We start from the raw sequence: 72,089 nt of genomic DNA, 5'->3' as shown, positions 1-72,089 counted from the left end.
GGCAAAGGACACCAGAATCAAATCCTTGGAGGATTTAATCATTGAGTTGGGACATGATCCCAAAGATGTGAAGGCCACTGAAAAATTGATCAAGAAGAAAAATAATGACATGGCTTCTTTGAAGAAGCAACTGAAGATTCCACCACTACATCACCCACAGACAAAAGAGGTCCTGGAGACCCAAAAGGGATAAGAGGAGCTTATGGACTTGGTCCTCAAGCTAAATGACCAGTTGAAAGAAACAAAAAGGAATTGGACACATTGATTCAGTCCAAATAGAGTGAACTGGCCACCACTTCCACTGCTGCCATTCCCATAGTAACAACTATAATTCCCTCAACACTGGCAGCATCCTTGGCACCGACAACTCCACCTGCCACAACACTGCCAGTCACAATTGAGTCAACAACAACAGGTACTTCAACAGAAAATACAATAGATTTAGTGAAAGCCATGGAGGAAATGTACATCCAGGTAAGAGAACTTAAGAGGCTTAAAGAGAAAGTGGCAAGCTTAGAAACTGTTTGCAAGCTTTCTAAAATACAATAGAGAGAAGAAACACAGAAAGCCCTAAGGATGGGTGAGAAGATTAAGGTCCCAGAGAAGTATCTAACATTACAAAAGCCACTAGGATAGACTAAGGAGATGCTCTGGGCCAATATCATTGACTTTGTCAATGATATTTGGCCATCAATTCAAGTAATATTTGAGCAAACAGAACTGGTGAAAGTGGCCACCAAAGAAATACAAAAGGTAAAGGAAGACCTAGGAGACTAGCCTGAGGATGCTAATCGACTCATCCATTTTTTGAACAGCAAAAACAAGGATGAACTAAATGAGCTTGGTGTGGAGGATAGAACTGAAGCCATCATTGAAGTCAAAAAGGTTCTTTCTAAAAGAAACCTTATGCTTAACCTGGAGGAAAAATGCCATAACATGCAGGTTGGCATTGACAGATTCATGGCAAAGTTTCAAATTTTGAGGGATAAAGGCCTTCCAAGTCCCATGGTCATAAATGACAAACTTATGACCCAATTGGACTATGTTGATAGATTAAAGAAATTGTCCAAGGAATAGGCAAGCACTTCAGGAATCAAAGCATTTCCAATAGGGAAAGTACTGTATGATACTTTAGAAAATCTATTTTTCCTAGAGCATGAGGTGAAACATTTATTTGTCACCAAGCCAAATTTTGCCAAATACACTGAGGTAGATGAGATATATAGAAGGATGCTCAAAGTAAAATTACCTAAAGATGAATGGTGGGAAAAGATGACAGATTTACTATAAGTTACCACAGTAAATCTAAATAGCATCCAGATGAAACAGGTAAACAGGGTTAAAGAGTATTAGTTAAAGAACAAAGACAAAGATGATTCTAGCATACACATATCAGCAATCCTAAAAGGGCTCAAGTTCAACTGCAACAGCCAACACTACTACAATAAGAGGGACTACATGATGCAGTTTTCCATCTGTCTCTATCTTCATGCTTGAAGACATTTTATTTCCTTAATTAAATCTCAAACTGTTATGAGATATTTTTTGTATAAATACTTCCCATTTTGAAGTATTTAGTGTGGATTCAAAGACATTTCTGTATACTTGTGTCTAAAATCAAATTGCTATTGTATCAAGACTAGATTGGCTTGTTGGATCATGCAATAAAGTTTAGACATTTTACAGGATTCTTGTGTTAAGGAGAATCAAATAAGTATTCTCTCCTGTGTATTATTGTTTTTCCTTATGTTTATTAATAACCATATGTATTTCTATGAAATCTGAATGGTAAACTAGGAATGATATTTTAGAACTTGCTTTAATGCACTCTATTTTGACTGTTTACCTTCTTAATGTTTTCTGCTGAATTATCTTAGTTAGGGAATTCTTAAATGCTTCCTTGCTTCTGTAGTTTCTCCCTGTGGTCTATGTAGAAAAGAATTCTTAATTGCTCTTTGTTGATGATCACCGCCTCTTCTTCATTTTGATCCCGGTCTAAGGATTCTTCATTTCCCTTTTACCCTAGTTAGAATCATTCCATCCATCAGCCGTTTGAAGATTTGCCTTTTGCTTTACTAGCCTGCCCTGTAAACAATCCCTTTAATGATCTAGTCGAGTTAAGTTATCCTTTGATTTACTCCATAGCCCAATGGCTTAAAAACCGAGCTCTATCCATCTGTTCCAAGAATTCCACCACCCAACTTTAATTCAAAATCAAAATCCTGATGAACACTAAGAACTAGTCCAAAATCTAATAAAACAAAGTTAAATTATAAAGAGAGAGCCCTCTCTGGACTTAGGTTGGCTACCTTGGATTATTCCTTCTTTTAATAACTTCTAGGGAAAACTTCTGAGTGATAACATAGTGGCGACCATACTGGGGAATCAAATCCTCAGTCTTAATAAACCTTTGAGAAATTTCAAATCTTTATTTCAAGCCTCTTGAAGGGTTTATTAGAAGTTATTTATAAAAATTTCATAAAAAGAAAGTAACTAGAAAAGTTTGAAATTCTGGCTTCAAGGAGAACTCACTATACTAGGGCCAACCCAGATCCAAACCCTCCCCAAGTATTTGATAATCCTAATCTGATTTCAAGAATATCCAGAAGACAAGAAAGTTCAGTCAGTCCTACACCTTCAATTAAAGCAGATTCCTGCTCGAATTAGTGGTTGTTTTTAGAAGACCTCTGCTTTGATGAGTCATTTGACCTTTCCCTATTTAGAACCAGGTCTGAAAGTTCACTTAATGACATAGTTCTAAATCCAAAGTTTACAACAGAACTTGAAGTCCAAAGGGAAAACTTGTCAATTGATCAGTATATTCTAAATTCCCCTCAGTAATCCCTTACTATTGTTAAGATCCCTGAACTTTCTGAAATAGTTTCAAGTCCCTTTAGTTCACCATTATTCCTTCCATCTCTAAAGTTCATTCCACACCTCCATTTATACCTTCACTTCCCCACCAACCTACCATTACACAACAGTTACCCATTACTCCCAATCTCCATCACCCACTGTATCATCTCTTGGTACCCAAACTCCACCTCTCACTCCTGCCCAACTTAGAGCCATGGAAAATAGATATATTCCTCTTGTGTTACCTGCTCCATGAGGTGCCATGCCACAAGATTACTAGAACAAAATTGTCCAATTTGATGGCATAGGAACTTACACAACACAACAACACACAAACAAAATGACTGATTTATTTGAATTACATGAAATTGATATTGGATATGTCCAAATGAGACTATTTTCTCAGATTCTAGCTGGTGATGTAAGAACATGGTTTAGATATTTACCTGCTAATAGCATAGAAACATTAGAAGTATTTTACCAACAATTTTTAAATAGATGGGAAAAGAAAAAAAATCCTCTGCAGATCCTTTCAGAATATGAAAACATCAAGAGAGGACCAAATGAAACAGTCCAGGATTACTATACTAGATTCAACAACATATATAATGCAATACCAGTCAATCTCAGACCCCCACCTGGCTTAGCTTTGATAAAGTTTCCTGATGGGTTTGATACTAATATGGCCTTCCAACTTAGAGAGAGAAATCCTCCAACTTTAGAAGACATGCAGAGTGTAGCAGTTAGTGTAGAAGCTAATTTTATAGCAAAAAGAGCTAGGGTTAGGAATGAAAGGAGAGGACCCTTGAAAGATGAAGCTTCATCATCTGACCTTAAAATAGATGCCCTAGCAAAAGGAATGGAAAAATTGATGGATAGGATAGAGAACATTGAAAGAAAGCCTCACCGGGATAATCAAAAGACACCTCCAGTGAGAAATCCAAACTTTAGAAAAAATCAAAATCAAAACACTGGAAAAAATGGACCTGATCAGAGTATTAGGCCTCCTTTCCAAGAAAACTATGCTGAAACTTCCCATTCAAAAGACCCTGAACAAGACACACAAATTAACGTAATGGGATTATGTTAAGGGATAAATTCCCCTAGGGTCTTGGGTTGATACCCTAGTAGATCGGAGGTTATCTATACAGAGAAACACACATTCCATACAACCATAATGCTAATATAAGAAAACTATACGATAAGGGGCGTACCTGGGGGTCCTTCGTTTGAGAAGATCCTGCCAGGGTCCAAACCCTCTTGGAGTTCCTTTTGCTCCTTCAACCTGCAAAATAATCAATTCAAGAAAGTACAACAGTATATAAACTAAACATCATAAAGAAATCATCTTCATAGTATATTGAAAGGTAGTTAGTTATGCAATTAAACAACCATTCATATATGAATCATAACATGGATATCATAAACATGAAGAAGATTTATATCAGGAACAAAGACAAGTGTTTCTTTTATTATAGACAAATAAAGTACAGAAAGGAATAATTTCACCTGATTCATCCTTTCACAGGCTCCAAGCGGAACCGTCCTCCGGATTCGTCTAGTCTCAAGCCTTTAACAAACTCCTTCCATGACTTACTCCATGATATCTCAAGTAGTAGATAGACATCATCACACAAGGAAACAAGGGTTTCCTGTAAATGGGGGAAGTGCAGGAGGCACTAGGATCCTCAGACCTGGTCAGGGAAATCTCAGCATAGTAAGCTTTCTCTCTCTTCTCTCCTCCCTTTAAGCCTTCCCATTGAAACCTTTTTATACTTCTCCCAAAGTAGTTTTTTAGTTGGGAATTCGTTGGGAACAATTGGGCCACGTGCACTAATAGGTAATCAGCAGGTAAAACCCGCGATCTCCGCTTAAAATTAAGGAGTTTTAATTTTTTTAAGTGTTTTAAGACATATATGTGGGTTGGGTATACACAGACCCGAGTACACATGCGTTTAGCTCAGGGCAATGTCGCGTACAGGGAATAAAACACTGTTTTTTAAATTTTGGAACAGGTCTAGAAGGAGGGGTTGCCCTAGGCCATGAGTGCAGCATCACAAACATCAAGAGTGAGGTTTGGAGCTATAACAGATGCCCCCTAATATATGAGGTCAGAAGGGGTACATGATGGCCGAAATGTATTAAGCAAGTTCACAGAAAGGAAATCTGCCAAAAACTGAGAAGGACTTCACCAGAGTTCAGCCTGCCAAGTCACAAAAGGAGATCAGAAAGAAACACTGGTTGAGGCGGGCATACCCATGCTTAGAGAAAGTAAAGCATGTCCGCATATCAAGTACAAGCCGATACACTAAGTATACAAGTATACAGAACTGGAAAATACTTAATGGATCATCTGATCATGATCGAACAAGTACATGTCTGAATATCACATATAAGAATGTCAATGATGCTGAAGAATGAATTGGATCACTGATATCAAAGACTGATCACAAAAGGTACCAAATGAACATGATGGAATAGGATGGTACTACACTGCAAACTCAGGTGCCAGCATATAGAATGTCGCCATGACTGACTGCAACATATAACGTGGAATGGTATCAACTAGCAACAACAGGAGCAACTGTCAAGTGAACCAATGAATGCTGTTACAACCTGAAGTCTTCACCGACCGCTATGATATATTTCTACACCATGGGAATAAATGATCTGAAGACGACCATGTGAGAAATCATTTGATTACCAGTCATTGATGTATACCATTAACAAATGTGAGACTACTCACTGATAATGATAATGAGCGTCAAGGTACCCAGTACAATCTAACAAGTGTGAATGGATGAGCTGAAGTTGAACACCTGTAAGAATCTATCAATTAGAAGACAATGATGGTTTCCCACTGTCGATAGTGAAGGATCTGCCACTAATGACTGTAAACCTCAAGGTACTTCCAAATGGACTCTAGATATTTGCCCCAGAGCAATGAGTCGCAGTCAATAGGGAAAGATCTGCTAGAAGGAAGGCATTAAGGCATCCTTCATCAATCTAGCGCGAGTGTAACCCGTAGGCCAATAATGTGGAAGGAATTGGACGAAAAAGATGTAGTAACTCGACCGAAGTATGTTTCCAGCGTACACAAGATGTGACTAGCGCACGATAGAAACCCTCTGAACCAACCAATAATGAAAGTTGACATAGAGGCGAGGTATCCACCAATAGGGTCAAATGGAAACCACGGTACTGCATGAATCCCAATGTGTGATAATGTAAGCTGATGTCAAACACAAGGGAAACCACTCAGTCAATGACCCATGATACTGATCGATGTTGAGCACAAGGTGACCTATCAATAATGAAAATAGGGCTAGGGTGCAGCTCTAGGCCTGTCCTTAGAGCAAGATGTCGTCATCGATAAGGACAAGACCCGCCAGCAAGAAGTCAACGGAGTCCTTCTCAAATCGGCACGAGTAAAGGACCAATATAGCTGATGTGATGATAGACATGATACTGACAACCAGGGATGGCCGACTGAAAAATAAGTCAAGAGACACCGTAGAGAGGCCGACTCAGGCTAACTTCCCTTGAACGAAGGCACGACTCAATGTGACTATGTGGCAGCATATGATGACTTTGTATAAGTTCATCATGCAGGAGGCACGAACGAACCCTCCATATGATTGGAAGAGATAACCAATCGGGGGAGAACTGACTCAATAACAAGGTTAAGGCATACCTAAGTCAAACTAAATCCCGCCCAAATGTAGGAGACTTTGTTTTTGAGTGCTTTGTTCAAGGGTGACACGACTGACTCTAGCTTCCAAAAATAAATATAAATATTGTCCCGTTCCCACTCTTTTTTGGAATATATAATTGTTTTTTTGTTAAGATAGAAAAAGAATAAAAGAATGCTATAGTACAGTGGAAAGAACGAGTGTCGGTGAAGCAGATGATCTAGTTCCTGGAATTGGAACATTCCTATGCTCAATGCAGGGTGGCGCAAACTGGTCAAAGACACTCAAAGGTGTGTTCCTTCCATGGGTCAAGGTGTGTCAAGTTGCAGAAGTTAAAGGTATGAAAGTTTGATTTTGTAGTTGTCATGGTCAAAAGTTGGCTTAAACACGAGTCCAAGTGAAGCCGGCTCAAGGCCAAAAGGTGCAAATGGCCAAAATGCAATGTAGTAGTACAACTCAACACAAAGGAGCCTCTAGGGTATAAGGCCAGAACGAAGCGAAGAAGCAAAGAGGAATGAGTCTTCATTGCATAAGTCATGGTGGGACTACAGAGGACTCCCAAGCCTAGGGACAAAAAAATTGGCATGAGTGCCAAGTGATAACAAGGTACTAACTAGGGCACCCATAATAAGGTAGGCTCTACCACACAAATCATGATACTTCTAAGCAACGAGAAGGTTTTGCATCATAACTTGGTGGGGTTGATCCTAAGGCTAAAATGGAAAAGGAAACTGATAAGTGCATAATGCAGGCGAAAAAACCTAACCTATATGCCAGTTTCGAGAACCAATACCTGTCAGAATGGACCAACCATAAAAATTTCCAAAGGAGAAATCTTCCAAGTTCTTTATACATTAATAAGAACACTAGACAAGAAGTTAATACATGCCACATATAAACTTCATATAAAATCTTGTGTTATAGAATACAAAACTTGAAAATGCGTACCTTATATATACAATATGGTACAGGGAACCACGCAGCCTTGCGGCTTACGTATAATAGTTCTGCTGAACAAATCCCTTGCAGGGCTTAGGCCAAGGACTCCTTTGGTAGTCAAAACTCATGGCTTCAAAGAGTTCCTCCTGTGAAGGCAAAACAAGTTCTGAGAAATCATGAGAACTACAAGGATCAAAAGAGGGAATTAAGGGGTCCCATGTCCCTATAGGAAGAATCTCTCGGTCAACTGTCGGGACCAAGTCCCAAGAAGGAGAATAATAAGTCAAAGGATCCTTCTTAGCAGCGTTTGAACATTGAGGACTCAATGCCACATAAGTGACCCGTGGTGGGGTAGAGTCTACTTGAACACTTGGAACAAACCAAGGGGTATTCTGCAGTAAAGTCGAATTAGGGTGGTAATTATCAGATGCAAGCTGATCAATAGTGACAATATTCCCGTTATGAGGAAAGCACATTACTCGAAAGAGTGAAGACACCACAGCATTCATAGAATAGACATAATCATGCCCAAGTAGCATATTAAAGTCTAAAGTGCTATCAACCACCATCATATCGATCAAGACAGTCTTCCCTCCTAAAGTGATAGGTAATTGAGGAAGAACACCCATAGATTCACCAGGTCTTCTATCATAGGCTAACAACTGACCCTGAGTTGTCAACAACTTTGGGGAACCTAAAGCTTTCCAAGTCAAAGAGGATATAATACTTGCAGAGGATCCTTCATCCACCATACGTTGATAGACATTTGTGGAATTAACTCTGACCTTTATTTGGAAAGGTGCAGGGGAAGGAAGACGAGGCTCGACAAGACTATCCAAATCAAAGGAAACACTTCTAGAACTTGGAGGGGGAACATTCAAAGAGACTAGAATTCCCCCTATACTAGAAGACTTAATACTAGAGATCAAACAGACTCTTTTGTTAGGCACTTCACCCCCCACAAGAGGAGTGTAATCGGCCAGCGATTGCACTAGCACTACCACATTATCAACTAATGGTTGATGGGATTGATGAGAAACCATATCAGATCCAGGAGTAGAAGAAATTTCAGACTCGGACCATATCCTTTGAACCTTTGGAATGCCAGGGCATAAATGAGTAAGATGGTATCCCTTGCATATCTTCCAAGGGAACTTAGGTTGAAAACTTCTACGTCCAGGTTTCTGATCAACCTCCATTTTGCCAACACGACTAGTAGTGGTTTGCGAAGAGTCCTGAACATGACTTACAGAGGATCCTGACTCTTTGCTAGTATGACTCGCAGTGACTAGACTCGTGCCCCCAGCATGACTTGCAGCGGCTGAAGGCTCATCTCCAACATGACTGGTAGAGGTTGAGGATGAAGTGCTAGTGTGACTTGCAGTGACTAGACTTGTGTCCCCAGCATGACTTGCAACGGTTGAAGGCTCATCTCCAACATGACTGGCAGAGGTTGAAGATGATGGGATAGAATTATTCTTCTTCTTTGATTTCCTCTTTCTCCTCTTTTTAGATTTCTTATTACAAGAAGGAGAAGAAAAAGGAATCCCAGATTTCTCTTTGAAAGAAGATGAACAATTAGCACCCATGTGATGCCCTTGAAATAAAGGATTCAACTGAGAATCTTCAAGAGCATTTGGAATATTTGGAGTGGACCACAGCCAAATGGGTAGTCCAACATTCAACCCAGGAATATTCAAAGTGGCCATCAAGGGAGTACCAACATTTCCAAAGAAAGCAAAAGCACAAGGATCCCCTTTTAGAAGGGTACCTTGGTTGGTTTCTATCGAAATATTGACCATATCAAACTGATCCGCAGAGCCTTCCCTTACGAGAATTTAGAAATAACTTTTCAAGGAATATGGATAGGCAATCAAAACCTTTGCCCTTGAGGAGGCAACTCCACAAATTCTGAAAGAACGACCAAAAGCCTTTCAAGATCGGTAGAGTGGTAAGCCAGTCACTCAGGACACAAAGTCCAAACGTGACTAGACAAAAAATACCTAAAGCCAACTATATACAAGGAGCAAGAGCACTCACTAAAAAGTCCCTAAAAGAAGTCAGCCAGTCAAACAACTTCCAAGTATTTCGCTCCGGGTGATTAGGACCGGACACCAAAATACAAGAAAGTGAAGTAAGGGACCTTTCGAAGATAGTCTGGGATAATGATGGCCTAGTCCTACCAGTGAAGGAAACATAGGAAGTTACGCTAACCTCCTAACAACAGCCTGCACTGGTGCAAGCCCCCAAGCTTCGCAAGGGTTCCCTCCAGTAGTACAGTTGAGAGTGATACAACGTCGACCTCAGGTGCCACGGGATTCCCCTCCGCAGCCATCTGTGTAGATCCCTAGAAGTAGCAACTAAGGTTACCAACTCATGTCAGAAGCCAGGCGAAACAGTCTTGAGGTAAGATCCGACAAGTAGGAGAGGGGGTATCTCTCTTCCCTGTCTTCAAAAACCCTTGTGCTTAACTCCCAGATCTATAGCTTTCCTGGTCTTCCTAACACTATTGGATTTTCACTCACTATTCAGACTCCTATGTTTGATAGTTTAAATGGCCTTGGAGAGTTATCTCTACACTCGCCTAATCCAAGGCCCTAAAATATCCTAAAACTTGTTGGTGTGTCTAACTTGACAATTATAAAAAGTTCTAGTATGTTTTAATTAGCGCTTGTTTTTAAATGGGTTGTTCTTTAAGTCAAGGGATAAGTGGAAGTGAAACTATTGGTGTTTTGACGCAAAAGAAATTAATAAAAACAAAACTATATGCAAATGCACTTGTTTTAATTTTTCGATGAAAGAAATTTCTACTGGGTTCAGAGGAACTTCAAAGAAAGCAACAAATTTTTCTTTTCTTTTCTTTTACTCAAGCTTCACACTCACAAAAGTTAGAAAAACTATGGATGTCCTAAAAATATGTGCAAATTTATCCTAATGCAACAAGTACATGCTGATGCAAAACTCAAAACTACTCTTAAATGAAGAAATGAAAGTTACTTGTTTATCAATTTTTAATTTGCCACTTAAAATGTTTAGATAGAATATAAGTTGTTGATGCTCATTTCGTCCAAACACTAAAAGCAAGTTTCAAGACAAATAAAAATGCACTCTCACTCATAAAAAGGAAACTAAATCAAAACCAAGTTCAAGAAAGCAAGACCAAGTTTCAAGAAGTTTTCTTCAAAAGCAAAACAAAAATGACTTTTCAAAAGTGATCTAAACAAGACTGAAACTTTATGATCGAAGAATAGGCAATGAAACACTTTACGAGTTTGCAACACAAAACAAGTGAGAACTCAACAAAAATGTGTTTCAAAATGCTCTTAATAATTAAAAAGCAACAACAAGAGCTTGGCAATAAAGACCAAAAGACTAAAAAGACAACTTTGAAGAAAGTGTGAACCAACAACTTTCGAAAAGCAAGAAAAGCAGATGGTCATAAAGATACAGTTTTGACATGCAAACCAAAAAGTCATCAAAACAAAACTTGACACAAAGATTGAAAGCAATCTTTCTACCCTGAAAACACAGAGAAGCCAAGATTCCTAGTAAGAAATCTTGTGTGCTTAAGCAAAAACGATGATGTTTGCAAGAAAAACAAATAAGACCAACAGTTTCCACAATTAGAGGGAATTTGAAATTAGATACTTGCTGTAAAACTAAAGACTGACACAGAAAAGTAACTGTTCAGGACTGAACTAGACCAACAGACAGACCTTCAGAAACAAAAAGATTTGAAAAATCTTGAAAATTACAAGATATACGCGACTATATTTATGTATAGCTGCGTGTATACATGACTGAGCCTAAGGAAACCTGCATATACGCGGGTTAACTTAAGGAAACATGCGTATATACGCCTCTGTAAACAGGAAAAACAACGTATATAAAAGATTTCAAGAAAAAAAAAAAAACAGTCTGAAGAAACTGATCAAACTTACAATTCAAGTTCCTACAGGAACAGACTACACAGTAACAGCAAGCAAACAGACAGTTGAGCCTTGATTGGCTTGAATAAACCCAAACTAGGAACAACAATACTATTGTCCCTAGTGGAGTCGCCAATTCTGTTAAGGGATAAATTCCCCTAGGGTCTTGGGTTGATACCCTAGCAGATCGGAGGTTATCTATACAGAGAAACACACATTCCATATAGCCATAATGCTAATATAAGAAAACTATACGATAAGGGGTGTACCTGGGGGTCCTTCGTTTGAGAAGATCCTGCCAGGGTCCAAACCCTCTTGGAGTTCCTTTTGCTCCTTCAACTTGCAAAACAATCAATTCAAGAAAGTACAATAGTATATGGACTAAACATCATAAAAAAATCATCTTCATAGTATATTGAAAGGTAGTTAGTTATGCAATTAAACAACCATTCATATATGAATCATAACATGGATATCATAAACATGAAGAAGATTTATATCAGGAACAAAGACAAGTGTTTCTTTTATTATAGACAAATAAAGTACAGAAAGGAATAATTTCACCTGATTCGTCCTTTCGTAGGCTCCAAGTCGAACCGTCCTCCGGATTCGTCCAGTCTCAAGCCTTTAACAAACTCCTTCCATTACTTACTCCATGATATCTCAAGTAGTAGATAGACATCATCACACAAGGAAACAAGGGTTTCCTGTAAATGGGGGAAGTGCAGGAGACACTAGGATCTTCAGACCTGGTCAGGGAAATCTCAGCATAGTAACCTTTCTCTCTCTTCTCTCCTCCCTTTAGGCCTTCCCATTGAAGCCTTTTTATACTTCTCCAAAAGTAGTTTTTTAGTTGGGAATTCGTTGGGAGCAGTTGGGCCATGAGCACTAATAGGTAATCAGCAGGTAAAACCCACGATCTCCGCCTGAAATTAAGGAGTTTTAATTTTTTAAAGTGTTTTAAGACATATACACAGGTTGGGTATACACAGACCCGCATACACACGCGTTTAGCTCAGCGCAATGTCGCATATAGGGAATAAATCATTGTTTTTTAAATTTTGGACCAGGTCTGGAAGGAGGGGTTGCCCTAGGCCATGAGTGTAGCATCACAAACATCAAGAGTGAGGTTTGGAGCTATAATAGATTAGATTAGGAGGAAACTGTCTTTTTGACTCAAGATGATCAGGAATTACACATGCTTCAGTGGTTACAGACCCAATCAGGAGAATCATTCAATTACAAGCAAGGGTATGATTCTACTATCTTCAAAGTGCACAAACAATACATTTTGAGGAGTAAAAAGAACATTGATACTCCTGACCAAAACAAGAAAGAAGAAACAAATCAACCTAAGAAAATTAAAGCAGTTCCAGTTACAAAAACTCTCCAAATCCTCTCTAGACCAAATCAAAATCCTTCTGGTCCCACCATTGTAGATATAACCAATGACCAACCCCTTGATAATCAACCATCCACTTCAATCCCCTCCAAGGAGACAGTGGAAGAAACTCCAAATATCACCTTAGAAAATCCATAGAAAAAGAAGACCAACCTACTCCAAATCTTGCCATGAAAATTCTAAATCCTTAGACAAAAAAAGCCCCTTTTCCTTTCAATTTGGGAGCAGAGGTGGAAAAGCTAAAAATTTCAATCCCCTTAATAGAATTGATTAAAAATGAAACTTACAAGTCTCAAATAAGAAAATCTTTAAACTTCGTTGAGAATGAAGACTCTGTTAACTTATTTGATGATCAGCCTAAGCTTATTTTCAGTCCTGATGTTAATGGCAAGCCATTAGAAGGAGGTATACCACCCTTTTATATCAGCCTTAACATTCATGATAAGATCTTACACATTGCAATGTTAGATTCTGGGGCTTCACATAATTTAATGCCAAAATCTATTATGGAAAAGTTCAACTTAGATATCACTAGGCCTTATGGCAGCCTAGGTGCAGGAGATATGGACAAACGTTCAAACCCTAATCAATATCCTCTAATTCTGGCTGAATCCCTTCTTCAATCCCAACTGGAATATCAATATTCTATTCCTAGACTGACTGTTTTATAAATTTTCCCCTTTTTAGCCACTATTACCAATCCTTTTCCATTAATTGGCCCAACCCTTGTTATCAGGTGCAATTTCATAACAGAGCCCCTTTTCTCACTATCGGAGCTGTAATTCCATAAGAATTACATAATACACTATCGGTGCTATTGGAAATGGAAACAATGCAATTAACACGCAAAATACACTATCGGTGGGGTTATTCCATAAGAAATGGAATAACGCTATCATACTTTGATTTAACACTATCGGTGCTATTTTTCCCAAAGGAATGCGTTAACATGCAAATACACTATCGGTGGGGCTTATTCCATAAGAAATGGAATAACATTATCGACACTTCGTTATCGGCAATTCCACGAGAAATGGAACAACACTATCAGTGCTCCGCTATCGGCCTTTTCCTAATGCGATAACACTGTAGCATTATTGACGATTACAATCAGTAGTTTCAACACTCCCTCGCCAGGTTCCTTCCATTTAAGACTTGCGATGCGATAACGCTTCACGGACCTGATAGATTATAAGTCCTCCTCTATAATATTTTAGATCCACATGTGTCACAACATCGGATTTCGACGGTTCAAAAGGGTAGTTCCTCTCCACTGAAGCGCTGTGATGCGATAGTGCTTACGGACCCGATATGGATATCAGCCACACTTAACAATATTTCAAGTCAGGATTCCAAATTCGGACTAAGTTTTTTGCTGTTTCTTAGTGTAAACCAGAATTTAGCTTGCGGGACTAAAACGATGCGTAAATTGGAAACAGAGCACGCTGATATGAAGGAAACACACTCAAATAGACTTCAATCAAAGTATTAACTGGAAAACCAGGCCAAACCATTGTTGTAAAGACTTAAAAGAAAGTGTTGCGTGAAAGCCAAAGATACGCATAATTACTAGATTTAACAGACAAACAGGTGTTTAGATGCATAGAAAGGGTTCGGAGGTCACAATGCCTCTGGGATCGACCAATACACAAAGATGTCCTACTCTTTTCAGCAATATGAGATAAACCTAGTCGGTCAAAATCCCTTTACAATAGCATAAAAGTTACATATATACTGGTTCATTTTAACAACCAGATCCTAAAACAGAGGCTAAAATTTATTATTGCTATCTGTTCTGCGAGGTATTCTCCTCGAGAATCTCCACTATGCTAACTAATCCTATCGGTTCTGCAAGGTATTCTCCTCGAGAACCTCCACTACAACTAACTAATTTAACACTTATTACATCATGATTTAATCCTATATTCTAGTTCTATGCTTAACTAGAAAAACATGGAAATTGATGGCTAAAGGATCCCACTCCTTTGCTTGTAGATTTTTTTGTATTTTTTGGAATAAGTTTGAAGTCTTTTCCTTCCAGGTCTCATGCTCCTGCATCAGACTCCTGAGGACAAAATTCTTCCTGGGCTTTTGTCCATGAGCTCTTCTACAGAACTGCCCAACTTCTATAGCGTGTTTTCTGTTACCCAAGTAGCTTCAACAATTGGCTGATCCTTCCATTTGACTAAATACTGAAAGTACTCATGTCCTCTGGTTTTCTTGAACACTTTCTTGTCCAAAATCCTTTCTGGCTGTAATTCATTTGTTGTAGGTAAGTGTTTTACCCAGTCAATTTCTTGTGTCTCTTTGTCTTCTTCTGTATCATCTGCAATTTCACCTCCATACTTGTACAGATCAGCAACATTGAAAGTTGGAGATATTCCAACATCAGGGGGTAATTCAATTTCATATGCATTTGTAGAAAATTTCCTTAATACTTTGCATGGTCCAATTTTCTTGAACTTCAATTTGTTATACTCCCTCTTTGGAAATCTTTCCTTCCTTAAGTGTGCTAAAACCAAATCTCCAACTTCAAAGTTCACCTCTCTTCTTTTCATGTCTACTCTGGTTTTGTAATTGATGTTGCTATCCTGTAGCTGTTGTTTCACCTATTCATGTATTTCTTGCATTTCTGAAGCAAAATCTTCTCCCTCTACACTTCTCATCTCATCCTTTCCCAAATTCCTTAACTCAGATACTCCTCTTGGATGCATTCCATAAACTATATGGAATGGACTCTACCCTATACTCCTGTTAGGTGAGTCATTATATGCATATTCAGCCTATGCCAACACTTGATCCCACTACTTTTGATTTTCTGCAGTAAGACTCCTTAAAAGATTACCCAAACTCTTGTTCACAACTTCAGTTTGTCCATCAGTCTGTGGATGACAGGCAGAACTAAAACTCAGTTTAGTTCCCAACTTCTTCCATAGTGTCCTCCAGAAATTTCCAACAAATTTGGAATCCCTGTTTGAGACAATACTCTTAGGCAACCCATGCAATCTTACAATCTCCTTGAAAAACAAATTAGCAATGTTAGTAGCATCACTGGTTTTATGACATGGAATAAAATGTGCCATTTTTGAAAATCTGTCCACTACAACAAAAATTGAATCATTTCCTCTTTGAGTCTTTGGTAAGCCCAAAACAAAATCCATACTTACCATATCCGAAGGCCTATCTGGAATTGCTAATGGAACATACAAACTTGTGTTTTGGCTTCTTCCCTTTGCATATTGACATATTTTGCAAGTTTTCACATACTTTTCCACTTCAGATCTCATTTTCATCCAGAAATAAAATCTGTTCAACTGTTCATAAGTCTTATCTGTGCCAAAATGTCCTGCAAGTCCACCACTATGTTTCTCTTTGATTAAGTTCTCCCTCATAGAAAAATTTGGTATGCACAACTGATTTCTTTTAAACAACAATCCATCTTGTAATAAATAATCCAACCATTTACTCCTATCCATCAAAACAGGATTCTTACAAGCTTCAAATGCTTCTTTAAAATCAAAATCTATCTCATACAATTCTTTAAGAAAATCAAAACCCAACACTTGAATTTGACTCTCTAGAAGTAATGTATTTCTCCTACTTAAAGCATCTGCAACTTTTTTTGATTGGCCATTTATGTGCTTCAAAACAAAATGGAAACCCTGAAGATACCCTACCCATTTAGCATGTTTTTGGTTAAGCTTTGGCTGCTACATAATATACTGTAGTGCATGGTTATCTAAACAAAGTACGAACTCTTTTGACATTAGATAATGTCTCCACTTCTTCAATCACTGTAAAACTACATAAAACTATTTATCATAAGAAGAATACTTCTTCCTTGAATCATTAATCTTTTCACTAAAATAAGCTATAGGTATGTCTTCCTGACTTAAAACACCTCCAATAGCTTCTCCATTGGCATCACATTTCACTTGGAAAGGTTTACTAAAATCAGGTAGAACCAAAATAGGTTTTTCAGTGATCTTCTTCTTCAACATCTGAATATTCTTTTCTGCTTGAACAGTCCATATAAATGGTTGCTTATCCTTCTTTATAGTCTCAACAATAGGAGCATTTATCTTACTAAAATTCTTAATGAATGTCCTATAAAAACTAGCAAGACCATGAAAACTTCTTACCTCAAAAACACTTTTAAGTGAAGCCCACTCCATGATTGCCTTGATCTTCTCTGGATCCATCTTCCATCCTTCAGTGGAAACAACAAAACCCATATACACTAACTATTCTTTCATGAATGAACATTTCTTCAAATTCATCAATAATTTCTCTTGCTATAACCTTTCTAAGACATAATTCAGATGTCTCATGTGCTCCTCCTTAGACCTGTTGTAAACTAATATATCATCCAGATATACTATTACAAATTTACCAATAAACTCTTTAAGAACTTCATTCATGAGTCTCATAAATGTACTTGGTGCATTTGACAACCCAAAAGACATTATTCTCCACTCATACAATCCTTCATTTGTCTTAAAAGCAGTTTTCCACTCATCCCCTTCTCTTATCCTTATTTGATGATACCCACTCTTAAGATCTAGTTTTGTAAAATACTTTGCTCCACTCAAAGAATCCATCAAATCTTCAATTCTAGGTAAAGGAAATCTGTACCTGATTGTGATTTTACTGATGGCTCTTGAATCAGTACATATTCTCCAACCTCCATCTTTCTTTGGACTCAACACTGTTGGTACTGCACAAGGACTCAAACTTTCTCTAATCAGTCCTTTGTCAAGTAGTTCCTGAACCTGCTTTCTAACCTCTTCATTTTCTGTGGGAGTCATTCTGTAAGTTGCTTTGTTTGGTAGATTTGCTCCAGGAATCAAATCTATATGATGGCTAATTCTTCTAATGGGTGGTAACTCATTAGGCAAATCATCAACAATGATATCACAATAGTTGTCCAACATTTCTTGAATTTCAATGGGTAAATTAGAAACTTTAGTAGAAGTCATTATTACCTTGGGCTTGCAAATTATAGCAAAATTTACCTCATTCTCTTCAATCTGCTGTAAGTATTCCTTTCCTCCTAGTAATAAAGTTTTTGGATCAGTCTTCTTTCCTGATGCATCTTCTTCTCCCATAGGCAGAAATGTATGATTGATACCATATTTACCAAACTTGTAGGTGTTTCTTTTCCCATCATGCATAGCTCCTCTGTCATATTGCCAAGGTCTTTCAAGAAATATGTGACACAGATCCATGGGCATCACATCACATACAATTTTATCCTTATATTTTCCCAACTGCAACTCCACTTCACACTGTTCATTCACTAACAACTGATGTCCCTTTTGTAACCAAGACACCTTGTAAGGTGTTGGATGCCTCATTGTCTTCAGCTTCAATTTCTCCACCACTTCTGTAGAGACCAAATTATTAGTGTTGCCACTATCAATGATCATCTGACAACATTTCCCTTGAACCTTACTCACTGTTCTGAATAGAGTCTTTATTTGTGATGGTTCAACTATCTCCTTTGCTGGATTGAGCAAAACTTTATTGACTACCAAAGATTCTCCTCTCTCTAGTACATTTTCTTCTTTTGTCACTGCTACTACTTCTTCCTCAACTTGAGCAACAATTTCATTCCTCTAACTTGTCCCTGCATTCTCTGGGCACTCAAAATCTCTGTGTCCCAGTTTGTTACTTCTTACTTCTCTTCCTCTACCTCTGCCTCCTCTTCCTCTAGAAAAACTCTCTCTGCCACTTGCATCACCTCCTGTGGGTGCATGTTGGTTTGAGCTGCTACTAGCTCCATCTTTAGGTGTTGTACATCTTCCTCTGCCGCCTTGACTTCCTTTTCCTTGGAAAGTACCTCTTCCTCTAGCAGACTGCTTCCTTATGAGTTTTTCTTCATCTCTTAGTACCATATGATAAGCTTCTTCTACTGTTTTAGGAGACAATATACTTATCTCATCTTGAAGGTCCATCCTAAGACCATTCACATATCTAGCAACCTTCTCATCTGTATCCTAAGTTTGTCTAGCTCTTATGCTTACCTTATAGAATTCCTCTGTATATTCTCTCACTGTCATAGACCTCTGTCTAAGATTCTGCATCTGTCTGAACAAGGTTTGTTGATAATTACTTGGTAGAAACTTACCTCTTAGATTTGCTACCATCCTATTCCAATTTTTGATTGGTTTCTTGTTAAGACTCTTTATTTCTACTTGCACTCCATCCCACCAAAGTGCTGCATGTCCTTTTAGCTTGGTGACAGCAAACTTTACTTTCTTCTCATCTTCTGTTTCTTCATAATCAAAGAATTTCTCCATGCCATTAATCCAGTCTATCAATTCTTCTGTATTCAATCCTCCTTCATATATTGAAACCTTAGTCTTTGGCTTGGCTGTGGATCTCAACACTGATTGGAAGAACCTTATCTCAGGAGTAACTGCTACAATTTCCTCCTCTCCTTCAGCTTCAACCTAAGACTCACTAATGTCCCCATCATCTATATTTCTCCCTGCTGTTAATGCCTCGAATTTATCTTGCATCTGGTGCATAGCTTCTATCACTTCATCATTTGCAACTGGCCGTCCTCTTCTACTACGTCCTCGTCCTCTTCCAACTCTGAAAGCCATATTAAATTTTCTTCTCTTGCTTCTGAGATTCAATTCAGTGTCAACAAGTTGCTCTGATACCACTAATGGTAGCCTGGGTGCAGGCGATATGGACAAACGTTCAAACCCTGATACAATTTCCTCTAATTCTTGCTGAATCCCTTCTTCAATCCCAACTGGAGTATTAGTCATCTATTCCTAGACTAACTGTTTGATAAATTTTCCCCTTTTTAGCCACTATTACCAATCCTTTTCCATTAATTGGCCCAACCCTTGTTATTGGGTGCAATTTCATAACAGAGCCCCTTTTCTCACTATTGGAGCTGTAATTCCATAGGAATTACATAATACACTATCGGCGTCGTTTGAAATGGCAACAATGCAATTAACACACAAAATACACTATCAGTGGGGTTATTCCATAAGAAATGGAATAACACTATCGCACTTTGATTTAACACTATCGGCATTGATTTTCCCAAAGGAATGCATTAACACGCAAATACACTATCGACGGGGTTTATTCCATAGGAAATGGGTTAACACTATTAGAACTTCGCTATCGGTGATTCCACGAGAAATGGAACAACACTATAGGCGCTCCGCTATTGGCCTTTTCCCGATGCAATAACATTGTAGCATTATTGACGATCGCAATCAGCAATTTCAATGCTCCCTCACCAGGCTCCTTCCATTTAAGACTTGCGATGTCATAACGCTTTGCGGACCTGATACATCATAAGTCCTCTTCTATAACTTTTCGGATCCGAAAGTGTCACAACATCGAATTTCGGCAGTTCAAAAGGCCAGTTCCTCTCCCCTGAAGTGCTGTGATGCGATAGTGGTTACAGACCCGATATGGATATTAGCCACACTTAACAAGATTTCAAGTTCAAATTTCAAATTTGGACTAAGTTTTTCGTTGTTTCTTAGTGTAAACTAGAATTTATCTTGCGGGACTAAAATGACGCGTAAATTGGAAATAGAGCACGCCGATATTAAGGAAGCACACTCAAATAGACTTCAATCAAAGTATTAACTAAGAAACCATGCCGAACCATTGTTGTAAAGACTTAAAAGAAAGCGCTGTGTGAAAGCCAAAGATACACATAAATACCAGATTTAACAGACAAATAGGTGTTTAGATGCATAGAAAGGGTTCGGAGGTCACAACGCCTCCGAGATCAACCAATACACAGAGATGTCGTGCTCTTTTTAGCAATACAGGATAAACCCACTCGAGCAAAATCCTTTTACAATAGCATAAAAGTTACATATATACTGGTTCATTTTAACAACCAGATCCTCAAAAAGAGGCTAAAATTTATTACTGCTATCTGTTCTGTGAGGTATTCTCCTCGAGAATATCCACTACGCTAACTAATCCTATTTATTCTGTGAAGTATTATCCTCGAGAACCTCCACTACAACTAACTAATTTAACACTTATTACATCACGATTTAATCCTATATCCTAGTTCTATGCTTAACTAGAAAAACATGGAAATTGGTGGCTAAAGGATCCCACTCCTTTGCTTGTAGATTTTTTTTGTATTTTTTGGAATAAGTTTGAAGTCTTTTCTCTCCAAGTCTCATGCTCCTGCATCACCTTACAAGGACCTGTTTTAATTAGATTCGATTCAAGTAAAGTGTCTGGGGCTGATCAAAGACCTGTGTCCTAGTACAATACCCTACTAAGACTATTCTTATGGAGATAATTGTTGCTGATATACCACCTAAATATGGCATGCTATTGTCTAGATCATGGGGGGCTAAACTCCAAGGATCTTTGCAACTTGACATGTCATATGCCACAGTTTCAGTCTTTGGACATCCTAAAAAACTGTACAGAAAGACCCTAATGAAATATGTAGTGAGCAGCCAGGCTAGGCCTCAAAACTTTCCTATATATTCGATGCATTCTGACATCGATTCTTTTATTCTATACAATGCTGAAAAAACACAAGAAACTACTTCAAACAACATTATTTCAAAACCAAAAGAAATTGCAGTTACATTATCAAATGAAATTGTCCAAATTCAAGAGTTTTCAGATAGAAAAAATGATCAAGATTCCTTAATCAAAGAATATTTTGTCCCCCGAGACAGTAAGAATTATGAACATGAAATACTATGGCATCTTGAATTTGATGGATCAATAAAAAAATTAGGAGCAGGGGCTGGAGTATGGATTTACAATTTAGAAAATGATTATTCAGAGGGCCATGCCAACAGGCTGAATTTAAAATGCACCAACAACATGGCTGAGTATGAAGCACTTTTTTTAGGTCTCAAATTGGTTAAAAGTTAGGAGCTATAAAGTTTCTATTATGTGATATTCTGAGTTGTTTATCAAACAAATTAATGTTTTATATATGACCAAAGACCCTAGATTAATTTTTTATAGAGGAACAATTTAGAAATATTGAACACTTTTCTAGAAACCAAGCTTGCAGTCATTCCAAGGAAACATAAAATGCAAGCTCATATTTTAGCAATGTTTTCTAGCACTTGTACATTACCATTTCAACCTAACCATCAATACACTGCTGAGGTTAGGCACAAACCTGCTATCCCAGACAACTTGAAAAACTAGCAAGTGTTTGCTAATGACCAACAAATAAACAATTTTTTAACTTTAGAGGAAGAATTTGTAAATAGCAACATAGATATTGACACAACATTAGATCTTGATTTTACAAATAAAATAGAAATTAACAAATTAGAAGATGAAGAGATAGATAGACTCCATCCCACAAAGTTTACAAAATCAGATATTCAAAACCTAAAGCAAATTGAAATTGAAGAGGTAATTAACGAAGATTTTGAAATCATTAATCTCAGAGACAACTTTTTTCCAAAAGGATTAACCCCTTTGGAAGACTTTTTTGATTCAAATGATGTCCCTAGAAAACCAAAGACGGAACCCTTAAAATCTGATATAGAGGAGTGCAACATAAGGACCGAGGAAAATCCAAAATTGATAAAACTTTCAATGTCTTTACCTCCTGATGAAAAAGTGAAATACATAGAACTGCTGAAGGAATTCTGAGATATCTTTTCTTGGAGTTATGAGGACCTCAAGTCCTATGACACCAACATAATACAACACACTATCCCCATAGAAGAAAACCAGAAACCTTTTAGATAGAAGCTTAGGAGGATTAATCCTATCCTATTGCCTTCTATTGAAAAGGAAATCAAAAGAATGTACGAAGCCAAGATAATAGCACCAATTAGATTCTCGGATTGGGTTTCAAATTTGGTGCCCACAAGGAAAAACACTGGTGAGATTAGACTGTGTGTTGATCTTAGGAATCTCAATAAAATTTCACTTAAAGACAATTACCCTCTCCCTAAAATGGATCACATATTACAAAGGGTAGTAGGGTCAACCAGAATCTCATTATTGGATGGGTTTTCTGGTTACAATTAGATTTTAGTTCACCCAAATGACCAGGAAAAAACTACATTCACTACTCCTTGGGGCACATTCATGTATGTGAAGATGCCTTTTGGGCTAAAGAATTTAGGGGCCACCTTTCACAGAGCTATGGATATAGCTTTTTCTATGGAAATCCATGAGTTCCTAGTAATATACTTAGATGATATCACTATATTCTCAAAATCTGATAAACAACACCTAGATCATCTAAGGCAGGTTTTCATTAAATGTAGGAAGTATGTAATTTTTTTGAACCCTAAAAAATATTTATTTGGGTTAGAAGAAGGTAAATTGTTAGGTCACATAATCTCTAAAGATGGTATCCGAATAGACCCTGCAAGAATTGAAGCCATCTTACAAATACAACATCCTAGGAGCATAAGAGAGTTACAATCCTTTTTAGGAAAAATAAACTTTCTTAGGAGATTTATTTCTATCTTAGCAGAATTAATTGGATATTTGAATAACATGTTGAAGAAAGATTTGACCATAAAATGGATTGTTGAGGCTAAGAAGTCCTTTGAAGATATTAAAATAGCCTTAACAAAAACCCCAGTTTTGATCAGTCCAAAGTTTGATAGGGATTTCATTATATTCTCTTTTGCCTCAGAACACATAATTGCTATAGTCCTACTGCAAAAGAATGATGAGGGTTATGAACAACCTATTACCTTTTTTAGCAAAGACCTCAGAGATGCCTCTTTAAAATACAATATAATGGAAAAGCAAGCTTTTGCTTTGGCCAAATCTATCAAAGATTTTAGAGTTTACATTTTATATTCTCATATAATAGCCTATGTCCCGAATGCAGTAGTGAAGGATATCCTAACATAGGATGGTCCAGATGGAAAGAGAGGGAAATGGATAGCTACTATATTAGAATATGACCTAGAAATAAAGCCAACAAAATTAATCAAAGGCCAAGGTTTAGCCAAGCTCATGGCTGAATCAAACTGTTAGGCCTTGACATAAATTTTATTGCAGAAATGGATAATGGAGAGGATATGGCGACTCCACCAATCAACCAGGCCTTTATTGAATCACCATGGTATGCTGACATCATATATATTTTACAAACTTTACAAGATCCTCCTGAATTATCCAGGACCAAAAGCAGGTTTTTAAAAATGAAATATTTAAAGTTTTGCATAATTGACCATGCTTTGTTTTGGATGAATCATGAAGGTGTCCTTCTTAACTGTTTATTAAAAGAAGAATCTGACAAGGTGTTACAAGAGTTTCATGCAGGTGACTGTGGAGGACATATTTACTGGAAAACCACTGCTGACAAGATTCTTAGAGCTGGTTTCTATTGTCCCACTTTGTTTTTTGATGTAAATAAATTTGTAACCTCATGTCATAAATGCCAATTTTTTGAAGGAAAGAAAAAGCTTTTACCCCTGCCCCTAAAACCAATATCAGCTGAAGCACCTTTTCAACAATGGGGTCATGACTTCATTGGTGAAATTCACCCAGCTTCCTCTGCCCAACACAAATGGATTCTCACTGCTACATATTACTTTACCAAATGTATAGAAGCCATACCATCATGGCAAGTCACTGATACTGTTATAATAACCTTCCTTGAATCCAACATCCTATCTAGATTTAGGTTCCCAACCAAGATCATCATTGATAATGCAACAACCTTCAAATCTAAGAGAATGATTGATTTCTGTAACAAGTACCATATAACATTGGGCCATTCCATAGCATATTAACCCCAAGGAAATGGACTAGGAGAGTCCTTAAATAAAATTCTTGTAAATATCATCAAAAAACTGTTAGAAGACAACAAGAAAACATGGAACAAGAAGCTAGTGAATGCCTTATGGGTAGATAGGCTAATCACAATGAAATCCATTGGTACAAGTCCTTATCAATTAGTTTATGGAATGGAAGCTATTTTCCCATCTTCCTTTGGAACTCCAGTGATGAAATTGCTCTAAGAGTTGCAGGTTGAACCAAATGACATTCAAAGGATAATCATCCAAACAATTCATTTACAACAAACCAAGGAAGAAGTGTACATCATATCTCAAGTTGTGCAGGAAAGGATCAAGAATGCTTTTGACAAGAGGACTAAGGTAGAAGATTTTTACCTAGGAGAAAAAGTTTTGAAATGGGACTCAAGAAGAGAGGATAAAGGTAAACATGGGAAGTTTGATTTCCTATGGAAAGGCCCATATATCATCTATGCATTCAGAGGTAATAATTTTTTCTTCCTGAGAGAAATGGATGGCACAGAAGCAGAAGGAGGACCAGTTAATGGTCGAACACTTAAACACTACATTGAACCTAGTTACTAATTCCACTAATCATTTGTACATATTTTGTTTTTCAAAGTCTAGAGTTGATTGGATAGTGAATTTTTGGAGTTGAAGCCTGAAGAGAAGGCCCTAAGATTCAAAGGTTTTACTGTCATAAATAGCATTAAGGCAAAAAAGTGAAATGGACAAAAGTTGTAGAAGAACATCACAGCAATCCAGAAGGCCATTGATCTACAAGTTCTTGACATTTCACCAGGAAATGCCATCCCCAAGTGGAGCCACAGTTAGGTTCCTATACGAATAGGAGTCATAATTTTTGAATGGCTGAGATTAAACCTGTAATATGTACATACCTTTTCTTTATGCAAATGTTTTCCATATTCAAAAAATTAAAAAATGTAAAGAGGGTATGTCCTAAAAGAAAACTCAAAGGACAACAAGAATAAAAAAGTCAAAATATATGAAAATATGAACCCCAAGGAAAGAAAAGACCATGAAAGTGTGCAAGTCAAAATGCCACTACTATTTACTTTTTAAGCAGAATAAATGATTGTGGGCAGTTTGTAACCTATGCCACAATTCATGATAGTCAAAATGTTTAAAGTTGGCTATTTCATGTTTCAATTTCATGTTTATAGATAGAGAATAAAAATATGACCAAACAGTGTAATCTTGGCAGATAAGTAGATTAGGTAGAGTAAATAAAAGGAGCTCAATTGTTTAATTTGAGCCCTTGGATGTAATAAGGTTAGATTTAGCTAGATTACCATTGTAAAGAAAAGAAAACATTTGATAAGGGTTTGCTAGCTTAAATGCACCCTAATAAAGAGAAGTAAAAATGGTAGGATGAGTAGATGGGTAAGTAGAAGAAAGGTTGAAAAATTATGATGATTGTTAGATGAAAGCATATTGATCACCCTCATCATGAAAGTTCTAAGTATGGATGAGAAATTGGGCTGGCATAAAGTTCATAAAGTCAAATTAGCTAATTTCCCCTCACTCATTTCACCATTTACTTAACTAATTTCCCACAATAAGATTGAAGTACCCACAATCTTAAGTCAAAGGGGCTCAGAGCATTTCTTTGACATCTGGAGGGACCGGACCCTTGGCCCAATGACTTATAGATCTTAAGTACTAAAATCCCCTCATAAACATGCACCCCTTTCAATTTTTTCATTTTCACCTAATAAATCCCTTTCCTAAGTTTAAAACACCATTTCCCTAAGGAAAAGTAATCACCCCCATGGATACCCGTTTTATGAAAAACCCACAAAAATGCACTTAGCCTAAGTTATAATGTTCTATGTAAAAAGCAATGGAATTACAAAACGCATTATGCTTAGTGCAATCTATCTCTCGCAATTTTCATATTAACTCTTAACATTATTTATACATTAATTCCCGAAAAAACCCCTTTCCTGTATATTTTATGAAACCCCTTTAGTACTAATATCCCTATCCCTAAGTTTGAAATATAAACTTTATATTACCCAATCCCAACAAATGACATAATTAGTCGAACTGCGATTAATTAAAGTCAAACCATTAACCAATCAAATCTCGTTCGATATTTTAATCCCCGCCCTAACCCCTCACTAAACTAAAACCATCGTGTTTAATTGCCCACCGGGACCCTCCATTACCATCCGTGAAACTCCCACACCCGACCACTGCACAATCTCCCCCTTCCCCATCCGACGAGTCATGTTGATTTTGGAAGGGCCCGAATTCTGAATGATACCCGCCCGAAATGGGTTGTCCTCAGCCAGGCCCCCGAGGCGACGTGGTGCATGATGAGTGGAATCGGGCGGCCTCCCCCCAATACTGCCAAGCACCCAAAGGTTGTGTGAATTAAACCACTTACGTCCAGCCCACTACCCGCCAAAACTATCATTGTTCATCCCATTATGCGACAAACGACCATTGTTCACCCATACCCGCCAAATTGACCTTTTACGAATAAATCCAAAGAAGCCCCAAATCATTGTTTTTATCGTTTTAACTGTAATTTTCCATGCACGCACCTGTGAACATTGAAAATATGTCAACCAATGTACACTTGCACTCTGAAGACGCCAAAAGCTTCTAGATTGCCTTCCAGCCTGATTGAAGCCTTTACAACCATTCAGAATTGCCAGTTACCTAGTTCACACCCCGTTTTCGTCAATTCCAGGTATTTAAGCCAGAATCCATTGAAATCCCTGTTAATTTCTAAACCAGCCTCTAAAGCTTTCTTAATTGAAATTAAAGGAAACTTTAATAACACAAAACCCACTTGGAATTGAACCCCCATTACCTCAAAAACTCAAAAGTTACTTTCCACAATTCTTAAATCCACAAGAACTAAGAATGTCTTCTCCTATTGCCATGGATGTCAGGCCAATTACTACTCCTCACTTGGACCTGGACCACCTTCCCCTTGCTGATAAAGATTTCCAAACCAAGGACTCCTCTATCCTTGAATCCCCTATCAAATTGTACTGTCGATAGAGAGACCAATACCTAAACCAAGCTGATAAAATAGGTCTGTTGGAATCTAATTTGCCTAAATACCAATTCCTTGAGGTGCACATCTTTCTAGAGATTGTCCATTATTTCCATGTAAACTACATTCCCAGTCAAAGAGCAGTGATGTACCTTGACCACACCATACTATTCACCATCACTGCCGAGTCAATCAACGAAATGCTGCAACTACAACCAGGGCAAAACTTAACCCCTATTTCAATTGGAGACCTGCTAGACAAATTTCCCAAGCTTACCACTGCCAAGATTGTTGAAATGCTTCAGACCTTCATCAGGGAGGAAAAGCATGTCCCAACAGAACCTCCTCCATATGTGGCTACCATATTTTCCCCATTTGGTCAGGGTATAGTAGCAATGATCTCTTGTGTTTTAGGCTATACCACTAGTGAGTACATAGACAAAATCATTTTAGCCTTCATGTCCATTTTCACTCCAGGACAACCCCCTGCTATAATATATGACTATGCCAAATACATAGCTGATAGGTTGCATGAACAATTTCTGTGAATGAGCAATGAAAGAGTGTTTAAGTATTCTTCAGTTTTTTACCACCTTTTCTTATATTATCAACCTAACAAGTTCCCTTTCACTCTCCAAAAGCTTGACACTAAAGGTCATCCTAGGTCAGTAATTTTTTGCACTCCTCTAATACATAAGCATGATTCCCCTTATCCATACACAAATTTCATTGATCTTTTTGTACATCTAGTAGTAGCCATGCTGCTAGGAAGTCCTCCTCCAAGAATCAGTTCAAATATCAGGAGGATCCTGTAGTTGTCAAAATAGCACAAAGTGGGAGATTGGTACTTGTACCAAAATCACACAGAAATTAGGAACTATGGCTGTGATTTAGCCCCATATAAATTGCCCAGATACCTCCCAATGAGGTTATTTGCTCTAGAGTACTACAGGAAAATAATCAACTCAGATGAGGTGCATTTTGTTAAGGCCAAAAAGAAGGCCTAGCTCACAATCAAGTTCAACTAGGACCCTTTGTATGCAATAGCAGAGAAGCTGGAAGAGAAGTAGAAGAAATCCTTCAGAAACTCAAACTAAAACAAAGCTTCATGTGGAGATAGGACCCCAGTGACTTCATCTGCAATAGAAGACAGAAAGACAAGATGGATCCCTACATTCACCATCGAATCCCTGATAGAGAAATATGCAAATCAATTGGAATGGGCGGAGAAAACTTTAGTAGATAAGGACAACACTGAAGTAGCAGTTGAAAATTCTCTAATTGATTTAGAGAAAAGGATTGATGAAGGTTCTTTCCTGTAGGTGCCAAGAGAATCTCAAGTCCAAACAGAATCACAAGCACAAAATGAATCACAAGCCCAAGGAGAATCACAGGTACAAAGTGAACCTCATATAGAAGAAGAGTCCCAAGTACAAGAAGAATCAGAGTAGCCAGACCTATCAGAGGAATTAGGTCAAACAGGTATACAACAACCCACTATGAGTACTCCCCCTAACTTGCAAACTCCTCTAAATGAGGAGAAAATCCTTAAAAGGAATAGGGAGGAGGCCACTATATCAGGCAGAGCAATGACACAAACATACGCAGAGACCAACCTGGTTAAAAGGTAGAGGTTGAATCCTGTTTCAGAGCAATAATTAATAGAAGAAAGAGTGGGGGCCACCAACATAGAGAAAGAAAGAAGTAGGCCTGCCACTCCTTTTGGGGGCGCATTGGAACCTTCCACATCAAACACTCAGATGTTGGAAAGGCAACAGAGTGTTGAGATGTCCTCCTTTAGGATGCCTGCTGACAGAGATCAAGACATTAGAGAGAGGTACAAAGATATAAAGGCCAAGAATGAGAGGCTAAAAGCCCAGACTTATGAAGCCCACTACTCAACAACTGAGGACAACAACTGACTTCCAGAAGATAGATTTTGAAGTGATAGCAAAGGACATACATCCTATTGAATAGATTAAGTTGCACAAATAGACATGGGAGATGATTTACTCCACCTTGACAAGGAAAGCCATCGCAGCTCACCAACTGCAGAATTCCGTAAATAACATATCATCTCAATTTCAATTAGAAAAGGCCTCTTCACAAGCAAAGGACACTAGAATCAAATCCTTGGAGGATTTAATCATTGAGTTGGGACATGATCCCAAAGATGTGAAGGCCACTAAAAATTTGATCAAGAAGAAAAACGATGACATAGCTACTTTGAAGAAGAAACTGAAGGTTCCACCACTACATCACCCACAGACATCAGAGGTCCTGGAGACCCAAAAGGGACAAGAGGACCTTATGGACTTGGTCCTCAAGCTAAATGACCAGTTGAAAGAAACAGAAAAAGAATTGGACATATTTATTTAGTCCAAGCAGAGTGAATTGGCCACCACTTCCACAATTGCCATTCCCACAGTAACAACTGTAGTTCCCTCAACACTGGTAGCATCCTTGGCACCAACAGCTCCACTTGCCACAGCACTGCTAGTCACAACTGAGTCAACAACAACAGGTACTTCAACAGAAAAGACAACAGAGTTAGTGAAATCCATGGAGGAAATGTCCATCCAGACAATATAACTTAAGAAGCTTAAAGAGAAAGTGGAAGGCTTAGAAACTAACTGCAAGCTTGCCCAAATATAATAGAGAGAAGATACATAGAAAGCCCTAAGGATGGGTGAGAAGATTAAGGTCCTAGAGAAGGATCTAACATTACAAAAGCCACTAGGACAAACTAAGGAGATGCTCTGGGCCAATATCATTGACTCTGTGAATGATATTTGGCCATCAATTCAAGTAATATTTGAGCAAACAGAACTGGTGAAAGTGGCCACCGAAGCAATACAAAAGGTAAAGGAAGACCTAGGAGACTAGCCTGAGGATGCTAATCGACTCATCCATTTTTTGAACAGCAAAAACAAGGACAAACTAAATGAGCTTGGTGTGGAGGATAGAACTGAAGCCATCATTGAAGTCAAAAAGGTTCTTTCTAAAAGAAAACTTATGCTTAACCTGGAGGAAAAATGCCATAACATGCAGGTTGGCATTGAGAGATTCATGGAAAAGTTTCAAATTTTTAGGGATAAAGGCCTTCCAAGTCCCATGGTCATCAATGACAAAATTATGACCCAATTGGAATATGTTGATGGATTAAAGAAATTTTCCAAGGAACATGCAAGCACTTCAGGAATAAAAGCATTGCCAACAGGGATAGTATTGTATGATACTTTAGAAAATCTATTTTCCCTAGAGCATGAGGTGAAACATCTATTTGTCACCAAGCCAAATTTTGCCAAATAGACTGAGGTAGATGAGATATATAGAAGGATTCTCAAAGTGAAATTACCTAAATATGAATGGTGGGAAAAGATGACAGATTTACTATAAGTTACCACAATAAATCTAAATAGCAGCCAGATGAAACAGGTAAACAGGGTTAAAGAGTAGCAGGTTAAAGAGTATCAATTAAAGACCAAAGACAAAGATGATTCCATCATACACATATCAGCCAACCTAAAAGGGCTCAAGTTCAACTACAATAGCCAGCACTACCACAATAAGAGGGACAACATGATGCAATTTTCCATCTGTGTCTATCTTCATGCTTGAAGATATTTTTATTTCCTTAATTAAATCTCAAACTGTTATGAGATATTTTGTAATATTTTTTGTATAAATACTTCCCATTTCAAAGTATTTAGTGTGGATTCAAATACATTTATGTAGACTTGTGTCTAAAATCAAATTGATATTGTATCAAAATAAAATTGGATTGCTGGATCATGGAATAAAGTTCATACATTTTATAGGATTCTTGTGTTAAGAGAAAATCAAATAAGTATTCTCTCATGTGTATTATTGTTTTTCCTTATGTTTATTAATAATCATATGTGTTTCTATGAAATCTGAGTGTTAAACCAGGAATGATACTTCAGAAATTTCTTTAATGCACTTTGTTTTGACTATTTACCTTCTTAATGTTTTCTGCTGAACTATCTTAGTTAGGGAATCCTTAAATTCTCCCTTACTTCCGTAGTTTCTCCCTGTGGTCTATGTAACAAATAATTCTTAATTGCTTTTTGTTGATGATCACCCCCTGCTCTTCATTTTGATCCCAGTCTAAGGATTATTCATTTCCCTTTTACCCTGGTTAGAATCATTCCATCCATCAGTCCTTTGAAGATTTGCCTTTTGCTTTACTAGCCTGCCCTGTAAAAATCCCTTTAATGATCTGGTCCAGTTAAGTTATCCTTTGATTGACTCCATAGCCCAATGGCTTAAAAACCTAGCTCTATCCATCTGTTCCAAGAATTCCACCACCCAACTTTCAATCAAAATCAAAATCCCCATGAACACTAAGAACTAGCCTAAAATCTAATAAAACAAAGTTAAACTACAAAGATGTGGGTTTTAACTCCATAGAGAAATTACCTGCATACAAATTCTAAAACACAAAAAATAAATAATGCGAGAGCAGAACACATAAAACACATATACACAAAGATTTTCCCCTGGATCCCAAAACCAGGACTACTAGCTTGATTTTCCATTATGTTCCTTTCAATGTTACAATACATATTTATACATGCAGAAGCATCCAATAACATGGATCGAAAACCATCGCGTCCAATACCATGGATAGAAAACCATCGCATCCAAAAAACATGTGTGAAAATCATGCAGAAAACCATAGGTGGGTCTGCCCAACCTAACATAGGGTCCAAAACCAAAATTTTCCGAGGCACTGCCTCGGACCCCATAAAGTGGGGTTACGGGTGCCCCTCAAACCCCCTGTTAACTACGTGGAAAGAATATAACACAGCCCAACATTCTCCCACTCGTTGTTTTCTTTCCATAGGGGGCCACAAGAAAGCTTAGTCATTTTTCTAGCCCTGAAATGCCCATTGTCTCTCTACACCAAGAGAACTTCTCAGAGCTCATAGATTTTGTCAATGCATCTGCAGTATTCTTCAAGTGTCCACCTTTACCAGCAACACCTTTTTGTCTTCTATCATATCCCTCACAAAGTGATACTGAACATCAATGTGCTTTGTCTTTGAATGATATGCGGGGTTCTTTGCCAAGAAAATTGCACTTTGGCTGTCACAGTCTATCCTTATAGCTTCCTGTACTAACCCCATACCTGAACACAATCTCTGCAACCAAATTGCTTCCTTGCTTGCATGAGTGGCTGCCATGTATTCTGCCTCTGTAGTTGACAATTCCACTACAGATTGGTTCTTACTCATCCAACTGACTGCACCTCCAAATAGGTGAAACACATACCCACTTGTAGATCTTCTCTGATCCAGATCTCTAGCCCAGTCTGCATCAAAAAAGCCTGAATATCCAACACTTTGTCTAATCCTGGTCTTCCTTGGTAGCACAAACCATAATCACTTGTGCCACACAAATACCTGAAAACCCGCTTCACTGCTGTCTAGTGCTCCTTCCCTGGTTTTGACATAAATTTTCTCAATACTCCCACTGCATGTGCAATGTCTGGTCTAGTACATACCATTGCATACATCAAGCTACCGACTACACTTGCATATGGAACACGGGACATTTCCTCTTCCTCTTCTTGTGTCTTGGGACATTGTTCAGCAGATAACCTCACACCTACAGGAATAGGAACCTTCACCGGTTTACTATCCTACATATTAAACCTCTGCAATATTGTCTTGACATACTTCCTCTGGTTTAACCAGAGCTTCCTCTTTGCCTGATCTCTTTTAATTTCCATGCCCAAAATATAATTTGTAGCACCAACATCTTTCATGTCGAATTTGGAGGACAATTGGGTCTTCAAATCCTGGATAACTTCTTTGTCATTTCCAACCAACAACATATCATCCACATACAAGACCAGATAAATAACACGGTCACCAATTAATTTAAATTACACACAGTGACTGCTTTTCTTCTGGTGAAGCCAAGTCCCCATATAAATGTATCAAATTTCTGATACCACATCCTTGGTGACTGTTTTAACCCATATAGAGACTTCTTTAACTTACATACCAGTTCTTTCTTACCCTTCACCACAAAGCCTTTAGGTTGCTTCATGTAGATCTCCTCTTCCAGATCCCCGTGAAGAAATGATGTCTTCACATCCATCTGTTCTACCTCAAAATCAAAAGCAGCAGCAACAGATAAAAGTAATCTAATAGAAGTTACCTTAGCAACAAGAGAAAAAATATCACCAAAATCAATTCTTGGCACCTGGGAATAACCTTTTGCTACCAACCGAACTATGTATTTCTCCACTTTTCCTTCTGCATTTATCTTCTTTTTCAACACCCATTTGCTGCCAATGGGTTTCCTTCTAGTCGGCAACTCCACTAGATCCCAAGCCTCATTTTTGTGCAAAGATGCCATTTCATCAACCATGGCCTCTTCCAAATTTTATCATCCTCTGAATCCACTGCTTCCTTCACAGTTCTGGGATCATCATCAGTAATAGACAAAGAAAAATTTGAATATAAAGCAGATGTACTATACCTTTCTGGCTGCCTTCTTTCTCAAACTGATCTTCTCACAACCGGAGTTTGTGGCTCTTCATCTTCTGATTCCTCCTCTGCTGTAGAGTTTGATTCTTCCTCCTTTAGCTCAAACTCTATCTTCTCAGGTTCCTTTGGTTGGACTTCATGTTTAATAACATCTTTCACCTCTCTGAACACCACATCTCGGCTGTACATAACCTTCCTTGTTACTGGGTTCCAAAGCTTATAACCCTTTAACCATCCTTATACCCAATAAAGATGCACTTTTCAGATTTACTATCCAACTTTGTTTTTTTCTCCTTTGGAACATGTACATTTGCATCACATCCAAATACCCTCAGATGTGAAAGAGAGGATTTCTTACCAGTCCATACCTCTTGTGGAGTCTTATCCTCCAACCTCGATGAAGGTGACCTATTGACCAGGTAACATGCAGTATCCACTGCCTCTGCCCAGAATTCTTGTCCTAACCCGACACCACTGAGCATGCTTCTTTCCCTTTCCATCAACGTCTTGTTCATTCTTTCTATAACTCCATTTTGTTGAGGTGTATATGGAGTAGTCTTCTGCCATGCTATACCACACTTCTTGCAGAATTCTTCAAATTCCTTACTACAAAACTCTCCACCATTATCTGTCCTTAGCCCTTTATCTTCTTCTCTGTCTGGTTTTCCACTAGAGCCTTAAATTCTTTAAACCTATCAAAGACTTTAGATTTCTTCTTAAGGAAATATATCCATGTATTCATTGAGAAGTTATCTATAAATGATACATAGTACACAGACTATCCCATGAATTTGGTAGAGAACACAACAAACTGATGCACTTATCTTCATCTAAAATTTTAATATCAACAGATGCTAATTGACTTACCACAGTATTAAATGCATTCAGATGCTCTGTCACCGAGTCTCCATCTTTCATCCTCAGGTTATACAGCTTTTTCCGCAGGAACAGTTTATTCACTAGAGACTTAGATTGGTACAAAGTCCCTAACTTGTCCCACAAAGCCTTTGTTGTAGCTTCCCCCAATACATTCAGCAATATTGAATCTGAGACATAAAATCATATTGTGCTCTTTGCCTTCCAATCCAAATTCTTCCATTCTTCATCGGACACTCCCGTTGTTTAGTACTTGGATCTACCGCGATCCACTAATCTTTATCCACCAACAGATCCTCCATCTTGAGTTTCCACAACTCAAAACTCTGACCATTAAATTTATCAATCTCTATCTTTCCACTGCTCGCCATCTTCTTTCACCACTAGAATCGATCTCGCAAATCTCCCACTGAACAGGGTCTACCACAGGCCCGAGCAAAACCCCTAGCAACAAAGGTGTCCCCTTGAAGCCAAATCTACTTTGATACCAAATGTAGGTTTTAAATTACCTGCATACGAGTTCTAAAACACAGAAAATAAATAATGCGAGAGTAGAACACATAAAACACATATACACAGCGATTTTCCTCTGGATCCCAAAACCGGGACTACCAGCTTGATTTTTCATTATGTTCCTTTCAATGTTACAAGACATATTTATACATGCAGAAGCATCCAATACCATGGACCGAAAACCATCACGTCCAAAAACCATGTGCGAAAATCATGCACAAAACCATAGGTGGGTCCGCCCAACCTAACATAGGGTCCAAAACCAAAATTTTCCGAGGCGCTACCCCAGACACCATAAAGTGGGGTTATGGGTGCCCCTCAAACCCCCTGTTAACTACGTGGAAAGAATATAACACAACCCAACAAAAGAGAGAGCCCTCTCTAGACTTAGGTTGGCTAAAACCTGAATCTAAAATATTTGGTTTGTGGTTACCTTAGATTATTCCTTCTCTTAATAAATTCTAGGGAGAACTTCTGAGCAATAACACCATGTATATGTGTCTTAGGAATGCCTTTCCTTTACTGAAGACAACATTGTAGACTTTTTCCTCCAATATCGCGATCGATACCAATTTCTTCTTCAGTCCAGGCACATACATCACATCTGTCAAGGTGAGAGGAGCTCCATGCTCCCTTTGAAAAATAACCATGCCCACTCCTGAAACACTATACCTTCCGTCGTCACCAATCTCTATGCACATCTTGAGGTCTTTCTCCTCCAAGGCACTGAATAAATTTTTATCACCAGTCATGTGGAATGAGGCTCCACTATCAAGATACCAGACACAACCCATCATCGATGACACCATGCATGTGATGAGGGTAAAGTCCATTTCAAACTAAGAGGCTAATACCTCACCTTCCGATCCTTCCGAGGATCCATTCTTGGACTTCTTCGATGGGCAATTAGTCACATAGTGTCCCATCTTGTGACCATTAAAGCATCTTACTTTAGACATGTCACCCTTCTTCCCTCCATGAGAAGAATTCGATTTGAAATGGGAAGCCTTCCCCTTCCCTTTCCTTGCCTTACTTGCTAAGGCCAAATTTTCTTCATCATCATTCTTGGATGAAGAACCATCTCATGTGCTCCTCTTGATCTCCTCCTGCATAAGATCCGACCACAGTCGTTCCCAATCCAGCAGTTTCTCCCTTCCATTCCCAGAGTCTTGGTAGCTATTCCAACTCTTTGGAAGGCCAATGAGAGTGAGGCTCACCATATCATCATCAGCTTTAGTTATTCCCACACTGCAGAGCTCATCTCTGTAGGTGGTGAGCTTGTTCAAATATGTGGAAATAGTATCACCCTTCTCCATCTTGATTCTTTGAAGCTTATCCTTGAGCGCTAATTTCCTCTAGTCACTACTGTTTTGGTAGAGGTCCTTCAATGTCTTCCACATTGAAAATGGAGTATCCTTCCCATGGAGACTCGAGACAATATGGTCTCGAACTCCCTCAAGGATGATCCGTCTCACCTTCACCACACACTTCTTCCACTCAGCTAACTCTTGTGCATTAGTTGAAGTTGGCTTTGGGATTTCTTGATCAATGAATTCCTTCAAGCCATTTTCTTCTAATAGAGCCTCCAATCTATCTTTCCATGCTATGTAATTCGAGATACCTTCCAAGGCATACTCGAGTCTCAAGCCATAGAACGCCATTGGCCAACCTTGAAGTATGATATAAATTTGATTTGCACCTACAACCCTAAACTTCAAACTTCAAATTCTCTTCTCAATATATTGTTCACAGCTCTGATACCATGTAGAAAATTTGTTGTAGGTTAACCCGATAATGCAATATAAATCAAAGCAGAATACTATAACCTAATTATACTATCAATTTACGGAAGCTTAAAGATCGAGTTGAACAATATAACTAGAAGAAGAAGAATCAATGGCACAATACACATGAAAATACTTTGGGGAAAGCCTCAGCTAAAAACCCCACACCATTGTATTATCATACATGGTGGAAATACATAGGAATTTTACAAAGCCTTAGCCCTCACAGCTAGCCAGCTCTCAATACAATCCTCACAGATGCTCATAGGCAATCTTGGCTTCTCTCCAGCCCTCCTCTCTACCCTCCAAGCTCCTATTTCCTTGCGTTGTTCCTTGTGGATGATTTTCCTATTACTAAGTGGAAAACCAATCCTTCAAAACTGTGCAATCCTCAAGGATGCATCCTTGACTGCATGCATGAGTTTTCTCCATGAGAAAACACATGAAACTGATAGTATATTGTCCTTGAACATTAATCTCAACTGGGTCTTTCTCATAATAGACATGCATGAGTTTTTGATGAGGGAATCTTCAGCTAACTGGAGTAGCACTAGTTGAGTGCATTAATGCATCAACTAACTGTTAACTCACTATTAGTTCCTCAAACATTTTGGAACTAGTTTAACTTGACTTAACTTAGTAAACTGAGTTAACTAATTACAACACAAATATAACTCAATCTTATCTCTTTAATTTAAGGGATAACTCTTGCATGACTTCAGAAAGACTTCTAACTTGAATTTCTCCAACTAATTAATTTAAAATAAATTAATTAATTATTGCCAAGTAGCTGTTAAGACTAAATTCGATTTTAATTCACAATTTAATACAAGGAAAAATTAAATTGGAATATTCTTGTTTGCATATTTCAACATTTTCTATCTTTTTGTGAGCTGGTTTCATAACATTTGGTATGAGAGCTTTGGATTCTAGGGTTTCGCTGCTCCAAATAGGTCATCATGGAATTTTCACTATAACTTTTTCGCTACAAAGTTTCAGAAGCCAAAAGTAAACACATTTGAGCCGAAATCGTTCTGAACCTTGGGTCCAAATTTCAGATCTTTTCTCATTATTTTTTCGGAGATATGATCTGAGGAAGTTAGAGTTTTTCCAAGCCCCAAAATTCAACTCAAACAGATCATCGTGGAATTTTCGCTATAATTTGTTTTCAACGAAGGTTCAGACTCTGAAATTAAAACCTATTTGAGCTGCAATCGTGGTGTAGATTGGCCCCAAATTTCAGATCTTGTTTCACTATTTTTTCGGAGATACAGTTCAATACATTTAGGGTTTCTGCAGGCTCCCAAATTACATCCCAAACAGGTGACCTGGGAAAATCATCATAACTCTCGCTCAGATCATCTGATTCAAAGTTCACAAAAAGTGATCGAAATAAGACATATAATATTTTTTTGGGTATCAGTTTCAGAACCTAAGGTCAAAACAGTGACACATGGCACGTCATACAAATGCGCTCTACTGAACTGGTCTATAATTAGGTCATCGCAAGAGATTGAACATAACACTTTGTCGGGAATCCAATTACCATCAGGCTTGCAGGGTTAGAAAGAGGGCTTAGAGGGTTACTGCAGGACACAATTTCAGAACTTGGAGATCTGAAATTACAAAGTTACAGTGGTTTCAAGATCGAACTCCTAAAATAAAATTAAAAAAAAGCGATATGAGGAAGTTTGATGGCAAGGATTTGGTAAATTGGATACTACAAATGGATCAATATTTTGATCTACATGAGGTGTAACTGTTACAAAAGGTGCGTATTACATCTTCATATTTAGAACTGTATCAATTTTTATGGTTTAAAGGGCTTTTTTCTTGTAAACCACTTGTTACGTTGTCAATTTTCACGGAGGAAGTGATAGTACATTATGAGGATACAAAGAGAAACACCTTCTTTAGCCAATTTATAAATCTAAAAAAAAAGTGTTCAATGGCAGAGCACATTGAGGACTTTCAAAAATTGAATATAAGGGAAAATGATATTCCAGAGAAGTAGAGGATTTATGTCTCCATAGGGACTTTAAAAGATAACATTCAACATGAGGTTTGTCTTTGGGAACCTGATTCATTGTTCAGGTTGGCAAGAAAAGTGGAAAGCAAAATTATGCCAACAAGGAAGTCTACCCCTCACAACTATAAATATGGAAGTGTTGTTTCTCCTAGCCTTCAACAACCTACAAGGTTGACACCATGACAATTGGAAGAAAAAAGAGCGAAAGGGCTTTGTTACAATTGTGATAAAAAATACACTAAAGATCATAAGTGTGCTGAGAAGAAATTATTTTACATAGATTATGAAGAGGAGGAAGAAAAGAATCAAGAAACATAAAAAGAAGAGGATATACACCAAGAACCAACCCCAGAGAAAGAAGAAATGAATCCGACCATATCTTGTAAAGCATTGGCAAGAATTACCACTCCTCAAACTCTCAAGATAGAAGGACATATCAAGAAGAAAAAGGTTCAAGAAGTTAAAGATCACATCGAGAAAGAAGAAATGAAACTGACCATATCTTGTAATGCATTGGCCGAAATTACCACTCCTCAAACTAACAATATAGAATGACATATTATGAAGAAAAATGTTCAAGAAGTGAAATTTTCACATCGAGCATCAAGAAATGAATTCGACCATATCTTGTAATGCATTGGAAGAAATTACCACTCCTCAAACTCTCAAGATAGAAGGACATATCAAGAAGAAAAAGGTTCAAGCAGTGAAAGATCAAATTGAGCATCAACAACAAGTTCTCCAACTTTAAAGGATAACGCCACTTTGGTGCAGAATCAAATGAAACTAGAGGCAAATCAACATCGCAGTGAAAGAAGTTTTGATGTAGGCGATTGGGTATTTTTACGGCTACATCTCAAGAAAGCTATTTATGAGAAGGAAATGTTGGCAATACTACATGCACTTAAGAAATGGTGACCTTACCTAATGGGAAAATAATTCAAGGTAAAGATGGATCATGATAGTTTGAAATACTTTTTAGAACAAAGATTATCTTTATAAGAACAAAAAAAATGGGTCACAAATATGTTGGGTTATGACTTTGAAATCATCTATAAAAAAGGGAATAAAAATGTTGTTGCAGATGCACTCTCAAGAAAGGATGAGGATGTGGAAACATTGTTTTGTGCTATTTCTATTATCCGACTAGATTGGATAAATGAAGCAAGGGATGAATGGAAGAAGGATGAAGATGCGTGACCACTCATTCAAAATTTGTAGAAGATCCTAGTTCAAACAATATTTCCAAAACTTGACAAGGAAGGAAAAATCATATTGGAACCTGGAGAAGTTACATAGACAAGAACCCAACAACTACGAAATCAATCAATTTAAGAGTATCTCATCGAGTGGAAGAACTTACCCGTAGAAGATTCCACATGGCAGGACATAAATTTTATACAGAAGCATCAAGAACTACTCAAGCATTGAGGACAACACCTTTTGAAGGAGAGGGGCATGTTAGGTCCCTATACGGCTAGTCTAACCCCTTATTGTTATTAGTACAACCCCCTTATTATATTGTTGTGTCCATGTAGTCCCCATATTGTTATTATTTTTCCCCATAGAAGCCCACTATTGTTATGTCGACTCTAATTATTTTATGACCCCTTAGACTCCTATATAGAAAGGAGGTCTTGTCATTTGTATCATTCAAGAATTATTCATTTGTGTAATGTAAAGGAGGTTTCCCCCTCGAAGAATCTTATTTTGAGGGCGTTGATCTCTCTTTTCTATCTTTTTTTGAGCTGATTTCATAATAACCCAACTATATAAAGCCCATCTAGTCCCAATCCACTAAGATTTTCCATGTTTAAAACAAAAAGTAAGAAGAGAACACTAAAATCTCACCATGGAGATTGTTGAAAGGACTGTGAAGAGTGAAGGGGTGGTCAGATGTAGGTATAGGTGGCAGAGTTTGCATAGAAGTCCATACAGATTGTGTGATAGGAGACAAAGAAGAATGTATTTGTGATTGTTTCCTTTGTGAGAATGGAATGTTGCTCGACGATGGTGTCACAGGCAACAAGAATTCAAAGCTTAGGGTATCAAAGCCAAGGGAAGATCCAACATTTTTTCGAGATTTTGGTACCATTCCTAATGGAATTGATGTACCCGCTGACCTAGAGTCATTCACTGAAGCCACATGGTGACCAACAAAATATTGTAAATTGAATGAATATGCCAAGATAGAACTTGAATTTTCGTCACCAGTGACAATAAATTTAAGTTTTCTCAACCTTGGTTGTGAAGTTGGGCTATTATTTTGATGTGACTGGTGAGGAGGTTGACCCATTACAGGTTAACATTCTAATGCACCTTGACTACTTTGCAATAAAGATGATATCTCTATGGAAGTATCTCTAATATTTTGAGACACTACACCTGATTGCAGAAGAGAAGATGGTTGGTGCTCTTCAGACTCCTACATTAAGAAAAATATCATTTTCAGACATCCTTTATGTTTACATGCTAAGGAAATCACTAAAGAAACAAGAATGAAAAAGGAAATGGGTAATAATTTGTCATCAAAATAATTAGATAAAAAAGATAACAGGGAGAAAGGAACCCTACCCTTCTAGGAGGTCGTCTCTCCTTCTCACTCATCATAGGTATATCCACATGAGAGAAGGGTCCACACATATGCCAATCACTGTCAGGAAGAGTAGGCTCTAGACCCATTCTTTTCTCTCTCTCTCTCTCTCTTAGCCTAACCACTTCTTTAGATCACTAGGAAAATAATCATCTTTTCTTGAGTTATCACTGCCTCTTCCATGATTTTCCAATCTTGGGCCCATATCCTCCCACAAGTGTTCTTCTTCCTCTAAATTTTTCCAATTTCTAGAGACCATTCTATTGCGTATTATATTAATTTCCTACGATGGTTGTACAAGTGAAAGTAGTCCACGCAGAGATCTCTAGCCCCTGTAATTTCCATATGCATCAATTAGAGTACCATGCGTTGGCTGATGCCTCCAATCATAGCCATTCCTTGAAAATATGCCACACTCATATTCGCAATGTCAAGTTGACTGACGTAATCTCCGTCACCTTTCCAACCCAAGTCCTTTCCCACCCATTATCATTCTTTGCATTCTTGTCATTCAACCTTCCAACAATCCTTGATGGAGAAGGAGTCCTTCCAACTCCAGATATTGATGATGCCAGAGGATCACTCCTACCAAAAACACTTAATAGATAAGGATCCCTTCCAATTCCAACTCTTGGTGGAGAGGAAACCCTTCCACCTCTTAAACTAGAGAGTGGAGAGGAAGGTTTTCCAACTCCAATCCTTGACAAAGGAGAGAGAGGCCTTCCAAGTCTAATGCTCTATGGAGAAACATTGAAATTGTAATCACTATAGCTTGTAGCAAGCTTTTGTCCATTTCTAGGTTCAAGAAAAGCATATGCACTTTCTAGTTGATGGGACATCTAGAAATAAGAAATAATAGTCAATGGTAATGTAGAAATATATGAAACCTAGAAGCCAAAATTAGTCATACATGCATAAAATACAACATACAACATGAGCTCATGATATGATGGTGAGGATGGGGCATGTGGGGCCACCAATCAATATTTGACTATCCAAGAGGATGGTTATAGAGGCTGAGACCACATACAAAATAAATAGTACCTACAAGACTTTGTCACAATAGGAACCTCCCTGTTGAAGAAGCTTAGCCACACATGCAATTCATAACAGTATGAAAACAAGACATTTATTTTTGTAGGTTGGCTATATGGAACTTTTTGATTTTCCATTTAAGGAACTAGACACACTTAGGGGAGTAAGTCAATTGTAAAAAGCTATCATTTAAAAAATAATATACAACACCAAGCATTAGTGGAAAAACCAAGTATATGTGAACAAGAATAACACATAAAGCCAAATATGTTTAGCAATCTAGATAAAAATAATCAAAACTGTTATTAAAAAAAATGATGAAGTCCATTGTAATGAAAGAATCTAGAAAGAAAGAATTCCCAATGAGTTTTCTAAAATAATTCACAAGCATCAACAATTTCCAAATCAATGTTCTCACACTTAGACTTAGAATCAACAAAGACTCGCTTGGCCTGGGACTCAACAAGACTCAATAACTTCAGAAATACTCAACAAAGACTCTGACCAGTGGCAAGTTTCAAGAGAAAGTCTTAGGCAAGATTCACGAATCTTAACCAACAAAAACTACATTGTTCTGATTTAATATAAGAATCAGTCGCAAAATCTAGTTCAGATTCAACAAGGTTAGAACTTCAAAAAAAATTAAATACAGTTTGATGTGCCACATATAGAGTAATTTTCTATAAGACACGTAAATGATCATGATCATATTAACCTAGCAAAAAGAATCTTACATATATCTACATCATTGGTTACCATTAGGTGTAAACTTCAATTTATGCACTATCTCAACAATTGGGCTACATATCATAGAATAATATTGTACGTACTTGAAATAAAATTTAACAATTTCCAAAGAAAATTATAAAGTACATGCTTAAACTAAAAGTATAAGTTAACTAGAAGTCACCTACAGAGTTAGATTTTTATTGAGTGTTGTTTATCTTAGGAAAGGGTAGAAAAATAATATACATGTAGTATTCAGGAATCTTCAGGCTACCTTTTTGGACTTTCATGTATAGATCTTCCAGATCTTTTTGGTTCCAGACTTAATGAATCCTCATTTATTTCTGAATTTGACCCTCTACCTGCCATGTCAACCATGTACATATTTAACATTCAAGTTAATTTGGTACACCTTAAATAAATAGAATATGGGATTGTGTTGAATAGAAATGCATAAGAGAGCATAGACAACATCAATATCCCAGGTGTTCCAACCAGAAACTCAATTTTGAATGCTTATAAACGATATTATGAGGGCAAATAAATACATGTCTAAATGGATATCTTGGTAACTTAATGACCAATAGGCAATTGATGGCATAAACAAATACAATTGGAAATATCATACTAGATTAAAATGACACATTTTACAACTTTAATGGTTATGGACCCTAAAATAAAAATATTACTTGGTAAAATTTTAACGTAATAATTGAATAATGCAAGGAGCTAAGGACTGCAAAATCAATTGCAAGAGAAAAATGTTGTATAATTGGTTACATAAGAGGGAATAATATAAGATTTCACATCTTTGACTCATGATGTACCCATTTTCATCTTCTAGTCAAAGCCCATAAATCAAGGCTTCAAAAGGCATAAATGTTTTTGTGTTACATTCATTTGGCACAACCATTCTCAGGACTGCTTTTCTCAACTTGCATTTTTCATCTCTTTTGGTACCTGTTTGAGTTGGTAAGGGAAGCTTCCAAGAAGGAGTATAAGAGATTCAAGGTGGTTGACAATTATGTCAGATACACTAGCTAGAAAATATTACCAATCGACTTTAAAAGGCGATCACACAAAAGCCATAAGAATAAGAGATGAAATGGGTTTGTGAAATACAACCTTGATACCTTTTGGAGAGAAAATTGTGTGTCTCATATTCTGTTAATGTTGTCTCCATGAACAACTACAAATCCATTTGTCATGAGGGTTCCAAGAGCATTGTGAATCTAAAAGAAAACCCAAGAAAAACCAATTAAGCATGTGAGCATACCAATGCAGCCAACCAATATAGATGGTCATTTCAACCACAACATAAAATCAATCAATTAAGTCAATCAGTACATGTATTCATTCTTGAATTTGCAAATACACAGAGATCATACTTACATCATGAAGATGAAATTCCACTGATCCTTGCTTGTGCATCTCCTCCAAAAGCTAGAAATTCATCCATATATCATAGGTTAGGCTTTTAATACAAACAAAAATCAATACACTTCTAGCTTATCTAGAGAAGTCAAGAATATGCCACCTCTGATGTTCAAGTAAATAGTCCTTTAGCCTACATCTTTTCCATGAAGAGAATTTTTATTATTGTAACTAGATTAGGTTGCCTTATTATTTCATTGGCGAAAACTCCCGTTGTAATGAGATCCATGTCAATAATCCCTATCACCATGACACAATGCATTCATTGAAATTACTTTTGTATAATATATACCTTAGACTTGGAATAAATGGATATAAAGACAACTAAGGAATAATTCCATTTATACGAGTGCAACTGGCATGTTTCAAGACCTAAATAATCAGAGATTTGTAAACCCAAGCAAACTGACCACCTTTATCAAGAAAGTTGTAGACTTTATGAGTAGCATGATCAATGACAGATTATTGAAGGGCAACTTCAAGCAGCTTGAATACTCCAACCGCAACACACCTTCCAACCTGCACAGACCACCACTATTAAGTGTGATTTATATAATTCCAAATTTCTTTGCCATACAATATATAGATATATATATATATATATATATATATGTATGTATGTATGTATGTATGTATGTATGTATGTATGTATGTATGTATGTATGTATGTATGTATGTATGTATGTATGTATGTATGTATGTATACTTGATTTTACATTCTCATATGCACTTTGATTTACTTGGGAAGATAGTTTTATGCACAACTTCTATTGTAGCCGAGGTTGGTTTCTTACCCACTTAGAGAATCGAATCTAAGCATGTGATTCACTAATTCATATTAGGCATATGCTCCAGTAATTTGTATTAGTCTCTCAATTTGTCTAGGTTTTGTCATGATAACTTACAAATTTTATCAAGGGCCAAAATTGAATTAACACAACATGTAGAATTGTATTTGTGTCTAAATATCATGTTGAAGAGAGAGAGAGAGAGAGAGATCAACCATTATGTTTGACTCTATTTTCAGTAAACATTTTGGACACATGTGCAACTAACCTTTTCACTATTGTTAGGAAAGTTGCCCCTCCAATGCATTTCAACATAACCATGGATAAGATACTCTATAGCCTCATTAGATATCTTGGGATATATGTGTTGTATTGCATGATTGATATATAATGAAGTTAGGGTTGATACATCCAATGTGTCCACTCTTAGGTCCCGTAACGTGAAATTATGTAATTTCAGTCATGTAAACTGGAATAATTCCCTCCAAGTATCATATGAAGCCATTCCAAGCAATAAACATAATTCCATACCTTAGGCTCTTCATGATGCAATGCAAAAAGATTCCTTGCAAAGCGCTAATCAATTTTCTCATTATATTTATTACTAATCAAGTAAATCAAATCAAACTACAGGTGTAAACCATTAATTTTGTGGATTTTAAAAGTAAGAAAACCTCGTAAGGACTCATACCATTCCCACAACAATGACTAAACTTTACCTGGAAAGCAATGTTGGAGGAAGTTGGATATTGTCTATGACTAAAAGTCTCTAATTGTAGTGTGAACCACTAGGGTTAGCACATGCTAACATAGATGTTCCAGCATTAAGGGTTTATATGATCCCAACCTTGGCAACTGACATGGTCTGTTGTTCCATCACCTACCTCAAATAGCATGCCACATTAAAAAATGACAAAAAAGTCTAGGAAATACAATAGAATGTGGGTCCTCGATCAAGAGAAAACCACCAAATGCATAATATTTGGTCAACTGATTTGAAGAGGGAAAACCCACCTCATGTAGCATGCTTCGAGCATTATATGACATCTTGTCAAACTCATCTATGTAACAAATGCCTCTGTCACTCAATACTATTGCTCCACTTTCAAATACCTATTAAATTCAAAAACTAATCAATAATCCAGAATTTCAATGGATGTGACAATTCCATTACTTCTTATTAAAAGATTCAATGATGCAACATCAGAGTCATTAAACATACAGTTTCACCAGCTTTAGGATCCTTTGATAGAAGCAGTCAAGCCAACTATAGAGCTTCCTCAACCACTTTTATAAATACCTCAAGGAGCCAACTTGTGTACATACTGAAGTAGTTGAGACTTACTTGTACCTAGGTCTTCAACAAGCAAAATGTTGGTGTCACCACAGAAAGTGACACCTATGGCTAACTTTACTGGCATTCCCCCAAAAAGTTGTTTCCAACAACAATAGTAACTTCAAGCGTTGGATCAAAGTACATATACAAGAAATTACTAGAAATGAAAGAGATAAAGAGCCAACAACCCGGTTAACTTCTCGTAGATATCAGGCTGCCATGATAGCTCTTTCAACTTATCAACCTAAAAATCAGAAATACATGTTAATGAATTCAGTAAATGTATTAGTATGGTGAAAAGGTGAAGATGAGACTAAATTTATACCTTGTCTTCATACTGAGCAACTGAAATATTGCCTTCTGAAAAAGAGGCAAAGTTGTCACTAATGGCATCACACTCCATTGGATCTTTATCTTGCATTCGTGTCTTGTGTTCCTTCTTTAAGTGAAGGTAGTCGATGTAAGTCTACAAACAAACAACATTTATAACTTTCATTTATAATTCATTGTAAGAAGAAAAAATATCCAAGCACGTGCAAACCAACTTTGGGTCAAGATTATACCTTAAAAGGGGATTTTACTATCCTCTAGTTTGGTCCTAATCTGACACTCATGGCCCTGAGATTTTAGTTACCTACAAAATATTCACAAGTCATGATCAAAACTCCTTTCACAACAATATTTTTTCTAAAAAAAACAATTTCCGGAAATCACTCTCTACCTCAACTCTATCACCAGGTTTGGCAACATTAACTAGCTTGCCATGCGTTAACAAGCTAACTATATGTGGGGTTCCCCCTTTTGAATGGCATCAGGGATTTCTTGTAGCCTTATGATCTGTTTCTCAGCAAACCTGACCCCAAAATAATTGAGAAGGAGAACATTGTAAAAATGCAAATTCAACAACTTGATTACTATTTAACTCAACTATATTGACAATTACCTACATCTATTATGAGCCAAAGTCATGAAGTTCATAGCAACACATTTTTGTCTTCCACGTCGAGTAGGTTCGTCAATACAACTTGGTAGTCAGGTTATGAGTAAAAACATGAGTTTCCAGATACATTTTTGAACCTCCTTTGAGACACAATCATGTTCATAGACAATGAGCAGTATTCACTAGGAGAGGTTGAGAACTACTTCCAACGGCATGAATTGATCATGAACATTGATGCATCACTCTAAAATTGAATTATTCTCCCTTTAGTATAAACTCTATTCTATGCAAGCATCTATAAAATAATGAAAAAACACAAGCTATAATCAAAAGCTATAACTGAAAAAAAAAAAATATAGTTGCACTCAAGCACATGAATACCTTTATCAACGAGCACTAGTGGTGGAGCATAGCCACAAATAAGGCATCTGAAAAATCCCTCTTTGATTTTTGGAATTATTGAGCAGCAACGTATAATCATCCCTTTCACTGAAATATTTTTCTCAATATCTAGATTTCAAGGTCAACACAACCCAAGCTTAGTTTCTATTGAAAAGGGGCATTGAAGAAAATGGCTAAAGAGATTAGATAGCATAGAAAAAGAATGAATTGGTCACCAATGCCTATCTGAGGGATTCAAATCTCACATGTTAATTGTATCTTTGAGATTGAATATTATTGCTTGAATACAAAAGCAGTTATGTAATAAAAACAAATATTTTATACAATTTTATTGGGCAGTCAATTTGAAAGCACCATGCAAATGAAACCATAAGCTGAAAATGAGATATAGACTTGACACATGAAACTTGAGAGGATTGCAGTTTTACTACCTATATGTGCTTCTCCCATAAAGGTTTAAGGTGAAAAATAACATACATCAAAATTATATCAAAAATAGCAAGAACTTCAAGGAGGTATATAACCATCTTCCCATAAAGGTCTTCACCGTAATCTAAGATGTTCATTGCATCAATGTTCAAAGAATCACCTTCTATTTCCATTGTCTTTAGGGGTTGTCAACTAAATGTAGTCAACAGAAAATATAAGACATCCACCCAAAGAATATATAGCAAGTAGAACCTATTAATAAGTGGAGAATGATTAAAAATAAAGGCACAAGCAATTATGACCTGCTTTAAAATCCGCATGCATTTTCCCTCAAGATATGAAGGATCATCTCTATAATTTCTAAGAAAACATTGAACTACTTGGTTAACATCTTGAACACTGATGTTAGTCTCCCAGACAAGCATAAGAGGGTTCCCATCAAGATCGCCCTCAGAATATTGAAGCATCTACATATACCAACCCACAATGTTTACGATCTATTTAACATTATTTCTACCATAGGGAAAAAAATGATCAACTAAATTGACAATAATATACAAAATATTCTTGGCTATTTGTAATTGTTAGCAAGTTACCTCCCTATTTGTAATGCTAGTTGGCATCAACGTTGAATAAATTGAATTTTGAATATATAATCTTGTGAATGTTGTCAAGCTGTAAAAAGGTTCTTTTTCACCTCTAATTACCTCACATTAACTTGTCAATCCAGAAACGATTTGTTATCTCAAATAGTGTACTCAATTTGAGGTGGTCATTTGTCAGAGTAATGCTAGTAGTATAGTGCTCAAGAAAATACAAGAATAAACAGATGCTAAAAGAAAATCTACTTACAGCAAATCACTTTAAAGCCTAAATCATGCATTCAGAAGACTAAGTAAATTATCAGTCAAGGGTATAGTAACAATAAATCATCCCTCTGTAAACTGATGTAACTGAAGAAAATCAAGGAACAGATCGTCAATCTGGGAGCTAGACAACGAATGTCAATGCTCGCTACAGTTTTAGATCGTTCAACGCAATGGCAATGCAAATAACAGGAAATGGAACAACAACTATAATTGAAACAACAACTAGGAAATGAAACTGCAACTAGTCTTGATGCACAGCGAAACATTATGCTAAGAAAATGAAGGCAGTAATCGTACCCTACAGGAATTGAAGAGAAATCCTTACTTTAAGAATAAATCAGACAGCAAATAAAAATGGAATGGCAACCAATTAGCAATGAAATATAGAATAGCACTTAGAGCCAATTTTGATTATATAGTACCGAAATAAATAACACACACATCTCACTCTGATACCACAAATATTGATCTCCGTTATAAAGGATAACAATCGCAATTCATGATGGAACAACAACGTCAAATGAACAACAATCGTAATGAAGTATAAACCATAGACGAATACAATAATACCAACTTAAGAATATTACAGCTCGGTTACTCTGTAATTGAATAGCGATAGCATTCTGTAAAGAACAGTAATGTTACATTAATGACTTAAAGGAACAACAATATGTTATAAAGTCAGAATGAACAATACAACTTTCCTGTTACAGAGACGATATTGTAAATATAACAGAGCTATGATAAAATAACAAAACACACCAAATTACCGATCAAAGCTGATAATGGAAACCACACACGAACTAAAGATAATGGTACAGGAGCAAGTGTTCCACCAGGGCTAGGCCCTTAGCCTCCAGGGACACACCGCTTGAAATTATTCCAGGATCAAAGATGGAACAACAACCAGATTTATATTAAAGCATTAAAACAGAGTTACAGCGGATCACTTCTCAACGAGAGTCGATGATCAAAGTTTTGACTACAACGAGAAATTACAAAACAGTAACAACAACCCCCTGGGCTAGCAGTGCTACCCCTTTTTATAACAGCTGGGAGGAGATATCAATGATGCAAAAATAGTTAAGATTGCGATCCCTCAGGATCAGAGGATCCTGAGGGATTTGCCAAACTGTTAATTCCAGTTATCCCTTTGTTTTCTTGCACCGATTCGATATCTCCTTTTCCTTTCCTTGGCTAATATGCTTCAGTTTGGATTGTCGTGTCTGCATATGGTTTCCTGCCACAGGGACAACAGTTAACTCTGCTCTGTCTTTTTCCTTGGGACGACAATCTTTCGTTTTTCCCTTTTTCTGCATAAGAAAATGGCGATTATTAGTTATCTTGCGTTACATACAATTCTCATAGATTTTGCCATATTTTCTTATTAATTACCTAGTTCATGATGCAAAGGGATTATAAATCTTTAAAGAAAAGATGACAAAATAATCAATAAAACATACCTTCTTCAGTACTCCACACACCCCCCTGCTTACTCTTTTTCATGCCCTCATGAAAACATTGTAGTTGACATGTAAGGCAGTAAGAGAGTAAGCTGGAGACGGAATCTCATGTGGTGGTCTACAGCCATGATGCCTAACTAGGTGTTCAAAAAGGTGGTCTGTCTAGCCCTCAGGCATCTCATACAGGGCTTGGTATCCAGGTGCAGGGTACCAAATAATCGAACTCCAAAACCTATATCTTAACCAAGATGGCCCTGCCCTCAAAATAAGTTCACCATAGAGGCTCAAACAATTAGCGGCTAACTTAAAGTTCTCGTAATTAAATAGTTCCCTGAGTTGGATGTTCGGATTAGAGGTCTGATATCGAAATTTAGCAACTGCAATTGCAAGGTCCTTAATGGTAAAGAAGTATTTTATCCCTTGCTGATTGATTTTTGTATGAATGGGTCCTAAAGCGTCAATTACGCCCAGATTCCTCATGAGGCTCCTGTGTTTATTCCATAACTGTAATGGATCTCTAGGCTCAACTCTTACCCATAAGTCTAATCCATTTTCTTGTCTTTGGAAGGCATTATAGGCATTAAGCCATTTGATTTGATTAACTCCAAATGAAACAAATGCCTGTAGCTAGATATCCCCAACAAAAGGGCCAGGGTTCTGCTCTGTCTCCTGATCTAATACGAGGTTATGCAGATATGATTCACACAGTAGTCTTTGAACCTTTACTCCATAGTGCTTACAACAATTTATAAAATCATCAATGGTATTAATTTGTATAGGGGCTCCTGCTTTGACGGCCTTAATTTTCAATTGCAAATATCATTCCATTCAAAACAAGGCATAATTCTTGGTAGGGGCTCTACATGCTAGGACGTCAATGTATAAAGAGCATAAGGTATCCATCTGTCTGATAACTACATCTAATCTATGAGTTACCTTTGCGACTTTTTCTTGTTCCTTTCGCCATCCTTCAAAGGCATGGCTTTCAGATAAATTGACATTCCTTAGCTGTTTTTGTAATTCTTCATACTTTTCTCGAGAAACCATTTGTTTCGTGAGTTTTTCTACTGCTTGCTGAGCTTGTGTCAAACCCTCTCGTAGGGTTATTGTCCTCGGATCGCTGTCCCACGTAGTAGTGGCTAGTGGAAGATTTACTTGAATCTTCTTATTGCGTCGCCTCGTGTTTATAGTCTGCATTCCTTCAAAGGACTGTGCCTCTATCTGAACTTCTTTGTCATAGGCCGATATATCGTTTGTTTGCACTTCAACATGGGCAAGAGTGGAATGCTATTCCTTTTGCTTTTGAACGGAAGTCTATACTTCAACAAGAGTTTGAACAACAGACTGTTCTTCAACAGTGGTTTGAATAGCAGACTGTTCTTCGACAGGGTTTTGAACAGCAGGGTGAACATGGGTCCTCCAAACCTTTTTCCTGAGGGATCTCACCGGAGTGGCTGCATGTCTTCCCCCTGAAGTCCTTTTTGCTCTCTTTCTCATTCTCAAAACCCTGATTTGCTGTCGAAGTCGAGATATCACATTTAGTAATCTTTGTTATTCTTTTCGTAATTTTTTTTATTTCTTCTATTTCCTTAGAAGGAACATCTCTCTGTTTACTCGGGCCTGGACTATTTTCTTGGCCAATTCCCTGGTTTTATTCTTGGGGTGATCCTTCATTGTTTTGTTCAGGTTGCTCAGGAGTAGAAACCCTAGCTGGCTCTGTTATTTCCTGGGTAACTTCTTTGTCCACCCCTTCTTCTTCATGCAATTCTTCCGGTGTATTCTGGCTGGGAGTGGATTGTTCCCCTTCTATATCTTCATCATTTTCTTCACCTGTCATACTTTCATCATGAACAAAATGATTCTCTTCATTTTCTTCCTCGTCGTGCAATTCTTCGGGTGCATTTTTGTCCTAAGCAGAATGCTCTTTTGGTTCTTCCTCAATCTGGAGGCCTAGCGGGCTAAGAGGTTGGGCATATTTACCCATATTGGCCAGAATTTTGGCCAATTCATCCTCTTGCAACGGATTTTGCAATGGACTCTCTTCACGTTGCTTTATCTCCAGCTCCACTTGCTCAGGCTGCTTAGTCTCTTCCTCTGTTTCTCCTTTCTCATTTCCTCCCAATTCTTTCTCACTCTCTTCTCCTTCCAATTGCGGGGGTTGCTCATCCCCTGAGTCGTCTATCTCCACAGGTTGGCTAGTATTCCCTTGGGGATTTTCCAACCTCCCTCTAATCCACGCCAATCTAATTGATTTTCTCAATTTTGATGGTCTATTCGGTGTACCAGTAGTATGTTTGTGTTTTGGGGCTGGCGAAGTCGGTGCCCCATCTATCATAGCAATTAGCTCTTCCCAGCTACTCTGCTGCTGAGCAAGACTGTGGCTAACTATCAGCCATATCAGTCCATGGTGACTTACTACTGATTCTACATGTTGTGACTTTTTCATGCTTCAGGCAACATCATGAAGTAATGAATTTAAAAATGCAGGTAGGTTCACAGAGCATTTCTCTTTTAATACAGCTAAGAGTTTAAGGTGTCGTGGTCTTACCATGTCTTTCCTGCCTTCACAGGTGATGTAGCTCTGGATGATCTTTGCCAATTCTGCCCACGGCTCTCCTAATGCTGCTGGTAGGACTCCCTTTCCTCTGACTGTCAGGTTCTGGCCTTCATCCTGGAAGATCTTCATGATCTTTTGCAGTCTCTCATTTTTTAGAGTCCACACAAGTCCAGTGGTTGGTAGTCCCGAGACCTCTGCAATTACGTCATCGGTGACTGCTATGTGTTTTCCCCTTACTGTGGAGTGATATTCTTGCAAGTTCTGCAAGAATTCTATTGCCACGGTCTCGTTGGATTCCTGTAAACGATTAAGATAGACTAACCATCCTGCCCTTGCCAGGATTTCCCGTGCAGCGTCAGAAACTGTCAATACCTGTGGTTCTCTTCGAATTGACCTTCCTCCCATGCTTCTAGCTCACTGTAAAAATGCAGAGATGGCAATGGAACAACAGGCTATTCAAGCTATTATAAACATAGAGAAAATAACGAAACAACAAGGCTTGTTCAAATCTTACTAATTGCTACCAAGTATAATGCGGAAATAGCTTCGGGATAGCAAGGCATGCAAATTGAAAAACGAGATACCATTAAGCCTTGCTATTCCCAAGTAAAAGTTTGCCGAATAATAGTCTAACACATATGCCGGAAAATTATTAGGTCAACCTCCCCCCTGCAATGTGATAGGCTGTCCTCGGCCGTCAAATGAGGGAGCAGCGTGCCGAACTTGCTTGGTACAGAGTCATAAAGGAACAACGTATGTGGAAATGCCATGTTTACAAAAGGAGCAGGTTACCGAAATCGAGGCATATAATAGGATCGCTTAACAAATAAGAGAGTGTTGTGATATGATGCGAGGCTGGGAGGATAGGACAGCTGACGTGCACAACCAGTCTAATGCGGTCATTATCAACTTTTCCGTCATGATTGGTTACGATAGATTTTTCTTGCATTTAATGGTTCAGGGAAGTAATATACATAATCTTATTTGACAGATTACAAAGGTATAAGATAGAGAAGGGTGTTAATGATTGCTATTGGTGTATAAAGAATGTGACTTCAATACCATTAACAGAGCTCTGCTGCCGACAGGTGTCCATAACCTTGGCAGAGTTGTTTATTTCACCCATGGAACCATGATCCTTTGTGTATGGTTAGGAAGTGCTATATAATGTCACAATGGAGGCCATTATGCTGGCTTGGTAACCAGTTAAATCATAATGCCATTCACCAGGAAGGAGTGAAAGGTGGGCAGGCCGGCTCGTGATGAGACCTCCTGTTCCAAGGACTCTTTTATTTTTTCTGATATGCCTCTTGGATCATATCCCTGGTGTGGTGGCCATAGTGGGAATGCCACTTCACTTTCTTCCTTATGATCATGGTAGGCTGGCTCTTGATGAGACCCCCTATCCTGCATTTGACAATTCATCTAAACAAAACATTCTTCTTTTTTTTTTTTTTATAAAATGCTTTCCTATCTATACACAAAGGGTGGTTCAGCCCTCCTTAAGAGTAGGAATGGTGGAAGAAGTCTTAACATCTCAATAGAAAAATATAAACCCTTTGTTCTTATTCCTTAATAATGATCAAAGAAGATTATGGGAATTTAAAAAGAACCAGCATGATAAAGATGACCAATCATGTCAGTATTAGTAGGATAATGACAACAAAAGTGATGAATAATTGTGTCCTTTCTTCTTTCCTCTTTATCAATTCACAGCAATTTCTTGTAAAAGTAGCGATTTTATATAATTTGCTGATTTCAGTATGCTCTAGCTTTGTATCCATTGCATAAGTGTATAGCTGTGCTCCAAAAGACCTGAAACAAGAGGAACAACAAGTATCTTTAAGCATAAGTAAAAGGAATACGAGAATGTTGTCGTTTGAAAAAGGAAGGGCAAAAGAATACAAGTGTTGTTCCTTTGAAAAAGGAACAGCAAAAACCGAAAGTGTCGTTCCTTTGGAAAAAGGAACAACAAAAACCGAACATGTCGTTCCTTTGGAAAAGGAACAACAAAAAACCAAAAGTGTTGTTCCTTTGGAAAAGGAACAACAGAAACGCAAATGCCATTCCTTTGGAAAAGGAACAACAAAAATCAAAAGTGTTGTTCCTTTGGAAAAGGAACAACAAAAATCAAAAGTGTTGTTCCTTTGGAAAAGGAACAACAGAAAACTCAAATGTCGTTCCTTTGGAAAAGGAACAACAAAAATCAAAAGTGTTGTTCCTTTGGAAAAGGAACAACAGAAAACTCAAATGTCGTTCCTTTGGAAAAGGAACAACAAAATGAAAATGAAAAAGGAATGGCTGAAACAAAAGGTGTTGCTCTTTTGAAAAAGGAACAACGCACAAAAATGTTGTCCCTTTGGAAAAGGAACAACAGTAATGATAAAAGTGCACACAAATGTTGTCCCTTCAGAAAAGGAATAGCAAAAACGACAGTGCTATTTCTTCTGAAAAAGGAACAGCAGAAAAAAATGCAAATACAAAAATATATACAGAAACTGATTTAACAAAACAAAGAAATTATGTACAAAGTGTAAAAACAGGTGAATCACTTAATGAATCACAGGTGAGGAAGATTTCTCTTCCTCCTATAAAATTTGCATATCGGAGTCTTCGTGTAGTTGCTGGTAGAAGGATTCCCAAGTAAGTGGTTTGCGGTATAATCGAACTCGGTGGCCATTTACTTTAAAGGTATGTCCAGATTCGTCAATAGTGACTAGAGTAAGGGTGCCATTATCATGTACCTCCTAGATTTCATATGGCCCTAGCCAGCGAGTCTGAAGTTTCCCGGGAAAATCTTGAAACCTAGAATCGTATAAGAGTGCCCAATCTCCTTCGCGGAAGACTTTCTTTTTAATGAGAGCGTCATGCCATTTAGCTCGCTGCTGTTGGATTAATGCAGTGTGTTGAAGGGTAGAGAGCCTGATTTCATCTAGCTCATTGATCTGTTGTAATCTATTAATCTGTGCCCCGTTTATATCTAGGCTGACTTCTTGTGCTGTTCGCAGTGTTTGGATTTCGAATTCTATGGGGAAAATAGGTTGCTTTCCAAACACCAATTGGTATGGTGAATAGCTGGTAGTGCTTCTCCATATTGTTTTGTAGGCCCACAAGGCTTCTAGTAGTTTTGCAGCCCAATCGCGTCTATGTGACGCAATGGTTTTTGTCAAGATTGCTTCTATTATTTTATTGTTGCTTTCTACTTGACCCTTTTCCTGTGGGTGGTATGGAGTAGTAATTTTATGCTGGATATGATAGTTTTTAAGTGTTGCAGAAATCTTGTTACTAGCAAACTTTGGTCCACCATCTGTAATTATGTCCCTTGGAAGCCCATATCGCACAAATATATGAAACAGGAAGTGTATGACAGAATCCTCTGTAGCTCTCGACAATGCTTCTGCTTCAACCCATTTGGTGAAATATTCTGTTTTCACCAGAATATATGTTTTCTGGTTCGAGGATGGGTTAATCAGACCAACAAAATCAAGTGCCCATTGCTCGAATGGTTCAATAACCAGTTGTGGGTTCAGGGGAATTTCGTCGGACTGACCAGGGCGTCCTGCCCTTTGACAACTGTCACAAGCTTGAATGAACTTCTTTACATCTTTGAAGATCATAGGCCAATAATACCTTGTTTGTAGCACCTTATGTCCAGTTCTCCGATCGGTAAAGTGTCCACCACATGGTCCATGGTTACAAGCTTTCAAAATATCAAAAATTTCATCGTCCCGAACACATCTCCTGATGTGCATATCTGCTCCTGTATGGAATAGGTAGCCCCCAATCCAAGAAAATCGAGCACTTCGCTGGACAATCTATTTTCGTTCATTGGGGGTTAGATGTTTTGGTAATTTGCCTACTGCTAAGTAATTCCCAACATTAGCATACCAGGGTGTTTTAACAGTGACAACAAATAAATTCTCATCTGGAAATTGATCTTCAACTGCTACTGCGTCCACTGGTTTTGGAATTCGTGAGAGAAAGTCAGCTACAGGATTTTCTTTTCCAAGTCTGTCCTTGATTGTAATATCAAATTCCTGCAATAAAATCAGCCATCTAGTTATTCTACCATTTGTGATTGGTTTATTTGCTAAATATTTTATAGCAGAGTGATATGTATACAAGATAACAGGATATCCAGTAATGTAATGCCTGAACTTATTGACAACATGTATTACAGCTAGAAATTCTTTTTCAGTAACAGTATAATTCAATTCAACAGGGGATAAATTCTTTCTAATATAGTAAATTGCATATGGTATTTTATCTTCTTCCTGCCCAAGGACTGCTCCAATAGCTGTATCTGAGGCATCTGATGAAATTTGGAATGGCAGGTCCCAATTTGGTCCTTGAAGGACTGGAGCTGTAGACATAAGCTTCTTTAGATCCTGAAAAGCACGGTCACATTTTTCTGTCCAAAGAAAGTCAACATTACCTGTCAGTGCATATAGAGGTGCAACAATATGTGAAAAATGTTCTATAAACCTTCTATAATAACCAGAGAATCCAAGAAAACTGCGTACCTCTGTTTGAGTGGTAGGAGTGGGAATTAGCAAAATTATTTGGATTTTGGTTGGGTCTACTTGTATGCCCGCTGCTGAGATATAATGGCCTAGAATAAGTCCTTCCATAATCATCATATAACATTTTTCATGGCTTAAGCAAAGCTTGGTGGCAATGCAGTGCTACAAGACTTTTTCCAGTGTGTCCAATGCTGGGTCAAAATTATCTCCGTATGGTGTAAAATCATCCATGTAGACTTCGAGCCCCTCATTTATTAGATCTGAAAAATGCTGAGGATAGCTCTTTGAAATGTGGCAGGAGCATTGCATAAGCCAAAAGGTAGAACTTTGTAGGCAAATGTTCTCCAAGGACAAGTAAAAGAGGTTTTGTCTTGGTCTTCAGGGGCAATCTGAATCTGATTGTATCCACTGAAGACATCTAAGAAAGAAAATAATTTCTTTCCTGCTAGAGTGTCTAATACTTGATCGATGAATGGAAGGGGAAAGTGGTCTTTTTGTGTTGCTTTGTTTAACTCTCTATGGTCTACACAAATCCTCCACTTCCCATTCTTCTTTGGTACCACAACAAGTGGAGAGACCCATTTACTATCGGAGATAGGGTAGATGAAGTTAACATCTAAAAGTTTTTGAATTTCCACTTTTACAACGTCTTTTAGATGAGGATTAAGTCTCCTTTGCGGTTGGCAAACAGGTCTCGCATCCTTTTCTATGTAAATGTGGTGTGTACATAACTGGGGATCAATTCCTTTCATATCAGGGTAGTCCCATGCAAATGCTTCTTTATATTTCCTCAACAGTTGGATGAGCTTCTTTTCTTGTTCGGAAGTTAGGTTGGCATTAATGTTTAAAGTCTTTCCTGGCTCAATTTCTACAATTTTGCTATGTGAAATAGAAGTAGTAGGTATTGTTTGATTGTGTGTATCTTTAAGAGGGTCCTCTTCTACTTCATTATCAAATGTTGCTTCTATCATGTGACATTGTATGTGGGATCTGGGTTCAGCTTGGCTAATGAAATTATTAATGGCATCATCTTCTGTTTGGTCTTTGAAATCAAGGGCCTCTTGTATGGTTAATGGAGATCTAATATTTTCAGTGAGATATGATACAGGATGCTTGTTAGTTTTTATTATTGTGACACTTGGCTATGCTAGGGGGAATAAAGCTAGATTCTTAATATTTCCCCCCCTAGTAATGGTCATACTGCCTTGTCGGCAGCCAATATAAGCATCAGCAGTTGTGAGCCACGGTCTGCCTAAGATCAATGGATGTCCATCAAGTCGGTTTTTGGGGTTTATTATCAGGAAATCGGCCGGATACTCCCAGGAGTCAACGAATACCATAACATCTTGTAGTGTGTCCTCTGGCCTAACTACAGGTCGGTCAGCTAGTTCTAATAAAGTGGAGGTCGGTTCTACTGATGTAATGCCTAGTTTTTGGCAAGTAGTGGTTGTTAAGATGTTAATTGCAGCTCCTATATCAACTAAGGCATTTGAGAAGGTTTGACCATATATTTGTACGATTACTATTGGATTTCATGGGTCTTCGTATTTAATGGGTGTTTCTTTTCCTGATAATAAGTCAGATAAAGTGCCAACTACTTGGACTTTTGGGTTATTTGTTATTTTCCTCCTTGGTTTCTTTATACATAATTCTTTGATGGTCTTTGCATATATCGGTATGTCTTGAATGGCTTGGAGGAGTGGCTTTTTTATGTACAGGTTGTGTAATTCTCCCAGAATGTCAAAATCAGGATATTGTATAGGTCAAGGTATAATTAAACGTTTTGGGAATGGAGGAGAGGATGTGGTTGCTGGATCACGAATTTGTTTTTTGGTCACGTCCTCTTCTTGTAATGGTTGTTCGATATGTAACTCATTTTCAACTTGAACTATTTGATCTCCCTCTGTTTCAATGATACGCCCAGATCTTAATTGAAGGTCATTGCACTCCCTTAGATTGGTCCCTATCTCTGGTGTTTCGATTATTTGAATGGACTAGACCGGTCTGTTATTTGGATTGGGGTTGGGTTGGGCTGGGAGTTGCGGCCTTAAGTTAGACTGGGGGTTTTGTTGTAGGGCTGGCAGTGTAGGTTGAGGGAGCGGGATGGTTCCTACTGGCTAATTCATCGGTCTTTGCTAGTTTTGACTCTGTGAAGTAGGAGGGGTCCATTGTGGTGGATAAACATTGTTTTGCCAATATGGTGGGGTATAGGGAAAATTTGGCCAATTGGGTTGGCTTGCTTGATTTGGCCATGGAGATGATGAAGGGAATGATTGTTGTGACTAATTTGGGAAGGGAGGTTGATTTTGCCACATTGAATTATATTGTTGAGCATGATATTGCGGAGGCTGGAAAGAAGAAGCTGGGTCTGAAAACATACCTGTTTGTCGCAGCTACCATTGACGGCATTGATTAAGTAGATACACTGATTTTGGCTCTTCTTTTGCTTCCTTGTATACTGCTTTCAATCTAGGAAGTGAGGGGAAGCTCTCCGTGGAGTGGTCTTTTGTACAAATGGCGCAAATCTGGACTGCATCTAATGGACACTCCTTATGGCTGTGTTTCTTTTTGCATCTGGGACAGAAGATTGCCAAATTATGTTCTGCTTCTACTTTCTTTTGTTTGGCCTGCATAATATCAAGTTATGTTGTCAGCGTCCCCAATATGTGAGTTTTAAAATTTTCTAATAAATTTCCATTTTCTACACAAGTTACTCCTTTTTCCGAAATTCTATTATCTCTTACAAACCGATCATGTTCTGCTGGTTTTAGCCTTGTGCTGCCTCTCGAGCTCCTGATACATAAATCAATAATGTCAACAAAATTTTCTTGATAAATATCTCCTTTCCCCATAATGTTTAATGTCTCAATCCATTGTTCCTTCATTACCCTAATTAATGCTGTTTTTAATACATTATCAGGTAAGGGTAATGATGCATAAGGAGATCTTTGAAGATTATACTGGAAACATTCAACATACTCTTCTAATGTTTCATTTGGTTTAGCTACCATCTGAAATATTTCATCTTTTAACTCTCGAGACCTGCAATAGTCCTGATATTTTTTTAGAAAAGACTCTTTCATTTGATCCCAATTATTTATAACACCACCACGTAATCCCATAAACCATCTTAAGGCAGGCCCTTTTAATGTAGAGGGAAATAATTTCAATTTCTGGGGATCGGTGGTATAGTCATATCCTCTACACGGCACATCAAATTCAAACAGGAATGCATCCGGATCTTCTGATGTAAGTCCATGGAATGTAGGGATATGCTGAAGAGGAATTGCTTTCATAGGTGCATTCGCTGCAGTATCCACAATGGGGTATTGCAGTGTAGAGGTTTGGGTGTTTGGCTGGTTCTGGGCCATTTGGTCAAATATATGCCAATAACCTTCTGGGATATCTAGGAGGGTATTCCTAGGTTGTCGAGGGGGAATGGATCTAATGGGGATGGCCTTGACAACACTTCCTTTATCTGGGATGATGAGAGTGCCTAATGTCTGGGGGGATTCAGATCCTTGAATTTCTTCAACTTCGTTATAAACTATTTTTGCAGCACTTCCCTTATCTGGGCTGCTTAATGGCTGAATTACCCTAAGAGGAGATTCTGGTTCTTCAGCTTCTTCTATTTCTCCTCTTCCTTCACAAAGATTGCTAAGGTTCCCTTCCTGCAATGATTTTAGGCTAGAATTTTCAATTTCTTGAAAATCTTTCTCTTCGGTTTGACTATGCACCTCAGAAAAGGCTACAGATGGTGATCCTGTGGCTTGAAGGGAACTAGTAGGTTGTCTAGAAGTAACTCTTATAGGTCCTACCGAAGGCTGAGATTATGCTTTCTTAAGGATTTCGTCGATAAAGGTTGATCGGCCAAGGGTCGCCGGCCCCTTAGCTTTATCAGGCTTGGGTAGATGTTTGGGATTCTCTTCTGGCTTTTTCTGCTTAGTCATGCACACAAAAATCAACAGCTAGGTTATACCCAAACAAAACAGCAAAACATCTGCAGGAAAGTGGGCAGGGGAGCAGGGCTATTACATACTCCACACGCAGGTTCTTACCTTCCGTTTTTAAAACCCAATTCTTTCCTAACAGGTTCTTACACTGCTCTAAAAAAGAAACAAATGGCTACACTCTTCTCCGGCAACGGAGCCAAAATGTCGAGTTGTAAAAAGGGTCTTTTTCACCTCTAATTACCTCACATTAACTTGTCAATCCAGGAACGATTTGTTATCTCAAAGAGTGTACTCAGTTTGAGCCAGTCATTTGTCAACGTAATGCTAGTAGTATAGTGCTCAAGAAAATACAAGAATAAACGGATGCTAAAAGAAAATCTACTTACAGAAAATCACTTTAAAGCCTAAATCATGCATTCAGAAGACTAAGTAAATTATCAGTCAAGGGTATAGTAACAATAACTCATCCCTATGTAAACTGATGTAACTGAAGACAATCAAGGAACAAATCGTCAATTTGGGAGCTAGACAACGAATGTCAATGCTCGCTACAGTTTCAGATCGTTCAACGCAATGGAAATGCAAATAACAAGAAATGGAACAACAACTATAATTGAAACAACAACTAGGAAATGAAACTGCAACTAGTCTTGATACACAACGAAACCTTACGCTAAGAAAATGAAGGCAGTAATCGTACCCTACAAGAATCGAAGAGCAATCCTTACTTTAAGAATAAATTGGACAACAAATAAAAATGGAACGGCAACCAATTAGCAATGAAATATAGAACAATGCTTAGAGCCAATTGTGAATATACAGTACCGAAATAAATAACACACACAGCACACTCTGATACCACAAATATTGATCTCCATTATAAAGGATAACGATGGAAATTCATGATGGAACAACAATATCAATTGAACAGCAATCGTAATGAAGTATAAACCATAGACGAATATAGTAATACCAACTTAAGAATATTACAGCTCGGTTACTCTGTAATTGAACAGCGATAGCATTCTGTAAAGAACAGTAATGTTACATTAATGACTCAAAGGAACAACAATACGTTATAAAGTCAGAATGAACAATACGCCTTTCTTGTTACAGAGACGATATTGTAAACATAACAAAGCTGTGATAAAATAACAAAACACACCAGATTACTGATCAAAGTTGATAATGGAAACCACACACGAACTAAAGATAATGGTATAGGAGCTAGTGTTCTACCAGGGCTGGGCCCTTAGCCTCCAGGAACACACCGCTTGAAATGATTCCAAGATCAAAGATGGAATAGCAACCAGATTTATATTAAAGCATTAAAACACAGTTACAGTGGATCACTTCTCAACGAGAGTCGATGATCGAAGTTTTGACTACAACGAGAAATTACATAACAGTAACAACAACCCCCTAGGCTAGCAGTGCTGCCCCTTTTTATAACAGCTGGGCAGAGATATCAATGATGCAAAAATAGTTAAGATTGTGATCCCTCAGGATCAGAGGATCCCGAGGGATTCGCCAAACTATTAATTCCAGTTATCCCTTTGTTTTCTTGCGCCGATTCGATATCTCCTTTTCCTTTCCTTTGCTAATATGCTTCAGTTTGGATTGCCGTGTCTACATATGGTTTCCTGCCACAGGGACAATGGTTAACTCTGCTCTGTCTTTTTCCTTGGGACGACAATCTTTTGTTTTTCCCTTTTTCTGCATAATAAAATGGTGATTATTAGTTATCTTGCGTTACATACAATTCTCATAGATTTTGCCATATTTTCTTATTAATTACCTAGTTCATGATGCAAAGGGATTATAAATATTTAAAGAAAAGATGACAAAATAATCAATAAAACATACCTTCTTCAGTACTACACAAATGCATAAAATATTATTGACCAAATATTATCATAAATTTGTTGTTTCATGCTTGGGATCATTCATGACTTAGATACCAGGACACCAAACACAACATCAGAAAATTGTTGTTTAATGCGACAAAGTGAATGGAGAAAACTATATCTATTAACACGTCTCCTTAAGATTGACTTATAGAATCTATAATAAGAAAATATACTAGAGTAAGGTCATGGCCTTCAACTTCTCTATGACTATTCAAGGCTATGACAATTAGAACTCCAATTAGCCTCAAGTCAAGTTAGTTTTCCAAACAACTTGCTTGCTCCAAACAGTGATTCATTAGACACATCAAACAAAAGAATCCATGGTGTGATGGTGAATAACTCATCCTCCATTCTTATTAAGAAGGTAAAATCTATTTTTCTCTCACAGAGAGAAATTTTTAGCATATACATGAAATTATAACATGTCAAAGGATTTTTACCCTAAAAAAGAAAAAGTAAGCCACGATAATAACTAGTGTTTTGAGAATTGGGATTGAAAGAAACAACATTTCTTATTTTTTTCATAATTTTCCCATTTTTTCCCATTCTTTTCCTGACTTATTTTTCAAATCCATGTTGACTTATTATTGTACAATATTTTTTAAACATCAAAGATAAGTTAATAACCCACTCAATGTCTTTGTCTTCTATAATGGAAAGAAAGACATAAAGTGTGAGCAAATCATATATGTACAAGGTTAGAAACTTACCACAATATTGAATAATGGTCAAAATGAATCAAAAAACAATCACTCTTTACATATCCTAAGCTTATGAGAATTTTTCATGAATGGTAGAGAAATCCAGTAGTAGAGAATGAAATAGTTACAAGCTTATGATCAATATTGCATTGAGCCTTCTCAATGCTGAAAGATTCATGTGGATGTCATAAAGTTATTTAAACTCCCTTAAATATTGCATAATTTAATTTATTTAAACTCCATTAATATTTTTATTTCTATGGCCTTGCATTTGACTCCCTTTACTTGAATGTCAAGAAATGTTTTTTCATTCAACCCATTTGCTCATTTTTGGTTTACTCTTATTCCATGTCAATAAATTTCATGCTACAAATTTAATATTGTACCTATATTTAGAAGGATCAGGTAAATTCTAATGGTGGCAGGGAGAATAAATATATGTATTTTTTCTATTAAAAGGAAGAGGTCAATGGTTAAAAGAAGTTGACATATTCCAACACTCCTCTGTTCAATAGTAGGCAATCTACGGTAGTTCTCTCCCCACCTCTGGTTTTACCATCAATAAAAAGTTCTACATTTTGTCCTGCCCAATGTTTGGTTGAGTAGATTTCCTAATTTCATGATGAGTTATTTATGTGTTCAATTTTGTCATTTTTAAATGTGTCATAGGTGTTACCCTTTTATTAGAAATTCGTAAGGTTCATGGGACTAGGAATACCCACAATTTTATTGTCCTCCAAGTTCACCAGCATTCTCATTTGGCTTTATTGGAAATTTTTGAACATGGATACATAATAAGCATGACATTTCATTAGATTCTTGACATTCCATTAGATGTCTGAGCTTCACCAACACAAAATCATAAACATAATGAAACTCAAATAGCTACAAGCATGGTTATATTCTTGGTTAATTGGAAGATTCCAAGCTCAAAAGAGAAAAAAATGCTTAATTTCTTTAAATGAGTTTGAGGTAAAGTAAGAACCAGAAAGCAATGCGCTGAGGAGATGAGTCGGCAGTTGCAGGGCTTCACAAGCTTAAAAATTAATACAGAGACATAATGTTCACGATTAGATCCCAAAGAAAGATAACTTACATTTGAGAAGTTGCAAAGATAGTCAATCATTTAAAAGGAAATACAATGGCATCCCAACACTGTGAGGAATGCATCCATCTCCCAACTAACAAACTTTAAACATTTCAAATCAAGTAGGTTGAGACAAGCTTCCCTGCAGTCATACAAACTTGAGTGGCCTGAGGAAACAACCACATATCCAAGAAGAGGGCTTTATAAAGACACATCTTTGCTGGTATTATGTTATGAGAGGAATTTGGCTACAAAATATGAAAGAATCCAACTATTCTAGTTATTTAATTTGCATTAAGGATCTTTTCTGTATCCCAACAATGTGAGGAATGCATCCATATTCTAGCTATCGGACTTTAAACAGTTCAAATCAAGTAGGCTAAGACAAGCTTCCCTACACTCATGCAAACTTGAGTGGCCTAAGGAAACAACCACATCTCCAAGCAGAGAACTTTATAAAGACACATCTTTGCTGGTATTAGGTTATGAGAGGAATTCTACTACAAAATCTGAAAGAATCCAACTATTTTGGTTATTTGATTTGTGTTGAGTTATTTTTCCTCTATTTCAATCCATTCTTTCATGTTTTTGGATTTTCAAGGGATTGATGTTTAATTTGCATATTGCTGGAGTGTTGTTTATAAGATTGAAGTTATTGATAGATATTGTGTGTAAATATCATGATGTAGTTTCGATTTGGAAAGCAAAACATTGTAGATATTTTTGTGACCTCTGTACAAAGTCGTTGTGAGAGTCCTCTTCATCTTGGGCCTGAGGAGATTAGTTAGGAATTGCAGGGCTTCAGAAGCTTAACAATTAATACAAAGACAAAATGTTCATGACCGGATCCCAAAGAAAGATAACTGCGAGTTGGGAAGTTGCAAATATAGTCGAGCATTTAAAAGGAAATACAATGGCATCCCAACATTGTGAGGAATGCATCCATCTTCCAGCTAGTGAACTTTAAATAGTTCAAATCAAGTAGGTTGAGTCAAGATTCCCTGCAATCATACAAACTTGAGTGGCCTGAAGAAACAACCACATCTCCAAGCATAACACTTTATAAAGACACATCTTTTATGGTATTAGGTTATGAGTGGAATTTTGCTACAAAATCTGAAAGAATCCAACTATTCTGGTTATTTAATTTGTGTTGAGTCTTTTTTTTCCTCTATTTCAATCCATTCTTTCATATTTAGATCTTTTCAAGGGATTGATGTTGAGTCTCTCTTTTGGAGAATTTAGCATCTACGGATAAATACTAATTCCCTAGATAAGTAGTTGTATCTAGAACAACAGTTTAAATTGTTTTAGACTTTTCCTATATGAAATAGATAAGATGAGAAGATAAAGGACCTACCTGTAGTTCTACTTTCCTCTTGTCTCCCTTGTATCGATTCCATCGCTCCTTCCTTTACTTAATCCTCTTGAGAAGTACCTTGTAAACACAACAGAAGACAAAAACTGATCAAAGCATACGATCTATTGAATATAAGTGAAAGGAAACAGATACAATTCACACACATAAGCATTATGAAACAATAAAAACATATGGGAAAAGGTTCAAACACTTTATTAGATAGAAGAAGGAATTACAACCATTGGTGTCTGATTCAAATCCATTCCTCCAGCTTGGATCCCATCCACATCACATCAAAAGCATGACAAACTTGTCGCATCACAATACTTGCTTCAAAGCCAAATATCATAGCAGCATTATCTCCTTACAATTACACATAATCCAACCCCTGATCACTTAGATGAGTGGTCAATTTATAGGAAGATGAAGGAGGTTTTGTCATTAATGGTGGAATTGAATGGCCTTCCATACTTAGAATTAGTTACATGGAGGAAGGGATGAGAGGATAGGATGCACCTTAACTCATTCCTCATCCATTTTTGAGCTCATAGGAGTTGATAAGTGAGGGAAACTTCTAGATGACTCCAAAAGATAAGAATATTCCCCAAACCCTATGTGAATTTCACTCATTCTTTCCCAGCGCAGGTGAAAGGAAGCCTAAGTGCTCTGCAAAGAACCCTAGCAGTGGAATTAACTACTCTATAGCACACCTTCATAAGGGCTTACCTGCGCTAGTCCCTCTAGAGGCTATTTCTGGATATCTTCAAGTCATGAAATTGTCTGGGAAGGAGGCATTCAAATAGGTGACTTGTTTAGGGCATTAAACGACTGAAATTAGGGTTTGATGAGCCTTAAAACACTGATCTATATGTTTGGATTTGATGTGCCCAAATAGATCTGTAACAGCTGCCCCCTAAAGCATGAAGTCAAAAAAATGCCAATGTCGAATGAAATGCTATACGATGTGATGAGGAGGTATCAAAGTGGAAGGTGACCTGCACCAATTACAATACATATATCATGATATTTGATTTTCATTATTGAGGGAAGGCATACCCATGCTCAGCTTATAAAATGTCATTATAGGTACATAAATAGTCATCTACAGATATAGACCCATGGTCGGAATGACTATTAATGTAAAGCCATTGTACATATGATTTAGTACTCCTAAAATCGCAACCCGGATGGATGAAACTAGATCTAGGGTCTTCAATCTCTTTCAACCGTTTTCTCAAGTACGAGTCTAACCATGTGAATATGCGATCTGAAGTTGAACATGGGAAGACACCATCTGATTACCAGCCAATGATGTGAACTGTTAACAGATGCGAGAGAAATCACCGATAATGATAATGATCCTCAAGGTACTGTAGTACATTTTCCATGGTGTGAATAGATGATTTGATGTCGAACACCATACAAAGTCTTTCGGTCGAAGGCCATTGATGTATGCCTATCATCAAAAGCGAGAAACGTGCCATTGATGCATACAAGCTTCAAGGTACTAAATGGGTGTTTCTAAGTCAACTTCTTGGATAATGTGCTGATGTCGACAAGAAGCAACTCATCGCAAGAGGGCCTTGATGTATCCCACATCAACAACATGAAACGAGTGCAGTGATTGTAGAGATGGAATTTGACTGACAACACAAGGTTTAGGAATGGTGGCCATGAAAATGAAGGCTTATGGTATTGCAAAACATGAATTTTGACTGAATGACTTCTCTTGAACATGTCGGCGACACAAAAGTGAATTGGTAGCATTGACCCGAAACAAAGTGATGGATAGTATGATAGACGAACGGTGTGATAACCATCAAGCTAATAAACCAACCCAAATAGTCACGGTGATGGAGTGAAAGTGTCATGTTCAAGAGAGACCTGCTACCATAAAGTCGTTTTCCCTTATTCCCATTTTCCCCAGTCATTGCTGACCAGTACCTCTTTATTTTTATCAAGCTTTAGGAAGATAAAATATGCTTGTTGTATAATTTCACCCTTCAGGCAAATCCATCACTATTTGATGTTTTAACGAGTCTAGCGAAGGTAAAACTCGATCTTGTCTAGATGGACAAGTTTATCACTATTTGATGTTTTTAACGAGCTTAACAACAAAGATAACTCAGTCCTTTTCATGTTTAGAGTATTTTAAAAGGGACAAAAAGAAAACTCCACAAGTTCTTTTTCGTAAATTAATCTCTCAAGCCCAAGAAAGCGTAAAATAATACAAGAGAGATATCATTTCCAATCCGTTAACGAGCTGGAAAGGACAAGCACTCAGCAATTTTTTCATATTTAGAGAGTCTGAAAAGGGCTTAAAGAGGACTCCACTTTGAGGAACGAGTGGTGTCTAGGATAGCAACCAGTTCCGGTGATGTTGGAACTTCTCAAAACATGTTGATTTATGTGAAGAGGTTGACTAATAAGACCACTCAATGCAACTATTCCTCAAAAAAGGTAAAACAACCAAGTGAAAGTGTGTGATCGACCAAAAAGATGGTGGCGATGGGATGAAAACAACCAAGGCTCATCTGACAAAAGAGGCTGATAGAATGGTAATCACGAGGGTTAAAATTGAAATGGGTTCATTTTTACACAAGATTGTACCATAGGGAACTATGCTTGGATTCAGTTTCATGTTTACACAAGCCTGAAATGAAAAACTATGCTTGGATTCAGTTTCACTTTTACACAAGCTTAAAATGAAGAACTATGCTTGAATTCAGTTTCATTTTTACACAAGCTTGAAATGAAGAACTATGCTTGAGATTGGTTTACATGCCCCCAGCATGATGAAAGGGAGAGTCTCTTGAAACCAGATGGAAGTCACTGCGGTGAAGCAAGACAATTATCCAACACCTTTTTCGCTTCGTCCAGATAGGGACAAAGGTGAATGGGGTGATTTCCTTCACATAACCTACAGGGAAACTTAACTTTACCACTAGGTGCATGCTGCCCAAGCTTCATTACATTTACCTAAGTAGACTACTCGTGGCTATCAGGTGGATGGAATGAAGGTTTGTTTACGAGATCAAGTGAAAGACTCAACTGGGATTTTACGAGATCTAACCAAAGACTCGATTTGGAACTTTGATCCAAGGGAACTTGTTTCATTTTTTAATGAGCTTGACACAAGACAAGGAACTCTACTTAGATTCCTTGTTTCATTTTTTAACGAGCTTGACATAAGACAAGGAACTATGCTCATACTCCTTTGTTTCATTTTTTAACGAGGTTAACACAAGACCATGAACTATCCTCATATCCTTGGTTTCATTTTTTAACGAGGTTGACACAAGACAAGGAACTGTCCTCATATCCTTGGTTTCATTTTTTAATGAGGTTGACACAAAAGGAACTATCCTCATATCCTTGGTTTCATTTTTTAACGAGGTTGACACAAAAGGAACTATCCTCATGGGAGTTGTTTCATTTTTTAATGAGGTTGACATAGTAAAATAACTATCCTCATTTTCCTCGTTTCATTTATTAATGAGCTTGACATAAGACAAGGAACTATGCTCATGGACCTGTTTCATTTTTTTAATGAGGTTGACATAGTAAAAGAACTATGCTCATTTTCCTTGTTCACAACCCATGATAGGAGGTCATGACTTCCAAGAGGTTCTCATCTGATGGGAGAAAAATTCTTTGGAAGGAGATATTTGGTTCCAATGCCTCCAATACATAATGTACAACATCACGAAATTGATTGTCTGTTGATGTAGGCATGGAACGGGTTGCCACATAATTAACCCGTGGTGGGGATGATACCATTGGTACAAAAGGACCACTTAGGGAAGATGGTTGACTGGAAGCCATATTTGGACCGGGAAATGAAAGCTGGTCAACGATGACAATTCTGCCTTCATGATGGAAACAAATCACTCAAAAGAGTGTTGAAACAATAGTTCCCATGTCATAGCCATAGTTACGCCAAGAAGTAAATTGTAATCTAAAGGGCTTGGGACTACCATCACATTCAGATAAATGATTTTTCCTCCCAAAGTAATAGGCAATTGTGGAAGGATCCCTAATGGTTGACCGATTCCTCTGTTAAAAGCCAATAGATTCTGTGTAACAGGCACAAGTGGTAGAGAACCGAGCACTTGCCAAGCAGTTGAGGAAAGGATACTCACAGATGCACCTTCATCTATAATAGTGCAAGATACAATCATATTACAGACCTGTACTATGATCTGGAAAGGCACATAAGAAGGAAGACAGAATCCTGCCAGTCGATTCTAATCAAAGTAAGTAACTAGACTACTTGGAGGGGGTACCGTAGAAATGGGAGAATTAACCCCTTGAGTTACGAGAGCAGGAGGATTTTCCTCCTGTCTTGATGGAATAGGAGGACTGCCCCCAATCTCATTAGAATCTAAAGAAATGAAAAGAACCTTAATGGTATCATATTCACTCTCTTCGGGAAAGGTACAATTAGCTGAAGGTGAAATCGGGTCGACTGTTACCTCGACCTATTGATTTGGGTCGAGTATAGACTCATAGGATTCACTTTAAGAGAGAGTGGGTTTGATCGACGCTTGATTTGAGTCAGTCAATTCATCGATTAGTGAAGGATTAAGGGAGAGTCTCCTGTAACCAGATGGAATTCGCTATGGTGAAGCAGGACAGTTATCCAA

General features: G+C 37.6%; 1 pseudogene; it reads right to left on the bottom strand.

The window, feature by feature from the left end:
• Positions 1-45,587: 45,587 nt before the first annotated feature.
• Positions 45,588-53,687, bottom strand: LOC149265629 (DNA replication licensing factor MCM4-like; annotated as a pseudogene).
• Positions 53,688-72,089: the final 18,402 nt, after the last annotated feature.

The sequence above is a fragment of the Pinus tabuliformis genome, chromosome 6 (genome assembly GCF_031772625.1).
Source record: "Pinus tabuliformis cultivar Carrire ecotype Pingquan chromosome 6, CPIR1, whole genome shotgun sequence".
Lineage (NCBI taxonomy): Eukaryota > Viridiplantae > Streptophyta > Pinopsida > Pinales > Pinaceae > Pinus > Pinus tabuliformis.
Note: the sequence above shows the minus strand (reverse complement) of the source record. Positions and strands in the feature narration are given on the sequence as shown.